This window comes from Vicia villosa, linkage group LG1 (genome assembly GCF_029867415.1).
Source record: "Vicia villosa cultivar HV-30 ecotype Madison, WI linkage group LG1, Vvil1.0, whole genome shotgun sequence".
In the NCBI taxonomy this organism is placed as follows: domain Eukaryota; kingdom Viridiplantae; phylum Streptophyta; class Magnoliopsida; order Fabales; family Fabaceae; genus Vicia; species Vicia villosa.
In genome coordinates this window covers 90,025,337-90,097,425 of record NC_081180.1, presented here as the reverse complement: position 1 = coordinate 90,097,425, position 72,089 = coordinate 90,025,337, and the positions used below count along the sequence as shown (strand labels likewise).

General features: G+C 33.5%; 4 protein-coding genes across 7 annotated transcripts; 1 reads left to right on the top strand and 3 right to left on the bottom strand.

Annotated features, from left to right (window-relative positions):
• Positions 1 to 7,188: 7,188 nt before the first annotated feature.
• On the bottom strand, positions 7,189 to 9,193 carry LOC131611944 (uncharacterized). 2 transcript variants are annotated; one of them, XM_058883772.1, is made up of 6 exons: positions 9,014 to 9,193; positions 8,857 to 8,936; positions 8,568 to 8,673; positions 7,755 to 8,408; positions 7,458 to 7,658; positions 7,189 to 7,380 (listed from the first exon to the last, which is right to left on the bottom strand). In XM_058883772.1, exons 1-6 carry the CDS (start codon positions 9,110 to 9,112, stop codon positions 7,342 to 7,344), a joined length of 1,179 nt encoding a protein of 392 aa, XP_058739755.1. In that variant the 5' UTR covers positions 9,113 to 9,193; the 3' UTR covers positions 7,189 to 7,341. The 2 variants fall into 2 exon arrangements, with proteins under 2 accessions (XP_058739755.1, XP_058739758.1); XM_058883775.1 differs by having other exon boundaries at positions 8,568 to 8,653; positions 9,014 to 9,073.
• An 8,166-nt stretch (positions 9,194 to 17,359) lies between these two features.
• LOC131611932 (acireductone dioxygenase 1-like) lies at positions 17,360 to 18,528 on the bottom strand. Its single transcript, XM_058883762.1, has 4 exons — positions 18,412 to 18,528; positions 18,150 to 18,332; positions 17,825 to 18,064; positions 17,360 to 17,708 (listed from the first exon to the last, which is right to left on the bottom strand). Exons 1-4 carry the CDS (start codon positions 18,421 to 18,423, stop codon positions 17,577 to 17,579), a joined length of 567 nt encoding a protein of 188 aa, XP_058739745.1. The 5' UTR covers positions 18,424 to 18,528; the 3' UTR covers positions 17,360 to 17,576.
• A 1,432-nt stretch (positions 18,529 to 19,960) lies between these two features.
• LOC131643492 (protein TIFY 4B-like) lies at positions 19,961 to 27,648 on the bottom strand. Of its 3 annotated transcripts, none has more exons than XM_058913723.1 (9): positions 27,349 to 27,648; positions 26,927 to 27,075; positions 26,723 to 26,853; positions 25,347 to 25,434; positions 25,095 to 25,251; positions 24,190 to 24,249; positions 23,118 to 23,175; positions 22,794 to 23,002; positions 19,961 to 20,445 (listed from the first exon to the last, which is right to left on the bottom strand). In XM_058913723.1, the coding sequence occupies exons 1-9, from the start codon at positions 27,467 to 27,469 to the stop codon at positions 20,426 to 20,428; spliced, it is 993 nt and encodes a 330-aa protein (XP_058769706.1). In that variant the 5' UTR covers positions 27,470 to 27,648; the 3' UTR covers positions 19,961 to 20,425. The 3 variants fall into 3 exon arrangements, with proteins under 3 accessions (XP_058769706.1, XP_058769704.1, XP_058769705.1); XM_058913721.1 differs by having other exon boundaries at positions 19,962 to 20,445; positions 23,118 to 23,181; XM_058913722.1 differs by lacking the exon at positions 19,961 to 20,445 and adding an exon at positions 21,719 to 22,118 and having other exon boundaries at positions 23,118 to 23,181; positions 27,349 to 27,646.
• A 13,114-nt stretch (positions 27,649 to 40,762) lies between these two features.
• Positions 40,763 to 41,946, top strand: LOC131648919 (uncharacterized). Its single transcript, XM_058918651.1, has 3 exons — positions 40,763 to 41,227; positions 41,276 to 41,353; positions 41,500 to 41,946. The coding sequence occupies exons 1-3, from the start codon at positions 40,763 to 40,765 to the stop codon at positions 41,944 to 41,946; spliced, it is 990 nt and encodes a 329-aa protein (XP_058774634.1).
• The last annotated feature ends 30,143 nt before the right edge of the window (positions 41,947 to 72,089 follow it).

Sequence of the window (72,089 nt, the reverse complement as noted above, 5' to 3'; positions counted from 1 at the left end):
GTCTAAAAAACTACATTTCCATAAAGAAAATATGATGCTTTAATCACTTTCTTCTTATATGTTTCATGTTTGAGGGAATTTGAACTGAAATATTCTATGTTAATCACTTCGGGCTTATTTACATTTCAATTGATATTAACATGTCTATTTACAATTTTATTCTAAACTTAATATAGTGAGCAAGTAATAATTCAACATGCATGTGGAAAATCCTTAGTGTAGTTGTCAACACACTCCCAACCAACTATATCAAGAAAATGCTTGAAGATTTAAGTTTGAAAATGATTCATATGAAATATTAGTGAGTTGAAGAAAAAGTATTATGAAATAATTATCAATAAGGGTTTACACATAAATTACCTGAAATAGACTATTGCTTCTTGTCATCTATATGGTCTCCATAAACGGCTTTGGCTAATATGCATAAGGATTTTACTTATGCACCATGCATAAGCCTACATAAGCCATTGGATCATGTTTTTAATCCAGTATTGAGTATTGAATATTGAGTGGTGAGTATTGAGTATTGAGTAATAACAATTGATATCTAGAATTTGATCCAATAATCCAAAGGTCCATAATAATCTATGCATGGTGCATAGATTTTTATCTATGCACGGTAACTGCACCCTCCATAAACTATCTTAGATAAACCAAATAATATGCCATCAGTTATACATTTGAATCCTGTCCAAGTTCACGATGTATTTGTACTGTAATCAAACAAGAAAAGAAATATCAAAATCAAATAGATGGAAACGATGTATTAGCAAAGAAGTTTAAAAAGTAGAATAAATAAAAGAAAAATTTGGATTTTATTAGATTTCAAAATATAAGTTAAAACGAGTAAGTGCAAAATGCGCTCATGCGGATACTCTTGTAACACTCTTCTAAATCTCCGCAAAATATAATATAAAATTTAGAGTAAACATGAAACAAGGATGTCATAATTCAAAAGGAACAAAACATCAAATCGATTGTCATGCTTTCACGAGAAACAAAATTCCATTATTCAGTAAACCATGTTCAACACAGCAGTAATAATTTAAAAATTGAATAACATAAACGTTCAATTGTCAATATCAAATCACCGATTCGCAAACCAATTAAACATAATCCGAAAACCAATAAAATGAGAGTATAATAATCAACTCTAAAACAAGCGTTCCTCAGTGTTACAAGATCAGAGCATGACACCGACGCGAAAACTAACGGACTAGCCTATAATCTATCCTCACCAAGCTCATAAACTATAAGGGTGAGACATATCACAATTAAACTATATTATTATAAGTTCATAACGACAAAACATCATAAGCATATTATTCACCCAACTACAACATATTTGGATTTTCAGAATCGTCCACCAACAACAAAAAATGCAACCAATCACATCACCACGAAATAACACTGGAAATCTTCCAATCATGTTATAACAATATATATGCAAATGCGACGACTCTATGCATGTGGTATCAATCGTCATGGGACTAACCCATCTAACCGATCCAAACATCACCGGGATACGGCCCTGCCTGCACTAATTCCACACAATGAGAATTATGCCTCCACTGATCCAAACATCACCAGGATTCAGCCACCAAAAATGATTATGAATGCATGCACAACACATAACATACTCACCATCATCACCAATAGGATGAACAATTTCATCTCAACATAACTCACCGATATCAACACCGAACTAAGTATGTTCATATTTCAGCATCATTCAATAATCAAATTATACATATTCACACTCAATATCACAATATCACAATCATATATTCCCCACATCATCACATTTATCAATCTATGCACACAATGTATAACTCACAAAAATAAATTAAATCGGGGTTTTTAAAATAAAATCGAGCTACAACGCATCTCATCATTTTATCATATAAAATAATCTACTAGCCTTATAACGCTCAAAATGACGCTTAAAACGGACCTACGGTTTGAAAGATACGAAAATTACAATTTTGCAAAACTGAGCATATTCGCCCGCTGCACCACCCAGCTCGCCCGGCGCTCTGTGGCAGTAGCTTGCCACCCCTCACTGTTGTACCCTAAATTTTGCCCCGACATTTTATCTGCATCATCTACATTTAGTATTCTTATTTTATCTAAAAAATCAAAAAAATTATATATAGCTCATATGCATTCAAAAAAATTCAAAAAAAATATATACATTCATTTCATAACATCATTTTAGAATTAATGGTATTTTTGTCTATTCTTATTAATATTTTGGGGATTTATAATTTTAATTTTAAATTCAATTTAGATATAAGTTGAGTTTTTGATTAAGATTAGTAAATCATTTTATCATATTTTTTTATTATTATTATTACTTGTAGTTTGTTCTATTATGACTTTAAATAGGTGCAATAAAAAAGGTGAGGTCCAAAAGGATTGAAGGCCCACTGCATTTATCTTCAAGCCCAAATGATGAATTCATGAAGTCAATTTGAATGTCCAAAAAGCAGGTCACGGTTTATACAGCAACATTTCACCAAAATGTAATCTGCACATTCACACTTCTAGAAATGCACTACAGACAAAAGAATAACAAACTTCTGCCCAGCTCACAAAAATCCTCACGCGTTTCACCTCTTCAATCCCACAAAATCAGCTTAATTCCCTCTCCAATTGCAACAAACTTCACGTTCATTCCTCACCAATTCCCCTCAATTTCCTATCCTACCCTCACCTCTCACTTCCTATATAAACACTGCTTCAGATCATTAGAAGGAGAGGAAGAAAAAGCATCAAAACGCTGCCGAAATTGAATCAAAACTTCCTCCAATCCATGTAAACTTCAAATATCACCATCCTCATTCATCCATTGAAACCGTTCCACCTTCATACATCCAAACTCACCTCTAAACCATACCATAAAACCTTCATTCATACAGAAACCTGCAAAAATCTAAACCTCATAAAAAATCCGGATCGCAAGACTCACCACCTTTGCTCTGCTTCCATCAACAAATCACCACAAAACTGAACCAGCCTTCATATCAAAACCGATCTATTCATATCATAACCATCACCGTTAAGACTGCATCATAGCACTCAACCTTCATTTGTTCAACCGACATCAGTATTCAGCTTCAAATCACCACTCAACCTCGTTCATACGACTCCTCGCAACATCCGCACATCATCATCACTAATTCCTCCGAAGCAACTCACGATTTAGCATCAGATCGGGAACGCAAGGACCGCGAAGCATACAACCAGATCGCAAAGTCGACGGGATCATCACCAAAACTCGGCTTCGCATCATCTTCACCGATTTGTAACCTCCACCGGTAACCAATCTTTGACTCGCTCTGTTTTTACTACTGCAAATCTATTTCATTCTTCAATGATTGTTGTTTGTTGATGTTTGAATTCACCGCTCATACGTTTTGCGCGTTTAATTGTTGTTGCGTGTTGATATTTGATCTGAATCCTGTTTGTGTGTTGATGCTTATGGATTATCATGATCTTGTGTGAGTGTTGCTTGTCTGTGTTGTTATCTATGTTAGCTTGAAACTGAGTTTGATTTGTGTGTTTATTGAGAGAATCATGAGGCGTGTGAGGATAAAAACAGAGTTGAGAGAGAGGCCGAATAAGATAGGTGTATGATAGGAGGCCGGTTCATTTTAATTTCTAGGGTTTGATTGGGCTTGGTTTAAAAGCAAGCTTGGACCGGATTTTAATATGTTAAAGCCCACCGATTTTCTGCTGGTTTCTCATACACCCCTATGCGCTTGCTACACCCCCTGGCTTATTGTTTAAAGATTTTGGGCTTGCTTCCTATTATGAGGCCCAGCGCCCAACTTCGGGATTGCACCCCCATGTTTACTATCTTTTGGCCCAATTTAGTTGCTCTTATTTTATTTGTTCTTAATATTTGTTTTATTATTTTCATTTTCTTTTAACTGTTTAATATACTAAAAAAATACAAAAAATATTTTGTTAAGTTAGATTTGTTAGTTTATTTTCTCATGTTAATTGCTTAGTTTAATTTCTCATATTATTAAAAATTCCAAAAATATGTTGTTTAATTTTTAATTTTCTTTTAGATCTTAACATGCTTATTTCTAGACTTTCTTTAGTTAATTTTGATTAATATTTGTTAGTATATTTTTGTCATTTACTCATGCATCATTATATATATCCGTTGCTAACGTTTTCTTGACTTTTGTGAGGTACTACTATCATTGAGCTTTTGGACTTTATTATGGACATTTATAATTCATTTTAATTTTGTATATATTATCCTTTTACTTTCCGCTTTATTCTTCGATTGGGTTGTAATAATTAGTAGTTAATTTTCATCCCCATTCGTTTAAGTTTGTAATCCCCATCCCCGAAGCCTTGTAATATTTTTATCGCTTTCCTTTACCGCTTTATTATTATTGCTTGCATGCTTTTAACCGTTTTTCAAAATAAAATTAGGACCTTAGCCGTTTTCTACCATAAGTCGATTGCACTCCACGCATCGCCATCAACCACACTTGCACGTACACTCTTATTTTACCTCTTTCATGTTCATCCCTTTATGCTTGAACTTGTATGCTTGTTTGTATGGATTTTACCTGTATGAGCTTGTATGTTTCCATTTACTCCTTCCATCTTCTTTTTAAATAAAATCTTCACCCCCGCATTACTTGGTCCATATACCAAGCTCCCAACCAACTCTTTGTAAGTCGAGTGCCTTGCGCACCGCCATCGACCTGTTTTTCAAAACTCTTTTTCATAATAAAACCTTGACTTTTGTCATGTGATCTTCTTTAAACTCTTTTGTGCACTTGCACTCTTTTCCTTTAAAACTGTTTTCAATAAAATCCTTTTTCAAAACTTTTGAGCAGAACTACAAATGCTCTGACTTCTCCATTGCACTGAGGAGGTATGTAGGCACAAGACACAACGTCTTGCCGAGCAAACTTTTGTAAATACCCTTCTTCTTTTGTAAATAACCTTTTTCTTTTGTATATATTTCTTTTCTCATTTCTTTTAGCAAACAAAAAAAATAGTTTTAACACAAACACAGATTTTCAAAAGGTTCCTGTGGAGTACCACAGATGTGAGGGGTGCTAACACCTTCCCCTTACATAACCAACCCCCGTATCCAGATTTCTTTTGTGGTTTTTTCGAGTTTTTTCCCTTTCCTCTTTTGGAATTAAAAAAGTTCGGTGGCGACTCTTGCTTTTTTAACGATTTAAGTTAACCAATGACTTAAACTCAAAATTTTCCGCCGCTACACTCACCCGCTACACTCGCCCGATGGAGATGTGTAGGAACACACTCGCCCGATGAATCGATCCACTCGCCCGAAGCTCCGCACCAGAAACAAAATTTTGTTGTGCGATTTTGGCACTCCTCTTCTCCCAATTCCAACCCAATCGCACCAAAACGTTTATAATACCAAAATAGCACCAATTTACATGTTTTAACACAATTCTAACACATTTATAGGTCATTCAACATCAACCATATTCTCAACTCATTTAGATTCACCAAAATCACACAAATGTTCTAAAACTCCCAAAATCTCAAACCTAACATATATTCAATTGCAACAAACAACATACATAATCAGTCCTATCATATCTAAACTGATAATGTAGGCTAAAAGGATTGTCACCCCTTACCTTAGTCAAATTGCTCTTGAATGTTCTTCTCTCCTTCCTTTGCTCTCTCACCTTCTCTAGGTTTCTCTTCTTGTCCTTTTGGCTTCTAATTTCCTTCTTTTCTCAGATTTCTTATTTTATGAAAATAACATTTATCTTAGTAAAAGGCTTAACAATTAACACCTCCCCTTTACTAAACACAACACTGGCCCAATACCATTATTTTCATAATTCCTCCAATTAATTCACCAAAATTCTAATTAATTCTAAATAAATAATTTAAATTTCAATTGAATTAAATAATGAAATTATGGAGTATTACAACTCTAATCTTTAAATGTTTCAACTTCACACCAAATCTTTTTAAGAACAAACAAACAATGCATTTCTATTAAATGTATCCTAATGTATCATTTCTATTAAATGTATCCTAATGTATCATAATTATAATCTATCAATGAAATGCATGCATCACAAATCAAAAGAATAAATAAGGATATTTGAAACTTACCTTAATGTTAGAGATGCATGTGCTTAATCTTAAATGAAGAGAAGTAGAACTTGATGAAGATTCTAAGTTTGAACGTATAGTAGTAAAACTTAAGAGAAAAGTTGGAAGAATGTAAGAGATGAGAGTTCTATTTTCTACAACACTAGTTTTGATTTGTTTCAAATGGAAGGAAGGGAAAGACACAATGCAAATACTTATTTGAAAGCCTTCAAATTTTGAATCCCGTAAGTTTAATCCGAAATTTAAATTACAAACATTTTTTTTACTTTTATTTAATAGAAAATCATCAATTTATTATGTCATTAAATTATTTTTTAAATAAAAGAATAGTTTAATTAAATAAATGGTAGTGATTAGTTGATAGTATAAAATATACTTACACTTTCCGTGCATCGCCCCTTTTCTCTTTTTTTAATTTATAATTTTTTTAATTAATTTTCTCTTTCATCTTAGACCTATTTTGTGTGAAGGAGAAGAAATGAAAAAAAGGAGATGATTTAATAAATATGTAAGGGTTATATACTCCGCATGAATTTAATTAAGATTAATTGCATTTAATTACAATTTTAATTAATATATGTTAGCTGATTTAGGAAATTGATCTTTTATTTCAAATTTAAATAATTTTGTCTTCCTTTTACATTTTCACACTTAAAATTAATAATATATTTATTTTAAATAATATATCACTAATAAAACTTGTTAAATCGTTTTATAAAAATATGAATGAAACTATAAAAGAATACAAAATCTTAATGCAGCTTTAAAGATAAAATATATAAGTTCATGTCACTAACACTTGGACATATCATCAATTTTTCCCTGCAAAAATATGAGAAGGACGCTAAAACTGGTTGAATTTGAAATAGGGAAATTAATTTCATGAATGAGATCAATTATGGCGATAACCGTTCATAGAATGACAACTTAATTTTGAAGCACTAAATTCATCATCTGCATGCAGTATAAGTTCCAGAAACATGCAAAGAAACCTTTATAACTGAAACAAGCTACCATGAACAAGAAAAAATAAAAACTGAATAGAGCTTATATATACACAAACTAAAATGAGTCATTTAAATAAGGCAAGTTTTTGCAACAAATTTATCATATTTATACATGAATTTCACTTGGGTTGTGATGCATTTATATATATAAACAAATTCGGAACAGAATGAATTGCCACTTAGGTTATTCTACTTATTCCAAGGCTTTAGTTTCTAATGCTATTGATATTTCCTGCAAAAATGAAGAGTATGATCATGTTAGATAATAAAACACGCGAGTAAAAACCAGTATAATAATAACTAACTTGCCTTCAGCTTTGTGGTGCCTGAGAATAAGCAACTTGATGTGATTGCCTGCCCTTGATCTAAAAGCCATCCCGCTTCGGTTATAGTTTCGCCATCCTTGTTTTGTTTAAGAGAACACCACAGCTGCTTTGGAAGTAATACATTGTTTTCTCCATCTCTAACAGACTTCTGCAGTCCGTCGTCTAAAAGCTCTCGAAAAATCTCCTGGAGTTGAATAGAAAGCCGTGCAATGAAACCAATAACTCCCAAGAAAAATACATATATGAAAAACAAAGGGTTAGAAAGATCCTAGGCACTCACGGAATTTGTAGTGCCAAACGTTGTGACAGCTTTAGAACCCTGCCAGATACCAGCAATATCTGAAGCAATCGTAGGTGCTGTAGAAGCAAAAGCAGAATCGCGAATGGCACAACCTCCCAGTTGATCGCCGTTTCTGAATGGTCCATACCACTGCTCGCGATATACTCTTACACTCTGTAGCTTCATCTCTGTATTATTCGAAACATGGATACGCTGAATAATCCTAACCCGAGATTCAAAATCTTGAGGATTGATCAAGCAGTATTCCAACTCTATTAAGTCATCCTTGTTTTTCCAAACAGCAACATAAGAGCCACTCGATTGGTAAGCAAAAGTGGAAACTCCACTATTTTCACCACCCACTTTTCTCTCATCCGAACTGTATACCGTAGCAGCATCGGCCTCACACCCAACCGTGGGAAGTAACTGAACGGACCTGTACTCAAGAACATGATCCTCTGGGTTAGCAAGAGTGGGACATTGAGTCTGCCAATCAAATACTTTGACCTCCCACTCTCGGTATGCTTCGGGCACCACATACTCTGGAAGTTCAATTGTGCTCCCTTGATTACTAAAGTCTGCCCCAAATCCATCCCACTCACCAGATATTCTTCTGGCGAATTGCGACCAAGCTTCAGTACTTTTGTCAAGCACCTTGAGAAAAATTGAAGTCCATCATAATAAGGAATAGCCAAATTGGTATTCTATCTAGTATTGTGTGAATTCCAAACAAGACAAGGGAAGCATAAATTTGTGTCATCATAGATTATCCTGTTATACAGTACAAGGTGGAAAAATCAGCCTAATTCTTACTTGATCAGAATCAACTTCACCCAGTACACCTACGAGGCCATTAGTTTCTCCGGTTTCTTTCACTTCTTCCATTGCACCTTGATTGGCTGCACACATCAAAGTTCTCCTGTTTTTAGATTCAAACACTCCAACTTACTATTCACAGCTTCAGCAATAAGAGTATACTATAAGAAACTCCGACTTACTATTATAGAAATAGCTTTTACACAATCACTTATAATTAAGTTGTTTATCCAAACATGGCCTAAAATACATGGACAAGTGTAACTAAATCATGGAATATTATTACCTCTTCCTCAAATTGAAAGAAAATGGTCTGAAATTCAGTAATGAGAAAACCCTAATTTTCTTATTTTGCAGTGGTGAACCCTGAATAAGAGAAAGATAGTATTTTTAATCATGATTAGAAATTGATGAGTGGAAAATTGATGAGTGGGAGAAAGTACTTGTAGTTGATGAGTAGAGGATGAGAAGTTGGAGAAACGACGTCGTTGAGGAATGAATGGTGAAGGTGAAGTGGTGACGGTTACAGAGAATGAGGCCATTACAGAGCAACTATGTACTTTAACGGAGTTATCAGAGGATCTGTCAGTCTCTCTTCGGTCTATCCCATATAATGACGGTTTAACCAGACATTTGCCTCGTGAAATTTCATTTTAGTCCTCACAAAGAAAATGGAATATGTTGTCTTTTTTTCCAATCAAAAATTAATGTGAACTACCTATTTTACCCTTTTCTGTTTAAACAGTTTAAACTTTATACTACGCTATTTTGTTTTTTTTTTAGGGTTTTAATATTTCCGTTAAAACTCTAATTTTATTATTGAATTTAATGAAAATACACCGACATTTTAAAGTAGTTTTATATCGTCAGTAAATTATAACCGTTAATTTTTTATAAAAGTTAATTTTTTCTTCAAATCACATAAAATATTTCTTTCAAGAATTGTGATATACTGACTGTATAAAATATTTTACACTGACAGTACATTACATTATTATTATTATTATTATTATTATTATTATTATTATTATTATTATTATTATTATTATTATTATTATTATTATTTTTAATAATTTAAAGGGAGTTATATTAGCGAGTTTTTTAATAGCTGCACTACATTAAAATATGGGTGTTTGTGATGCGGTTTTGCCAGTTAGGACGATAAAAATTATCTGAATTGCAAGAGAAAAAATGTGTGATTCAGTTTGATTCTGACTTTAAAAAATAAAACCTAACCAAATAAAACCAAATTAATGCGTACTAATGTGGTTTGGGTTGGTTTGATTTTTTTTAAAAAAATTTATTGAGTCATAAATACACATATAGAGGAAAATATACTTTTATGTTTTATAATTCATTCATTTTTATAAAAAAAATTATAATTGTCAAAATAAGTTTAAAATTTGATACATAATTGTGTCATAGACATTTATCATAAATCTAAAGAATGATATATATAAAATTGCATTTTTAAATAAATATCATGTAGACAATACGATTAAATATATTTTGTTAAAATAATATTTATAAATGAAAAATATTTTATTTTTTAATAAGTAAATTAAAATAAATATCATATAAAGAATATGATGAAACTTCCGTATAATATTTGTTGATTTATCTAAAGAATTAAAGAAATATATATTAGTTAATAAGATTTTGTAACGTAATGCGGTTTGGTTTGATATGGAAAATACAAATTCCAAATCGAACCGAACCACGCGATTCTATTAGAAAATGACTCAAACACATCCGACTAAATGCAATTTTTACGGTTTTGATTTGGTTCGGTTCGGTTTTGTAATTTCTTATTGGATCGATTCGATTTTGAACACCCTACATTAAAGTTTCAAAATGGCAGGATTTTAAACCCCGACAACATTATGAAAAGTAAAACAAAAAACAAAAAGAGAAGGTCTTTCACGTAAAAACCTATCTACGTCTCTCACGGTAGACTAGGAATGGCAGCGGGTCGGTTCGGATGCGGGTTTCACACTACCCAATCACACCCGAAATCACCATCGAACCCGAACCCAGACCCAAAGGCTATTCGGGTGGCAAAATAACACTCAGGCCCACGTCCGTTGAGTTCGGGTTTTTTCACCCAAACCCGCAGCAAAATACATAAAATACATTTTTTCTACAATTTCCCACAATATATATATATATATATATATATATATATATATATATATATATATATATATATATATATATATATATATATATATATATATAAAAGCAGGTGTGATTTCGGATTTCGAGTGCGGATTTCACATTACTCAAATTAGTACCCGAAATATCGGGTGACACCCGAACCCAAACCCAAATTCAATCAACTTGAATTTTTACCCGTTGATTTAGATTCGAATGCGGATGGACCTCACAGATTTAGGTGTGATTGTCATCCCCACCGTAGAGAGTATCGTTAACAAATATATCAATTAAAACACATTCAATAATTTTTATAGGTTTCACACGTGGTAAGGAATCAAAATTCAACACACAACCTATTCAGTTTTTACTCTTTGCAGAATTTAGAACCACTTCAACACAATTTCACAAACACTTTTATACTCTCACCTCGATAATATTTTGTTTTTTTGCCCTTTTTCTTGATGCATCATCAACATTACGTTAGACCTTCTTCCTCTTGTGTTCCATATTTTAGCTATGCTTTTATCAACAATTTTTTGTTTCATAACTAAAAGATCATGCAAATGTTTATTATATTTTCTTCACCCATTTTGTTCTTATCCATGTATTTTCGAATCTTTATTCTGTTTTCTTCTTTCTTTTTTTTTCAATTTGCTTTACTTTAACACTACAAAACCTATATTAAGGTATGTTCTTTTCTGTTTTTACATGTTTTTTGCTTTTAAACAAATATGTCTTTTCTGATTATCACAAACTATATTAAGATATAGCTAATTTAATAGAGTATAATACCATAAGATGTCTCCTGATTTAACTAATATACGTCTTATATTTCAAACACATAGAAATGTCCTTCCATATAAAAAAAATTAAGTAAGCAATGTCTGATTTGAAGGATGTTCATTTCCATAACTCTAAAGACTAGTTCAGATTGATATGAAAACTTGCATACATACCATAAAATAAGATGGAGTTTACCAAGGAATCAAGACAATTTTAGTATAGTGTGTCTTTTATATGGACAATTTACTCATCATAGAAAGCAATCACAATTGAGAAAATAAAGTTCAACATGAGCACTGAATTTTATATGACTAACTTAGGAAGCTTAAGTTACTTCTCGGGCCTTGAGTTTGGTGCAATTATGAAAGACTTGGTAATTCACCAGCGAAAGAAGATCATTGATATCATAGAGTTTTAATATGTTGAATTACAACTCAACAAGTACTCATTACTCATATGAAACCAAATTCAAAATTAAGCAAATGTGAAGATGGCAAGACAACTAACAATAATTTATACAAGTAAATGGTGAAATATTTAAGGAATGCTTGTATTTCCAAACCAAATATATGTGATAATGTAGGTGTGGTGACCAGATATAAACATGAGCCTAAATTGTCACATATGGAATAGTCAAGAGGATCATGAGATATCTTAAAGGCATATCAAACCAAGACAAATAATTTCCAAAACCTGATGGCCAGAGGGATAAGATGTATGGTTTTTTTGGGTCTCAGGTTAGTATGGAGACAAAGTGGAAAGAAAAAGAAAAATGGAATGTGTTCAAGTTGTTTAATTCTTCAATTTCATGGGTTTCAAGAAACAATCGGTGGTGGTCACTGTTAACAACCCAGTTACTATTGACACCAGTCACTTAACAATTACAGACCAAGATAAGGAAACAGAAGAAGTTACAGCAGCCCAGCCCAACAAGAAAAGGGAATCCCAGAGAATCACTTCAAGGCCCAAGCATTTGCAAGACTACACTACCTGACAGTAGAGCAAAGCTGCAAATCTTTCAGCTTCTAGAAGAATCGCCAGCTCAGCACCAAATCTAGTATTTAGGATTGCTATATTTCCGTTAGGATCTTGTTAGGGGAATTTCATTTCCTATAATCAAGGAGAACCCTTGGATCAATTTGAATCTTGTAAACAGTCTGCTATTTATACACTAGCAGAATGAGTAATAAAGCAATCAATATTTCCCTTATAATTGTATTACCTGAAGGAGGTCCCTTGTTCTGGTGTCCAACCCGAACCTTCAAAGATCCAAGCTATGGTTGATTGGCCACAACCCACCTCTATCAAAGCCCTTCGCGGATTTCTTGGTCTCACTGGTTTCTATAGGAAATTTGTAAAAGGCTCCATTGCTTCACCTCTCACTGTTTTTTTGCACAAGGATGCATTCCGATGGAACAACGAAGCACAAGACTCCTTTAATCAACTCAAACTTGCCATGACCCAAACCCCCACCTTAGCCTTACCAAACTTCTCTATCCCATTTGATATCAAAACAGACGCCTCTGGCACTGCTATGGGTGTAGTACTGATGCAGAATTCACACCCTATTGCATTCTTCAGTCAACCATTCTGCAAGAAACTTCAACGATCATCCACATACGTGCGAGAGTTACACGCCATCACCTCAGCCGTTAAGAAATGGCGCCAATATCTTTTAGGGTACCGATTCACCATCTTTACAGACCATAAGAGCCTCAAGGATCTCCTCTCTCTCAGGTAATACAAACACCAGAACAACACACCTACCTCTTCAAACTCCTCGGCTACGATTACTCCATTCAATACAAAACAGGCAAAAGTAACATAGTCTCTGATGCATTGTCACGCGCTCCAGAAGGCCCAGGAATGCACCTCTCTTTCTCTATTCCTAACTTTCTTTTTCTTTATCACCTCCGTCAATCACTCCAAAACAGCCAAACCTACCACAAACTCCTTCACCAGATACAAACTAACCCTTCATCACTCCCCAACCACAAATTACATGACGGACTCATCTTATACAAAAACCGCATCTGGTTAGACCACCAAAGCCCTTTCTATACGCAACTTCTAGAGGAATTCCATTCCAGTCCTTTAGGTGGCCATATGGGAATCTCCAAAACCTTAGCTCGCATCAAGTCCAATTTCTTTTAGGACGAACTCCGAAAAAACGTACAAAACTTCATTAACCACTGCACAATTTGTCAACAAACCAAACACTCCACAAAAAAACCAGCAGGCCTTCTTCAACCTCTCCTTACTCCCTCAGCTATATGGGTAGATCTATCCTTGGACTTTATCACCGGATTACCAACCTCTCACGGTTTTTCGGTCATTCTAGTGGTTGTAGAGAGATTATCCAAAGGTGTTCACTTGGGTGCCTTACCATCCCACTTTACAGCCTTCAGGGTAGCATCCCTCTTTATGGACATGGTGTGCAAACATCATGGCTTTCCTAAAAGTGTGGTTTCTGATCGTGATCCCATTTTTATCAGCCGTTTCTGGCGCGAGTTATTCAAACTATGTGGCACGAAACTCTGAATGAGCACTGCCTACCACCCTGAAACTGATGGACAGACTGAGGTTTTCAACAGAGTTCTGGAACAGTACCTTCTTGCTTTTGTCCACAAACATCCACACCAATGGTACTCATACCTCACACTTGCTGAATGGTCCTACAACACCTCTATTCATTCATCTACAGGTTATTCTCCTTTCGAGCTAACATTCGGTAAACCTCCCCCAAATATACCACACTACTTACTTGGCTCATCCCCTATCGAAGCAGTAGACTCTCTTCTTGCATCACGACTACTCATCATTACCAAACATCAAAGCACCCTCTCCAAAGCACAGAATCGCATGAAACACTCGGCGGATACTAAACAGCGTGATGTCTCATTTAAAATCAACTCTTTGGTTTACGTCAAACTCCGCCCTTACCGCCAGAAATCTATCAGTTCTGCAGCATATAATAAGTTAGCTCAACGTTACTACCTCCCACCTCTAAAATTCATCCCGTATTCCACTGCTCACTTTTGAAACCACATCAGGGACCAATCGACTCTACTGCACCATTACTTCCACCTATGTCAGTCAACAATCACCCATTGGTAACACCACTCTCCATCCTTGATTCTAAATGGGACAAATCAACAGACCCCCTACCCGCATGATTCTTGTCCAATGGCAAGACCTCAATCCGGAAGACACAAGCTGGGAATCATGGAATCACATCGTTGAGACTTTTCACCTTGAGGACAAGGTGATTTTCCCTGCCGCAGGTGATGTTAACAACCCGGTTACTATTGACACCAGTCACTTAACAATTACAAACCAAGATAAGGAAACAGAAGAAGTTACAGCTGCCCAGCCCAACAAGAAAAGGGAATCCAAGAGAATCACTTCAAGGCCCAAGCATTTACAAGACTACACTACCGGACTGTAGAGCAAAGCTGCAAATCTTTCAGCTTCTAGAAGAATCGCCAGCTCAGCACCAAATCTAGTATTTAGGATTTCTATCTTTCTGTTAGGATCTTGTTAGTGGAATTTCATTTCCTTCAATCAAGGAGAACCCTTGGATCAATTTGAATCTTGTAAACAGTCTGCTATTTATACACTAGCAAAATGAGTAATAAAGCAATCAATATTTCCCTTATAATTGTATTACCTGAAGGAGGTCCCTTGTCCTAGAACTCAAGGAAATCTTGCTCTTAACAGTCACACTTTCTATTGATTGAAATGAAGAGAGCCACATAGAAAGACGTTGAACTAGTGTGAAAACACGAATCAATAGCGAATCTCATAACTTACGAAAAGAACAAATAGATTTAAACCAAATTTCACTTTCTTAAGGATCAAATAAGCAAATTCAAGATTAGTCTTCAATTTATGTTGCATAAGTTTTAACGAGATATACTAATTAACTTATTTAATATCATTATTTTAAAAAGTTACTCCCTCCGTCTCACAATAGGTGTCCTCTTTGAGATTTTTATATTTTTTTAAAAAATGATTAATTATGTTGATTTCAATGATAAAATGAGTCTCATTTACTAAAATAACCTTATTAGTAATAGGTAGTGGAGTACTTAAATGAATTAAAATACAATAAATAAGGGAAATTTAGTGGAAACAAATAATAAATATCACATTAATATTCTAAATGGACAAATAATTTGAGACAAATAAAAATAGAAAAGAGAACACCTATTGTGAGACGGAGGGAGTAATTAGTATATTTCATTAAAACATAAATTTAATTAATCATTAAAAATAGAAATTGTAAATGTAATTTTAAATTCACATATTAAAGCTGTAAAAAAAATTCACACATTAGCTGTATAAAAATTCACATATTAATTTTTTTTTATAATTACACATTTAAAACTCAAAATTATTCCAATAATATGAATTAATAAAAATCACTTAAATTATAAATAAAATATTGAAAAGTGGAAGGATGTCAACTTTGAAAGGGGTTAGGTGTGAAAAATATTGAGTTGTTTAATTTGGCTCTTCTTAACAAGTGGAGGTGGAGAATCCTTCAAGGTCAAAATTCACTTTGATATAATGTTTTGAAAGCGCGGAGACTTATCATCTAATGTGTTTTGTGTTGGAAAGAAATTTAAAGTTTCCTCCTCTTTTTCCTTTTGGTGGAGAGATATTTTGAAAATGAGATCTTTATCTTTGTTTGATTCTATTGTTGATTGTAGTAGGTTTATCATTCATAGCGGTTTTAATACTCCATTTTGGGAAGCAAAGTGGTTGGAAGAAATTTCTTTGAAAGAGGATTTTCCGATTTTATACAAGGCTTCTAGTTTGAAGAAAGTTTCGGTGGCGGCAATGTGAGGTTGGTTTGAAGGAGGGTGGCAAATGACAATGGGGGTGATTTTGGTTTAGCCGAGGCGAATTTGGTTGATCCCGTTTTATTAGAAGAGGTCGAAATGTAGAGGGGGCGGGTGGAGGGGTTTCGAGGGTGGTCGGAAGGTAAAGATTATGAGGTTTGGACAGGTAATGCGGGTTTGGAGTTTTCAGTAGCTTTGTGTTATGCTTTTTACGAGAGATTTCATATTCCTTATGGTCCTCCTAATAAGTTCGATGAAGCTTTCGGTCTAGTGTGAAAAATGGAAGTGTCGTACAAAATCAAGGCTTTTTGATGGAGACTTCTTCATAATAGGCTTCCCACGAAAGACCTTTTGGTACATATAAGTATTTCTTTCCCTTTAGATAATTTAAAGTGCATATTATGTGGTATTTGTTTGGAGGATAGGAAGCATTTCTTTTTTAATTGTTTGGTGGTTAAGAAGATATAGAGTGAGATAGCTTTTTGGGTTGGTAAAGGGGTTAGGATGGAGGAAGAGTGTTTGCCGAATTTTATGGATTGACACTTTTTTTTAGTATACATAAGATTAAAGATAGTAAATTGGGTGTAGTGTGGCTTGCCACTACTTGGACTCTTTGATTATTAAGGAATTAGGCGTGTTTCCGAAAGGACGTTTGAAATATCTAACAATACCGTTTGGAACATTAAGCTCTTGGTTTGGAAGTGATCATTTTGTGGGAAAATTACTCATCCCAATTACTCCTTTTACGAGTTCTGTAAGGAACCTTTGTTTTTTATCTTGTAATTATAATTGGTTTGTAATATTATTTTTTTGTCAAAATTTTCCCGTTTCTCTGTGTAATCGGGTTGGAGAACCTTAGTTCTCCCTTATATATAATATCTTGCTTCCAAGAAAAATATTGGAAAGTGATATTGTAACACTAATAGGAATATCAACCTGTGTTGTGGGGGTAAAACTGCACAACAGATGTATAGTAGCTCTAGGCAGTAGACACAAGCATGATTGAACAACAAATATAGACATGAGATAGCATTTACTAATGCTCTTAAGATTATTTAAGACAGTTTCTTTCTTCCCATGCTTGATCAGTTTTAGGTTCATAGACATGTCTTCTCTTAGGATAAAATCTACACAATAACATACCATACCAAAGAGTTCTATCACAAACCATAAAATTATAATGTCTAAAACAAAATATAGTTGTACATGTCCAAAAGCCCTAATGAGCTGCAAGCGGCACTCCGATTTTCTCAGTGAAGAAGCCCTTAATGTATTCCTTTCTAGCAGGGTTATCTTCCTGTGGTCGATTATAAGCTGTCCACACTGGCTCCCCCTTAAACAACCTCATCAACTGCACATAATTAACAACATACATATCCATATAACAAAACAGTTAATTCTAATACACCAATATAAAGCCTTTAATCTTTATCAATTTTAAGTTTTAATCAAATAAATTATGATTACCTTCACATAGTTAGTTGTGTCAAGAGTGAACCGGTGGTAGATTCCGGCCGGTAAGATGATAAGGTCACCAGCCTTGATCAAAATACGAATCCAGCCATCGCCTTTGTCTCGAATATCAAAGTATCCACTCCCCTCCAAACAATAACGAATCTCTTCATCCTCATGAATATGCTCAGTGTAGAAGTTCTTCAACTTCTCTTCATAGTTTTCAACTTTCTCGGGACATAAATCAAGCACATCCTACAAAGAAAAACTCATTTTCAATATTACCACATAACTGTATTACCAAAAAAAACTGAATATGAATAATTGAAATTTACAATACCATGTAATTGTATCCTCTAGCTTCCCTAATATTTTTCAATTCTTGATCATTTTCATACTCGTTAGGGTTCAGTTTCCAGTATAAAACCCCCAATTCTGCTAATTGATTCAAGGAAACAAATTGACTGGGGTTGCCAAGGTGAGGAAGCCTGGGATCTTCATTGCTATCATCCATCAACCATGCCTATCACAATTTCTAATTATCATCACGAGTTTTAAGATAGAGATTAATTCGTAGAGAAGAAGAAGAAACAAGAACTCACCTGAATCGCCATGAGTACAAAAATTCTAGTTTCAATGACTCTCCTAAACAAAACTGCTGAGAATATATTATATATATCTGTGATTACGAGATATTAAAAAATGTAATAATAAAATAAAAAATGGATTATATTATTGTGGTGTATTTTTATTACCATGAGGTGGGTGTTTCCTTTCCACCCGTGAAAAATATCGACATTGTCTTTTTATGAGATTGTTTCTTTCTGGCTGGGTGCTTTCACAAATGGCTTTCTAGTCTCTTCGATTGTTAACTCCATATTTTTTATGGAACAGAAAATTTCGATAAAATATAACTAAATAGTTTTATCGGATACTTGTATTGGAATTTTAAAGCTGTATGAATTCTCAGGTGCACTTAGGAAGTAACGGGACCAATCAAAGAAGAGATATGAGAACACTAAACCCAACTATAAAAATTTACTCTCTACATCCCAAAATAATCCTAAAATATTAATAATACACTTTTATATTTAATCTTCTAATTCTATTTTCTAATAAAGACTTTTAATTTATTTTTTTTATTTAATATTAATACTAATTTGAATACACTAGAAGAATTTATCAAAATTTATATACTTTTAATACTATTATGTTTTTATCTAGGGAGTTAACTGTGGATGCCCATAACCTTGTGAGGCTTGTAACTTGTATAGCTCTAAAATTTGGATTGAAGGCTTCCCTCTCGTGGACTCCACTGCAACTTCTGCTTCGGTTTCTTAATGAATTTCTTGTTTCCCTTAAAAAAAAAAATCAAGAAATTTGTACAACGAAAATGAAGATCCAAAAACGTACATGTAAAAGCAATAATTTGAATAGATAACAGAGAATTAGTATTGATTGATAACAAGTAAATTGAATCAATAGTGTTGTCCTCTAGTATGGTGGCATGAGATAGATTAACAATGTTAGCAATATATTTTCGCTCAAGTTAGTTGCAGAGTTCAAGATAAATATAATAAAAGTGAAGATCCAAAAACGTACATTCAATTTCTGCGTACTGACTTTATACCTAGTAGATAATTATGATTGGGTCTGTATATTAATGAACTTTTGTATTGGATCTTTAATCCGTCCGGAACACAATTTATATTGTTAAACATTAAAAATATAAATATTAAAAAATCAAAGCAACATACTATTAGCAACACAATTTATATTTTCAAAATACAGGTTTTTTCTGCATCCACCCCAATTAAATCTATTTTTACTTAGACGAGTTCGATCAAATTTAGTTGGGGTGGAATTTTATTGTCATGCCTAAGGCAAGGTGACCAAATTAAATTGAAAGTTGAAACAAAGAAATTGTACTAACATGTATATAACTAATATCAATAGTTATATGCAGAAGAAAAAAACTCATTTAATTTTAAATTTTTATATGATTTGTTTGATTTGAAAATATTTTAGTTTTCTCAGTTACGGAAAAAAAATTGTGTAAGCGAGATTATATTAATTAGAGAACTAAGGGTTACGGAAAATATAATTACATATTTACAACAACAATAACAATTAAATCTTATCTAACTAGAGTCGGTTACATAAATCAACATTTATCATAATGTTCTATCCAAAAGCATATTTCAATCCAAATTGATAATCTCAAAATCTTTCTTAATAATTTTTCTTATAATTGTTCTAGGTCTTCACACTCCTCTTGTTGTTTGACTTCTCTTCTGCTGATACACTCTCCTTACCACATAATCTTCAGATCTTCTCTTTACATGCTCAACCCACCTAAGTTTATTTCCCACCATCTTCTCATCTTCTTTAATAGTCTAAGCTTACAGCATCTTTATGATCTTGACCACGAATCCTCGGAGCTCGTCGATGTCTCCTTTCATCTTTTCTTGTCCTTGCTCAAGGTGTTTCCTCTTTCTTCGAGCATCTTCTCATCTTTAATAGTCTAAGCTTACAGCATCTCTATGATCTTGGCCACGGATCCTCGGAGCTCGTCAATGTCTCCTTTCATCTTTTCTTGTCCTTGCTCAAGGTTTTTCATCTTTCTTCGAGTAACACTGCGTGTCAAATAATGATGTCAGAAATTGCTACCCCAACACTATCTTATATTTTCATTTCTAATTCTATCATGTCTAATTTTAACACACATCCAATGAAACATCTTTATTATTTGATTATTAATCGCCTAACATTTTGTCTCTTATAATATCATAGACTTTACCGCAGTTCGATAAAAATTTTCATTCAACTTGAGCGTTTCCTTTGCATCTCATAAAATCCCTAAAGTCCTTCTCCATTTAAACCATCTAACTAGAATCCAATGGTTTACATCTCCTTCTATCTCTCTATCATTTTGTTTCATAAACTCAATATTTAAAGTGTGACTCGATGAATGATATGATCTACAACTTTCACCTATAAATTAGAAACGTTTCAACTCTTGTTGAACTTATATTACATATATTTCGTCTTACTCCTGCTTAGACAAAAATCATGTGTTTCTAAAGCTCATCTCCAAATCTCCAACCTCTGATTTAAATTCCCCTTCAAAATAATCTAAGAGACAAAAATTAAATGAAAGAATTATTCAAAAATGAGAGATACAAAAACTAATTTTAGTTTAAATACAATATATATTTTTCTTTTTCTCTTAAGTTCAAGATAATCCAAATTCAAATCTCTCTTCAATACGAAATGTATATATCTCGCAAGAATTCCAAACTTTGATTTGTCATGTTCTGAAAAGTTAATCTCCTAGGCTTAAACCAAACCTCCGTATGCAAAAATAGTTATTTTCTATCATAAAAGATTGTAGTTTTAAAAATTCATACTATTATGGCTCCACTACATTACCTACGCATGAGCACCCTATTTTATAAATGTGTAGCATTTCCTTTTCAGACTAGCTTAACAAAGCTTCACACATTTGTTCTACCAAAAAAGCACCAACATCATTCAATGGTAGGCAGTGCTTAAGTCATTCAGAATCAAAATGAGCAACACTATCACTGACTAAAGCATTTCTCACTATTTACATAGTAGTACTGTAATAAATAACATTGTCACTCTCTAACAGTAGTAATTACTCACACTAAATGTACTGTAACATCAAGTCCCAAAATCTGCACTCTGCAGATGACTATAACTACCACTCATAACTTGAAAATTGATCTCACAAGCACAATAACACCATGGAAATTCTTCTTACTCTTTTTTTTTTTTTTTTTGAAATCTTGGAATCCAAAATTCTTCCTACTCTATGACGTCTACTAGGTAAATTAGAAAAAATGGCAGCAACAAAAGTAATAAAACAAGAGAGTAAGAGTCCAGTTTAGGTTGCACAAAAGCTATTAACAATTAACAAGAGGAAGCAGCATAGTGAATTTATATTACATATTACATATTACATATTCCGTGGAAAATGGCTGCTCCTTACTCTACATTTAACTAGCTCGAAAAACCTGAAGTTACAGAAACAAGAAATTCCCGAATGATGACATGAAACTAGACGACTGTTATTACAAAATTGATCAGGTCGGCGGGATACTAGACTATCCTAAACATAATAAATTTTCCCAGCAGTTAAAGCTAATAAAAATTGACCACTCTAATCTCCCAGAAGCTATGGACTCTTCTCTTCAGTTATACACCCACAGCTCTCTTCAAACATCTACAAGTTCCATATCTGCGCAATCTATATCTAGTCTCGAGTTTTAGCATTCTTGAACATCTACAAGTTACATAAACACATGACAGAAAATATTGAGCAATATTTTGGTAATCTGGTGCTTCATCAATTATAGGTTCACCCTTTAATACTTAATCAGCATCACAAATATTTTCCTATGTAAACTTGTAACTACTTAAAACTTAAAACAGTAAAAAATTTGCTAATTAAGATATATATGAGTACTGCAAACTAAGATGGATCCTACTTTGCTGCTTGTCATATGAGTAGTGATCTTCTAAATTCCTATTACAAATGGAGAATTTTACTACTGTGGCTTTGGGCGTATAATAAACAAATTATGTCACTAATTCTGGAAAAGAGTTATCTTAAAATTTTAGTCCGACCTAGCTCAACACTTTCAAAATCGGTTTCAAATGTGGAGGCTGTTCACCACTTTTAAACACGTGCTCAGGTCATATCTCTTCCAATATGAGACTTTTCAACAATATTTATACACCATAAACCATAGGTAATGGATCTCTTCATTTTCTTTGAGAAATGGAGAGGATATTGACCCTAGTTAGATGGTTTACAATTACAATTCTCATATTACCCCTAAATATCAATATAGCTGGCAGGATAGCTGATTAATTTATCACCTATGAAAATTCTCTGATTAATACACTTTGAGAGGTCTATTGTCTCTTTCCTGTTGAAATAAAGATTGTGACTGACCTTTATCATTCAGATCAATAGGAAGGGCGACTTTTGGCTGGTTGTCAGCTGAGCCACTGGAAACTAGAGGCAGTCTAGTCTGTGGTGGAGAGTCAGTGCTACTACGACTTGAGTTCCCATTTGAGGCGTGGACTTTCACTGGAAGGTTCAAATACATCTCAAAGTTAGATGAAGTTATGCCAGTCAGTTTCTTTCCCTTTGGTCTTCCCCTAAAAAGGCAGAGTAATGAAATAATTCAGCAGGTTTTCATTAAAACTTAAAAAGTGGTGGTGAGGGGATGGAATTGATGTCAATAAACAGATGACAGTTTAGTACTGCAGATACCTGTCCTTTCGCTTTTCAAGATATCGCTGCAGCGACACTTTTCTGCTTGCCTGACCCTCTACATCTTTTATAAAACAAATAAATATTACCAATACTTAGGTTCTCATAATTTGAGGTATGGAAGCTTGATATAAAGCTTTAAGTTTAAAAAGAAATTATTCTATGTAGATCTTAGAAATTCTTGTAGCTTAAGTTCAATATTATCCTACCATGTGAGTGCATGGACATGTGTGATGTGCCATTATAAGTTACATATCACTTATTTTATATTCTACCAGTTTAATACATCAAAAGGCTTCTTCTTCTTATACACTACTACTATAGTGCATCAGAGGAAAACCAACAAGATTTCTTCATATTTCATTGCTTTCCGAATTACAAAGAACAAGTTTGTTTATCCGGGAAATATATGGATCGGGTGCACATGCTGCCCAAATACATAAATGGCTAGCGACCTCGGGTGAAAATACACAGTATGAGCACTGGTATCACACATATCTTGAACATGCATGAAATCTTTCAAGTAAAAAGCCCAGGTGTAACTGCTGAATGGTATCAGCACCAGTGCTAACACATGATCAATTTATACTTGCATTCAAATATATTTTAACAGAGCTGAAAAATCTACAAATACTCATTTTTTGTAAGACTAATAGTAGCGATTTTAGGGGAAGACATGCATGATTGTTAAGAAAGGCATGAGCCTTATGCATTCCAAAGTGGGTCTGACATCCAAAACTAAAGTAGAAAAATTAGCAGTATTGTACTATGTTCTATTGATGACAAATCTTAAGTCAAGTAGGTGAATTTTGCATTTCTTAATTCTTAAAATCATTTTTAGTATGACTTGGGATGCCAAGGAAGAAACAAATAAAAGGCCTCCAAAAACAAGCCAAATCAAAAGAAAGGACCCGGCAAGACATATTAAAAGAAGTTCAATAAAGGAAGCTCCAAATTCATTTAGTAGTCCATCAATAATTTTCTACTAGAAATTTTCTGTAAATCTGCCAAAAGAGAACAGAAGATAAAGTTCTAGCAGACTGCAAAAATTTAAACACTTAATTGTCCCTACCAGCATCTCGAGGCGTGCTCCCTTTCTCCCTGTATTGTAGAGGATATTCGACCATCTTATCTGTAAAACCAAATTCGTAACACCAATTATGAAGTTAAATATCTTAAGTTCCTAACTGATAAGTGTTGTTGTGACTTTAAACAACAGCTTTAATTCAAAGATCTAAGGTCCTAACTCCTAACTTATAAATGTTACCAAGACTTTAAACAAGTCAAGGATGTTAAGCTTGTTTATCTTCTAGAAAGAATGACCATAAAGCTTTAATTAAAAACTCTAAGTTCCTAACTTATACTAAATCATAAATGTTCCCGTGATTTTAAAGAAGTCAAAGATGTTGAGCTTGTAAATCTTCTAGACGCAAGAACTCGTTAGATTTAATTCAAAAATCAATATTCACATTTCACATTTCACAGTGAATTTTTTCTTAACAATCATAACAAAGTGGGTGCTTGTCATCTTCTAGGCACAAGAACTCAATAGGTTTAATTCAAAAATCAGTATTCATAGTGAATTTGTTCTTAACAATCACAACAATTCCTGCACACTCAATGATTTTTGCTCTGGCACAGAAAAGGATCGAAGAAATGTATGAAAGACTGATAGAACATGGCATACACTACTACACTAGTATGATAAAAAACATGCATTAGCTTGAATCCGTTGATCTTTTCCCCCGTTAGAAAAAACTTGGTGTTATATCATGCATCGACTAATAAATTGAATGGTATCTAAGCTAAAAAAAGGCTATAATAACATTTTGCAAGTGCTTATCATATAAAATAACAAATTCGTCGATGTTCCAGATAATTACGAACTGAACATTGAAAGCATGATTCCTGCCGACATTAGAGTACTAGCACTTCAAAGCAAAATTAAGCATTTGTTTCTACCCGATTGCTACCTACCTGTTTGAGAAACTTGAAGGATTGTTGTGTTAGTGGGGAAGAGGGCGTCCTTATCAATTGGTATGCTGCAAGAAGCCCAAACTGCTGCATTTTTATTTAAAGGATTGTCCTGGGGAAACGTGGACGGACTTGCAGCCAGTTGCATGATTGACTGTGCCTGCAAATACAGATAAATACATGGTTACATTGGAAGGTAAAAATTTTATTGATGTATGGCAAGATATTTATTCAAGAGGACACATCTTTATTTACCTTATCCGGTGAGACTCCATCATAGACATTCACCTTACCACAGTAGAAAATTGTCATTTGCCCAAATGACCCACTAGGCGCGCACCCTCTGTGCCCACATCAAATTTTCAAGCAATGGTAAGAACATGGATGGTAATATATATAAATATACACCAACTTGCCTTCAGTTATGTTTTACACAAATTTATTGGATTTAAATTATTTTGCGTTTTAAGTAACTGTCACTCTCTTCGTATGGAATGCATCTATATACCGGAATTTCTATTCATATCACCACTGCCTGTTCAGACTTTTGTTTACAAAGAATGGCATGAGTGCAGTTTTAGTTCAAGGGAATCGAAATGTTTCAAATTTTCAATAAATGTAGAACAGCTAATTACAGCACTCAAGCGCAAGTCTTTTTTCAGGATTTCATGATTACTACTTATTGAAACTGAAAGAAACATTTCCTTGAGATTCCACATTAACAAAACATATGGTTTGCTACCACATTAATTGTTGAAGTCATGGTCCTATTGGTTATCCACCATTCAAATAAACTAGGAAACAAGTATTGATGCTATAAAACAAGCCACGATACTAAACAAATACAAACTCATGGTAGAATTGTTCCTCTAACCTATTCTTTGTCCTTCTAACTTATTCTTTGTCCTTGAATATTCAAAGTGATCATCCTTAACATAAAATAAGCATTTAATTACAAATAAGATTCCCCTACTTTCAATTTATACCTTCAATATATTTCACCTCCATAAAGCATTTTTCCATCTCAAACATGATATCTAATCTAAGCTAATATCTAAATGGACAAGTATAAATTAAGTAGAATGAGATTGCCGGTACTTTGATGGCACTAAAATCTAGCCATGACATTGTTGTATATGCAAGTTCATCCATGATATGAAAACCAAAAACAACAATTAAACATGAGAGATGCCAAAAATCACCCAAAAACATTCATCAGCAAACACATTCAAAAAACCCAAAAACATGTGCAAGTTTATAAAAGATCACCGAAAAACACCTATTTTAAAGACCACTCTACTAACAACTTCACTTCCCTATTCAGCAAACACTTTCATCAGATACCAAAAATCATCATCTATCATCATCTCCCACTTCACCTAAATCTACAAACAATGTGCCAATTTTCCAAACTAAAGCCTAAACAAAGTTTACTTATATAAACAAGAAAGCTTAACTTTAATGTTTCAACCATCCAACTCACACTCATCTAGTAAGCACCTGCACCTTTTCACTCTCACCAAACTTCAACCATCCAAATCATACTTTTTAAGCAGAAAGTAACAAAAACCAGAACCAGCCACCAAAAAAAAGTTGCCAACACAAAAAAGAAAATAAAATGAAGAACAGACCCGGCAGGAGCATCATTTGTTTCATTAGGTTTATCTGCAACAGGTGAAATGGACATCTGAACATCTTCCACAGCCCAAACACCGATCTCATCGGGATCCGAACCCTTCACCGTAGCTTCACTCAAATTCCCCTACATTCATCAATTAACAACAATTAAACTTCCCAACCAAACAAACAAGAGAGATAGTGACAGAGAGACTGACTTGAGGAGGTTGAACGTGGTGGTGATGATGGCGGTGTATGGCGGAGGAAACAGGCGCGGGAGAATCATCGTCGGTAGGTTCAAGAAGCGCTTTGAGTGAAATAACCTGCTGGATCGCCTGAGATTTGTTCCAGGAAGGCCTGCGCATCCCTGTACGAACACGTGTCTTCTTCTTCACTCATTTTTTTCTTTTTTTAATTATTTCCAAATCAAATAAAAAAATCCTCATCCCGATTATTTAATTAATATTAAATAATCAAAAGAAAGAACCATTGGGTTGAAAAAAAATGGAAGTTCTTAGAAACCGGAAATCATGGAGCAGGAGAGGATAAAATCTCGAAATAATAATTTATTAATATATTTTTATTATAAAAATAGAAAGAGGAAGAAAAATAGAAAGAGAAAGAAGAAGAAGAAGAGGACCTTTATCTTTGAGGAATCTGCGACAGTCTTCGCGGGTGAGTTGAGAAATGTCATCTTCGGTGAGCTGGTTGAGAGGTTTATCGAGGATGGATCGGATGACGGTGGCTCCGCCGGCGTTCATCGGTTCCGATTCCGACAAGAGAGGGTGAGTGGGACCATGTACGAGTTTGGAATTTATGAGAGAGAGGGAGGGGTGTGAAGTGTTGGAGAGAGTGATGAGTGAGGGGAGGGGTCAAGAAGTGAAGAGTGGGTTTGTGTTGTGTGAGTGTACTGTTGCAGTAGGGTCTTTGGGGGGAAAGAAAATGGGGAGGGTAGGGGGTGTTTTTTTTTAGGACTTGTGATGAACCCTAAGCTGCCACGTATGATTTGAGCTTTGTTATTAGGACTTAATCTCTTTTTATTATTACTGCGTGGGAGTTTGTATCACTTCACTACTTCACTTTGTGTGATTATTTGAGGAGAGTGTCACTATTAGGGTTCTTGGTAAATAAAATGGATCTAGAATGGAATGTAACATTTAAAATCATACCAACAAAATAATTAATGGGTTCATTTAATGTTTTTTTTATGAGTGATGAGTACTTTTTATAAAAAAATGGGTTAAATAAGTTTTTGGTCCCTATAAATATCTCAAATTTCGTTTTTAGTCCCTATAAAAAAAATGTCGACATTTAGTCCCTATAAAATTACTTTTTCATTCACTTTTAGTCCCTCTACAGGGACCAAAAGTGAATGAAAAAGTAATTTTATAGGGACTAAATGTCGACATTTTTTTTATAGGGACTAAAAACGAAATTTGAGATATTTACAGGGACCAAAAACTTATTTAACCCTAAAAAAATTATTAAAAAATAGAAAGGGTAAAAGTTATGTCACGATGTCTTAAAGCAAAATTACTTATACTTGAATGTAGCCAAGTCAATAAAAATTGATTATTTATTTGAAAATGAATGCAATTTTTCAGAAAAATAATAACATGTGTCGACACATATAAGTCATGTGTCGACCTGTATCAGGTCATGTGTCGACACATTTAAATAGAAGATATAGGCTTTAAAATTCCAACACATGTGTCGATCTAAAAATTGTATGTGTCGACACATAAAAGTAATTTTCTTAGTATGTGTTGACCTAAAACGTTGCATGTGTCGACACATTCAAACAGAAGCTACGGACTTTATTATTGCATTATATGTGTCGACCTATACAATGCATGTGTCGACACATACACTTGTATTTTGAGCAAAATTTGATTTTTAAAGCTTGCAAATGATTTTTAATGTCATGTACTTCATTTTTTATGCATGATACCTTTTCCAAATATATTCTATAGATGTATTCTAAGATCCCTAATGCAAAGGTACACATGATGACTCGGAGATATCGTCCAATAAACGGAAATGCTAAGGTTTTCCTAAGTTTTGACATCATACAAAACATTTAATGGGCAGATGCACTCACAAATATCTATGGTATTCCTACTTTCGCAATGAAATTGAATATATTTAAAATCAAAAACATCAAAAGGAAGTTTCCTAAAGCTCTCGTAAAAAATTATCTAGGAATCTACATGAGGATTATTTAAGGTAATCCTCATTACCCTAAACTCCTAATCGACTACTTAGACATAACAATCAAATAAAAAAACAAAGCAAACAAAGCATTTATGGACAAAGCATACATAATTAATTGAGTAAAATAACAATAACAAAGCGTAAATAAAACTTGGGTTGAAGATAAATAAGATTTGAATTTGAGAAAAACGCAAACTGCAAATAAAGCCATCACGTTTACAACAATTGAAATGGAAGTAAGGTGAAAAAATAACTTGTAAGATAAAACTAAAGTCTAGGGCATGAAGATCGCTTTCCTCGTACAGTTCATGAGTTTATATAGGCTAACCTCATTATTACTATCATAAATTTCGAGTTCAATTAGAATAATGGAGGTTCAATACAAAAGAAAAACAAATGGGATGCATAGGGCCAAGAGAGATAAAGTCGGAGAAAATAAAAGCAAGAAGTCGCACGCCTTCTACGGTATGTATCAGCTAATACACCAACCTGTAGTAGGCCTCTAGAAATATGTATAGGAGATGGGCTATGGGCTTCTACAGTTCGTAGAAGCTGCTACGGCCACCCGTTGTAGTCCCCTAGATTTTGTATGGAAAAAATCTTGCCTTTCGCATTTTTTACGTGTTTTGCTCCTTTTGATTCCTCTTTCATCCGAAACACTTATTTGAACCTGAAAATAACAAAAACAAACTACCAAACATAAAACAGGATAAAATGACTATAAAACAAAGAAAAAAAGGAAAATAATTAGTATAAACGATGCAAAAACCACTTATCAAACTCCCCCAAACTTAGACAGTTGCTTGTCTTCAAGCAACTTGGCTGGTAAAAACAAAATTCGGACAAAACAGTGTAATATGAAAAGCTTATAAAAGTGAAACCAGTGATACTCATACGTGAAAGTTAGTTCTGGTCGGCTAATGATTAATTTCCCTTGTATTAGTTCAACACCCTAGTCATTGTAAAAACACTAACCGTAAATATACAGACCGAAAATTTTCCTCCTTAGATACCCTCATGACTATAGTTTTGCACTCAAATCTCACTTATCAATTGTATTCTTCTTTTTTTCTAAACAATCATATTAAGGCAATGAGATATTAATAATCATCACCTAGTATACAAAGCTAATTGATGATTTATTTATTTCTTTATATACAACACACTTGCTCATCCACATGCTTAATTATCAAAAGCAAGATGAAGCCCAAATGTCACACTAGAAGTGGAAACATCAGACTGTTGACAAAGTTATAGAACATCCTATTTTGGGACCAATGAGGTCAATACAATGAGGATGACTTTCCAAACAAATGTTTACTTATAAGGTTGTTGATAATTTTTCTAGAATGACCTAAATGATCTATAACAAAGAAAAGTCAAAGATATTCATCATCTTTTTCAAAGATAGAGGGTTATACTCTACTGAGTATGTATACTCCAGAACCGAAGTTAATGGTTCAATCATGAATAAAGGGACTGGTGTCCAATCAGAAGTTGGAACATCATCTAAACAGATATGCACTCCAAAAATAAAACTGATTCTAAAGAGATGGCAGACACTGAACCAGACAACTCTGAAGTAAACAATGTTTTCTCTAGAACTCAATGAATATATATATATATATATATATATATATATATATATATATATATATATATATATATATATATAAATAAGGGAATTCATTATTTAGAGTTTGTATAACTTATTGTCTAAAAGGTGAAATATCTAATTAAGGTGAATTTAGGAGTGAATTTATTGGCCAAGTCTGATAAAGATATATGAAGAATGTTTCTTATTTAGAAACAAATATTGTCCCTTGGATCATCAATGAGCTAATCTTGGTCTTCCACAAAGGCTAAATACTATGCCAAATGAGGCTATTACTCTCAATTGTTTTGGATGTTAAAGGAATACAATGTCCAATAAGATATCCTGACATTGTACTATGAAAAATGGCTTAAGTCCGGATATTCAAGGACGTCAGTTTGTATAACAGGTCAAAGATGATTGATACTGGCCATCTCCTTATCAAGGGCCTTGTTACAGGCAATAGTGTTTCTCCTAAGCTTAAGACCTATGAGAACCTACTTAGAGATATAATTTTTAAATTCCTTGGAGACTATTTTTTTTAGAGTTTAAAGTGTTTTGGGAATTTTGTACTTCTGAAGAATGATAGTAATTATTGACTGGAAGGCTTGTCAACAACATTTCTTTATTCTTCATCTAGTGATGCGTGCAATTCTAGAAGAAACATGTTTCAATGACATAGAGAATGTCATTTCATATGTTGTAACATTTTTAACAGTCAAAATTTGGAAAGAGATAAAGAAGAACAAGAGAGTGTGTCTCTCATATGATGAATGGTGAACTGTTACTAAGGATGATTTAACGTCTTTCAAACTCTCTCTCATTGACAGAGTTGCCGTTACAAGCAAGACATCGTTATAAACAACGTAACTCTATGTTTCAATTAATACCTTACTGGTTGTTCCTCCTCTCAAGTTGCGTTTCAACATGAGCAAATCTACCAAAAATGCTGAGGATTAAAAGGATTACCTGTTGGAAGCCACGAAGGAAGTCCTTCAAAAAAAATCATGTTCAACTCAGATTCTGATGAAGATTGGGTCAACTTCAAGGAATCAGGTGGAAGGATTGGGTAGTTTTTTTTTTCTCTTTTCTGTAAAAAAAAAAAAGTTGTTTTTGTTTGTGTCACACCCCAAATTTGCCCTCATATAATTACAAATGTCATTTTATTTCGATAAAGTGACATGGCACAATTGGTAAGGCTTTAAGGGTAAGAGGTACAAGAGCGAGAGGTCTCGGGTTCGAATCTCACTTCTAATATATTTTTTTTATTTTATTTGTTTCTAGCTTTATTTTCATTCATATTCAAAAATCACAAAAAAAAAATATTTTTTCATCTTATTTATTAATTTTCATACTAATTAAATATGCATTTTTTTAAATAGTCAAATTTTTATTTTTATGCACTTTTTAGTAAAAAATCATCAAAAAAGTTTTTTTTTAATCATTTAATTATTATTTTCGTATTTATTTATTATGCATTTTTAAAATATATTTTTTTTTATTAAAATCTTTATTTTAGGTAAAAAAATAGTCAAAAATCCAAAAAAATAAATGAAATCGTTTCGAATCAATTTCTTTTCCAATCAAATTTTGCACAAACTCACAAAAATGTCTAGGTTCGTAATCTTGTTCACCAAGTTATGAATCAAATTTCAATCAATCTCAATTTTCAAAAATCATTCCAAATTAGGTGAATCACCTTTATTGTCAAACCCTAATTTTCACATATAAATAGACCATTCCAAATTTCTCACAATTCACTCTCACACACTTCCAGATTTTTTTTTCTACCAATTTTCTACACTTACAATTCTTTTGTTTTTTTTCAACCTTTCCTTCATACTTTTTTTCAACCTTTTTTAAAACAACTTTTCAAAACTACTTTTTGGCCAATGATTTCCTATGAGGTCTCCTCTAGAAAAAAACATTTTCTAAATCTTTTTGTCAAAACTAAAAACAAATCTTTTCTTTTCAAAAACTTTTTGGCCAATGATGATACTTGAGGCCTGTTTTTTTAAAATCATTGTTTTGGCCATTGTTGCTACATTTTAATTTAAATTTATGTTTTACGATCATAATTTTTTTTAAACCCTTAGGCTATGTTTGGGAGTTTGGAGGGGAGAGGAGAGGAATGCTTCCAAAAACGAAATTTTAAAAAAATATAGGAAAATATTTGACATTTTTTAAAAAAATGATTTTGTTTAGAATGATAAAAGAGTCATTATCATTACTAAATTTTTAATTTTCAGAATACTATAACAACCTAAAAGATATTTGGAAAATTTATGTAAGCCCTTCAGAGCCCTCTAAAACTCTCCTTCAATACAATTTTTGAGTTCTTCCATTTCATGAGGTTTTTAGTGTTATGAATAAACTCAAACCCTCCAAAACCCTCCTGCTCAAAATCTTTTTATCTTTTTCACCTAATTCTTCCTATTTTCCAAAGTCCTCCCATCCCTTTCCCTCCAAACTCTCAAACATAGCCTTAGAGATTTTTGCCCTTTTAGCCATGATCTAACTTTCTGAACCTTTCTTTATCTCTTGGAAAAATTGTAGATTATATGAGGCCAAACTCTTTTTATAATATTTTTTATTTTATTATTGTAACTATTATCATTACTAACATTTTTTTTATTATAATTATTATTATTACTAATCATTTTTGTTAATTACTTCTATTATTATTATTATTATTAAATTATTGTTATTATTACTATTATACTATTATACTATATTATTTTATTATATTATTATCATTATTATTATTATTATTATTATTCTTATTATTATTATCCTATTTTTGCAGGTACTTCTTTGGCCAAAGAGAAGCGGGTGTAAATCCTATCTCTCATTCTTGACACTAGTTTTTCCCTTCATTTTTTAATTAACCATTAACACTATTTTTTTTTCTCTTCAACAAACCTTTCAGTGCAGGAATATGGGTTTACTATTATTAGGGCATAAAACTTTTGCCTCTTCGAAAACCCCATTGATACACCATGGACTTTCCAGCCTGCGCCACACCAGATTGCTCGCTAAGTTTTTTCTAATTTATTTTATTTTAATTATAACTACTTCTTTTTCTTCTTTTTTTTTTAACTAAAACTTTTTATTATTATTCTTAATTAATTCTTTTTTTTACATTTAACTCTTTTAAAAAATAATAATAATAAAATTTAGTTTTAAATAATTTAGTTTTTAGATTAAATAATTTAATTAAATTTATTTAGGTTAAATAGTTTAGTTTTGTTGAATAATAATCTAATAAATTAGGATTTAAATTATGATAAATAATTAGATAATTAATTTAATTTTTAGATTAATTTTAGGTTAAATAAATTAAATTAGGGTTTAATTTTAGGTTAAGTAATTAGTAATTAATTAAATAATTTAAATTTTTTAAGCTTAGCCTTTAACTTCAAAAAACCGTAGAAACCCTAAGGCCTACATTAGGTAGGTGTTGCCCATTAACTGTAACCATTAGGTTTTTCCCACTAGGATTTCTCCCATAGGTAAATGTTGTCCATTTTCATTTTTAGGCTAATAATTATTTTTAGACTAATAAATTTAATTTTAGGTTTATTAATTTTTAACCTCGTGTTTATTTTTAGGTTATAATTTATTTAGCCTTAAACTAATTTTAGGTTAGCCTTTAAAGATTTAGGATTTATCACCACAAATACCTTCAATCCCTAATTTTCTTAACTGTAATTTAATCGCGATATTCTCTTTTCATCTCGAAACTCTGTGATTGTCGCGTGCCTGATATTTTTATTTATTTAATTTCTTATTTAAAATTCTAGAAATTATGTATAGGTTATAAGGTTTTTTGTAATAGTAATTAGGACTTTTAATTTCCGCACTTTACTTTCCGCATCCCCCATTTTTGGTTATGTACCCCCTAATCCGGAAGCCATGTAATAGCGTAGGACTTTTACTTTCCGCATTTTATTTTCCTGTAAATATATTAACTGCGTGGTTAGTAAAATAGGGAGTAGGGATCTAATCCACATGATTGTTTCACACACTCACCTCTAGGGTAACTCCTCTTATGATGCCTTCTCGATTATAATAGTCAAGTCCCTCGAATGTAGGGATACCTTAGCACATGTTGCCTTCAATTCAAATCATCATAGACCCGTCGATAAAAGATCATAGTCTCTTCGATGTTGCCTACGATATAAATGATCTTATCCCTCGATTAAATGATGATAGTCCCTTTGAATGCTAAGGTATCTTTACTGGTTGCCTAAAATGACTATTCTTATCCTTTCCTAAAGACTTCCTACCCTTCTTATGGTATGGATAGACTTATGGAAAACGATGATCCTCGATGACCCGAACATCCAATGAAAAGACTACCTGCCTAATAATTGGTATGGATAGCCCTTTCAAACGAAAGACTTAAAGAACAAGAAAGGCGAACTTAGGGTAGGTAGTTTTTAACTGCTTGCTCATAATAAAATTCAAAATTACTTTTCATACACCTCTTTTCAAAACAATTTCTAAAAGGCTACACTTATTTACAAGTTAAAGTCCTTATTCAGAAAATCTTTTCTATACACACACTATACTTTCTTTCAAACAAATAAAAAAAAAGTGAGCTAAGCAATTAAGAGCCCATGGATAACCATGGATACAAAGGGTGCTTACACCTTCCCTTTATATAACCTACCCCCCGAACTCAAAATCTTTCAAAGGTGTTTCCTGTTCTTTTAGCCTTTCCTAATTGGATAAAATAAAAGTCGGTGGCGACTCTTGATTTCCGCAACATTTCAAAAATTCAGTTCTCCCACCGTATTACAGTTTGTTTCCATGTATAATGTCCTTGTACACTGACTCTATTTTGTCAATTTTTGGCTAAAAAAGGGGAGTAAAGTATTAGTAATCGTTAGTAGTATTAGTTTATTTTTTAGGAATAAAGAGTGTTACATGTCAAATGTCTTGACATGTTATTAAATAATATGATAGAGTAGTCTAGTGTGGTTGCTTGTTGTTTGCAACTACTTAGGGGGGCATGATAGTCTTTCATGCTTGTTGTTGCTGATTGTTACTACTGCTACTACTTATGTGTGCATGATGTCCTACCAGATGTTCTAACATCCCACCTGTTGAGGTTTACGAATAACCTTGGCTACTGTGCTCTGTGTTATGTGTGTTGCTTCTGGTGCATGTTCTTCTAATGTGTGAACTGGGATAGTTCAAGGTTGAGTGCAAGGTTGGTTTTCTTGTGCTTTAGGTTTTTCCCTGAAGTTCAAGGTTAGTATTGTTGTGCTTTGGGTTTTCTCTCTGAGGGGGAGAATTGGTTATGTATGATATAAGGAGTAAATGGAAATGTTTGATTGTACAAGTTATTGAGTTGTGTTAATATATTGAAAATGATGATGTAATCTTAGATATAATTATATGATTACAGAATTTACAAAGTTTACATGTTTCTATGTTGCTTGTGTTTTTTGTGTTTGTGATTTTATTCCTATCCCCAGAATTAATTGTGCTTTGTTTTTTTAGCCAAAATTTGCCAAAGGGGGAGATTGTTAGTACCGTGGTTTTAGGATTGGCAATAATTTTTCTAAAACATGGTTCATGACAAATGTTGAGTAAGATGTCATAACATCTTGATCAATCTAATACAAAAAGTGTGATAACTTAAGGGGATTCTCTGCATAAGTCATGCAACTCTCAGCTTGTGGATCAAGTAATATTTGGGTGAAGATTTCGAAGCCTAAGGACTGCTGAGTAGTATTTAAAGAGGAACCTAGACCTAACATAACTAAGTCATTTTCACTTTCATCCTTTTTGGATTTGTCCTCTTTGTCATTTTGATCAATCATATTAAGACTAAAACGAGAGTCTGAGACGGAATGTTTTTTCATTACTTGGGTCAGCAAAAATTCAATATTTTCCTCTCCAACTTCAAAGGTCAGCCCTCCCTGTTTTAAATAAATAATGGTTCCAGCCGTAGCTAGAAAATGCCTACCTATAATGATGGGGACATTAGAGTCCTCCTTTATTTCCATGATTACAAAGTCTGTGGGTATATATAGTTGCATGATCCTTATGGGCACATCCTCTAAAATACCAATGGGATACTTGACCGACATGTCAGCGAGATGTAGAGAGATGTTGATTGGTTTCATCTCACCTAGATTTATATTTTTACACACATATAGAGGTATCAAGATAATACTAGACCCTTGATCACACAACGCTCTCAAAGATAATGGTACCTATCTCTTAGGAAATTGAGAAACTCCTTGCCTCACTAGGCTTCTCGACTTACTTACAACTCCTATTTTTTATAGCATTTATATGTCCCTTGGGATTTTGTTCAGGCTATCCCCGAAAGGATATGAAAGGGACAAACAACAAACCTGAGAGATTTGAGTTTCCAGCATTTTGTTGTGGGTAGCTACTGAGTCTACTTTGGACACTAGCTTATTCATAACTTCACTCATATGTAAATTCTGATTTTTGAATTTATTATTCTGCTTGGTTTGACATATGATTAAAATTTCCATCATTACTTACAAATTGAACTTCATAGGGGTGTTGCCACTCATATCTCCTTAGAAACCAATAGGACTAGGATTTGCTACAAGCTAGGGATAATTATTTTATAAAAAAATTTTGAATGATCTCTCCATCCAAGATTGTAGGTATTTGAATACGGGTCATTGCGCTTGTTATTATTTACATAGTTAATACTATCTTGGATATACCCTCAGGCGAAGCGATGTGCCAGTTTATTCTGCAGACCTTACAGGAAGGAACTGGGGAAATAGATGCTATAGGAGTAGTAGGAGCAGGTGCAGATAGGGTAATGCTCAATTTTTCTATTTTTTGGCAGAGAGTGTCTACCTTGACATTCATATGATCAAATAGACAAACTTCATAAAGCCCGCCTTTTTTAGGGTCTTTTGTCATGATTTCATAAGCGCTTCTCCATGATTGGGTTTTTTTTCCATGTCCTCTATAAGGTTGTAGACTATATCATGCGAGGTATTCATTAGGGCGCCACCAGCAGCCGCGTCAAGGGTCATTCTTGTGGAGTAAAAGAGACCGTTATAGAATGTGTAAATAGTGGGACACTTCTCAAGCCCATGAAGCAAGGAGAACCTCAAAAAATCCTTAAAATGCTCTCAAGCATCAAACGAAGATTCCCCTCCTCTTGCCTAAAGTTATTTACTTCAGTCCTCACTTGTGTCGTTTTACTTAGCAGAAAATATCGCGTGAGAAATGCAGCTTTTAATTGAGTCTAAGTTGTTATGGAGTTAGCAGGTAAGGATTGGATCCACGCTCGAGCTCTTATCTCAAGGAGAAAGGAAATACTCTAAGTTGAATAGTGTTTTGTCAAACACCATTAAATTTAACGTGTCGCAAAATTTGACGAAGATAGACAAGTGTAGGTTGGGATTTTTTGTCGGTAATCCCGAGAAATGGATATGCTGAACCATGTCCACAAGGGAGAGCTTAATCTCAAAATTATTTGCCGCAATGCGTGGATGGACAATACTACAGCGTGACTCCTCTTCAGTGGGGATCGCGTTGTCCTTAAAAGGCTTAGTATCAACCACCTCTCCAGCCATCTATTGTTGTCTTAAAATTCAACGCCTCACGTGTAAGAAACACTCGATCTTGTTTATGGATTCAACAAGTTTTCCCATATTTCAAGCTCATTTCATAAACTCGCAACAGGAAAATAACAAATAAAAACATAAAAGTGCCTTAGTTTATACGGTGATAAAATAGAACGTCAATATCAAAAACTATTGGTCCCCAACAACAGAGCCAAAAACTTTACATGCCACAAGTGCATGGCTATGTCGAAGTAATATAAAAAGTCTTCAAACCTCAGAGACCAACTAGTTGAATACTGAATTTTACTTTACCGATGTAAAAATAAAGCGATCGAAATTTGGTTTGTGATTGATTTTTACTTTTGTAAATAGAATCATTAAAAAAATCAGAATTTATGACTCTGATTCATTCCTCTAATCCTCTTGCAAACCTCTAATTTGTAATGAAAATAAAATTAAGATCGTAGAAAATTGGAAAAAGTAAACAACACCCACTTTCGTCGCGCATGTTGTCTTGCTCTGATCAATTACGCTACCCACTTTCGTCGGCGTAGAATATTTGTTCACAGTCCATTTTTAGAGCAACAAAAAAATACTTTATCTGTTGGAGTCTTTGAGACACTTTTGCCACCTCAATCCAACAGTTCGATGTTTCAAAATTTGATATCGTGTTACACCCTTTAAGTGTATAGGCGATATCCATGGTATTCTTACTTTCGCAATGAAATTGAATATATTTAAGATCAAAAACATTAAAATGGAGATTTTAATAAAGTTCTCGTAATAAATTATCTAGGAATCTACATGAAGATTATTACAAGGAAATCCTCATTACCCTAAACTCCTAATTGATTATTCAGACTTCGCAATTAGATAAACAAACAAAGTATACAAAGCATTCATGGACAAAGCATACATAATCAACAAAATAAAATAACATTGACAGAGCATAAATAAAATTTGGATTGAAGATAAACAAGACTTGAAGTAGAGAAAAACACAAAGCTTTAATAGAGTCTTGAAGTTTACAACAATTGAAAATTCAATAATCAATCTAATGATCGACTGGTCTTGATCTTTTAAAATATTTAATACTTTAGGTCCAATCCATTTATTTAATATTAAGGATAACTAGTGATTCATCCAACGTTTTTTTTTATAAAAAAATTGGATACCCTCTGCGTGCAACTGCAAAGGAGATATTAATCTTTCGAGTCGGGTAGGACCGCAAAGGATGATAAAGTTCTTTCTCAAAAGAATTTAACATTGTTGTGTGTCCATGGTCAGGATCGAATTCAAGATTTCTGATTAAGTTGAAAGAGATCTCTTACCATCTCATTCAAATGCTTTCGGGTAAGTTCAAAGTTTTTTTTTTTTAATTCAACGAATTGATATATTTATTTTTATGAAATTCAATATATATTATTTTATGTTAAAAAATAATACGTTATCAATTAAATTATGAAAATTAAATTTTGTTAAATAGAAATGCATCATGACTGGCTGCCAACCATAATAGATTTTGACAACTCTATATACTGACAACATATCTTCATGTACAACTATTTTACGAGCCTTAAAGATTTCCTCGCAGAGGAACTAGTTTCACTACGTTGTGCCTAATGCATGTCTTGTCGTAATCTTCCTTCATAAGCCTCATGATGAAACTTTATACTTTCAGGTAAACAAACTCCTATGGATTCTATCATGTAAGAGTATTGCCTGCAATAAATATGAGAAAGTGTTATGGTTTGATTAACTAATTAATAAAAATATCTATATCAAGCCAAACAAGTCATAAACTTTGTATCAAAGTAATAAAATCAACCAAAAATTCCATTGATGAGTGAATAGGATATGTCACACGTGACTTGTCAACTCTCACTGTGTGGCTTTATGCCTTCTGGTTTGGATACAAAGCTTCGAAGAATCATCTATCTAATGACTCAATGTCTCGTTCAACATGGAAGGTTATTCTATTTTTGGAATTAAGTTGCATTATTTGTCAAGCCATGGAAAGTGTTTTACTGATATTATCTGTTCACATTGTTCATCTCGAGTGTTCAATAATAATAATGATAAAAAGTGTGCTAGTTTTATGGTTTAAGCTCAATTACTTACCGGTAACAGTGAGCAAGTAATAATGATGGAGGATTAAGTGTGTGTATGCTTTTGTCGTGAAAAAAATTAATTATAAATGTATTAATTCCGTAAAATTTATTTGAGTTAAAAAAGTGAGTTGAGATTAAAATAATTTATATTTGAATAACATTGTAAAAAATTGAATTGAATAGTAAAAATTACGTTTAAATTAAAAAATTATAAATTTTAATTTCAAGTAAAATCAATTATAAAAACAGAATCAATTCTATTTTAGAATAATTAAACAAAATTACTACAAAATTAATTATAAATATTTAAAATTATTTTTTATTTTAAAAAAAATTAAACAAAACATTTGATGTCAACTTAAAGATTGTGTTATAATTGTTGGTGCATAGCGAAACAAAATGAATAAAGATGAACAAGTTAAACATGGATGAAAAGTGAAAGAAAGAGAGAGAAATGGCTACAGACTCTTTTTACAAAAGACATTATGATATTTAAAACCCTAGCTACAAACTTGTTTAAATAAACAAATTGTCACGTAAGCACAAAAAAAAACTATGACAGTGACAGAATATGCTGCAAAGTTTACTGAGTTGGCTAAGTTCTACCTGCATTATGACGGAGAAGGTGTTGAGTTTTCAAAGTGCATCAAGTTTGAGAACGGGTTGCGCTCTAAAATCAAGAAGGCTATAGGGTATCAGAAGATCCGTGTCTTCCTTGAGTTGGTTGACAGTTGCAGAATTTCTGAAGAGGATAACAATGCTCACTACAAGATTGTTAGTGACAGGAGAGGCAAGCAACATCAGCAACGTGGCAAGCCTTATGATGCTCTAACTGGCAAGGGCAAACAGAGAGCTGCCCCGGGTCAGAGGACTAGTGGGGGAGACGCTCCTGCTAATATTGTTTGTTTCAAATGTGGAAAGGCAGGTCACAAGAGTAATGTTTGTAATGTTGAGATTAAGAAATGTTTCCGTTGTGGTAAGACTGGACATGCAATGTCTAATTGCAAACGTAAAGAGATGGTTTGCTTTAACTGTGGTGAGGAAGGACATATTGGTAATCTGTTTTAGAAACCGAAGAAGGCACAAGCTGAAAAGTGTTTGCTTTGGATGGTACTCAGACAGGCAATGAGGACAGACTTATCAGAGGTACTTGTTTCATAAATAGTACACCTTTAGTTACTATTATTGATACTGGTGCTACTCATTATTTTAGTGCTGCTAATTATGTTGAAAGATTGAGTCTTGTGTTATCTTCTATGAATGGAGAGATGGTTGTTGGTAATCTGTTTTAGAAACCGAAGAAGGCACAAGCTGGTGGAAAAGTGTTTGCTTTGGATGGTACTCAGACAGGCAATGAGGACAGACTTATCAGAGGTACTTGTTTCATAAATAGTACATCTTTAGTTACTATTTTTGATACTGGTGCTACTCATTATTTTAGTGCTGCTAATTGTGTTGAAAGATTGAGTCTTGTGTTATCTTTTATGAATGGAGAGATGGTTGTCGATCTTCCAGCTAAGGGATCAGTGACTATTTCTCTTGTGTGTTTAAAGTGTCCTTTGTCGATCTTCGACAAAGACTTTGTTGTTGACTTGATTTGTTTATCATTAAGTGGGTTGGACGTGATATTAGGTATGAATTGGTTAGAGCATAACTATGTTTATATTAATTGTTATAACAAGTCAGGGGGGTTTTTAACTGCTAAAGAGGAAGAAGCTGGGTTAATATCGCCTAGGTAATTGCGAAAGTTACTGAAGGAAGAAGCTGAGATGTTCTCATTGATGGCGTCGTTATCGATTTAGAATCAAGCTAAAATTGATGAATTGCAGGTGGTGCAAGAATTCCCTGAAGTTTTCCCAGATGAGATTCCAGATGTACCGCTAGAGAGAGAAGTGGAATTTGCTATTGATCTTGTACCTGGTACCAGACCTGTTTCTATGGCACCATACAAGATGTCTGCATCTGAACTGTCGGAATTAAAGAACCAGTTGGAAGAGCTGTTAGAAAAGAAGTTTATAAGACCAAGTGTATCACCGTGGGGAACTCCAGTATTGTTAGTAAAGAAGAAAGACAGAAGTATGAGACTTTGTGTTGATTATAGACAGCTGAATAAAGTGACAATTAAGAATAAGTATCTGCTTCCAAGAATATATGATTTGATGGATCAACTTGTGGGTGCTAGTGTGTTCAGCAAGATTGATCTGAGGTTGGATTATCATCAGATTAAAGTGAAAGATGAAGATGTTTAGAAGACGACTTTCAGAATGCGGTATGGACATTATGAGTATTCAATGATGCCTTTCGGTGTTACAAATGCGTCGAGAGTATTCATGGAGTATATGAATCGTATCTTTCATACTTACTTGGATCGTTTTGTGGTTGTATTTATTGATGACATTCTGATTTGTTCTAAGTCAGCTGAAGAGCATGCAGAGCATTTAAGAACAATGTTAGAGGTATTGAAAGAGAGGAAGTTGTATGCAAAGTTGTCTAAATGTGAATTCTGGTTGAAGGATGTTAGTTTTGTTGGTCATGTTATCTTAGATAGTAGCGTTTCTGTGGATCCATCCAAAGTAGATGTTGTGTTGCAATGGGAAACTCCAAAGTCGGCTATCGAGATTAGAAGCTTTTTGGGGTTAGCTGGTTATTATAGAAGGTTTATCGAAGGTTTCTCTAAGTTGGCACTTTCGTTGACTAAGTTGACTAGTAAAGGTAAAGCCTTTGTGTGGGATGTGCAATGCGAAGAGAGTTTTGCAGAGTTGAAGAAAAGATTGATGTCGGCTCCGGTTTTGATATTGCCTAACCCGGGAGAACCTTTCGTGGTATATTGTGATGCTTCCAAGATGGGTTTAAGAGGTGTACTTGTGCAGAATGATAAGGTAGTTGCTTATGCATCGAGACAGTGGAGGACTCATGAAAAGAACTATCCTACGCATGACTTAGAGCTTGCTGTAGTTGTTTTTATGCTGAAGATTTGGAGACATTATCTCTATGGTTTGAGGTTTGAAGTATTTAGTGACCATAAGAGCTTAAAGTATTTCTTTGATCAGAAAGAGTTGAATATGAGAAAACGAAGGTGGTTAGAATTGTTAAAAGATTATGATTTCGGCTTGAACTATCATCCAGGAAAAGCTAATGTGGTGGTTGATACTTTAAGCCGGGAGACCTTGCATATGTCAGCAATGATGGTCAAGGAGTTGGAATTAATTGAGCAGTTCAGAGATATGAGTTTAGTGTGCGAAGTGACACCGCAGAGTGTTATGTTTGGGATGCTGAAAATTAATAATGATTTTCTGGACGGTATTAGAGAGGCTCAGAAATTGGATGTGAAACTGGTAGATTCGATGGTTGGAATTGCTCAAGTTGAGAATAATGATTTCAAGTTTGATGAGCAGGGTGTGTTGATATTCTGCAATCGAATTTGTATTCTTGATAATACGGAAATGAAAAAGACCATTCTTGAAGAAAGTCATAGAAGTAAGTTGAGTATTCATCCAGGAGCTACAAAGATGTATCAGGAATTGAAGAATATGTTTTGGTGGCCTAGGATGAAGCGTGGTGTGGCACAGTTTGTGTATGCGCGTTTAACTTGTCAAAAACCGAAGGTTTAACACCATAAGCCTGTAGGGTTAGTGGAACCGTTAGAGATTCCGGAGTGGGAATGGGATAACATTTCGATGGATTTTGTGACAGGATTACCTAATACTGTAAGAGGACATGATTTGATATGGGTGATTATTGATAGGCTTATGAAGTCGGCTCATTTTATACCTATTACATCACATATCCAGTTGCAAAGTTGGCAGAGATTTATACGAGAGTAATTGTGAAGTTGCATGGCGTTCGTATGTGTATTATGTCAGATAGAGATCTGAGGTTTACTTCTGATTTTTGGAAGAGTTTGCAAGAGGCGTTGGGTTCTAAATTAAGTTTGAGTTCGGTGTATCATCCGCATACGAATGATCAGACCGAGAGAACTATTCAGTCCTTAGAGGATTTATTGAGGGCATGTGTTCTTAAGCAGAGAGGTTCGTGGAATACCCATCTTCCGTTGATCGAGTTCATGTATAATAATAGTTACCATTCGAGTATTGGAATGGCACCTTTTGAGGCGTTGTATGGTCGGAGGTGTAGGACTCCACTATGTTGGCATGAATCTGGAGAAAGTGTAGTACTTAGACCGAAAACTGTTCGAGAAACTACTGAGAAGGTGGAGTTGATTCGGGAGAAGATGAAAGCTTCTCAGAGTAGACAGAAGAGTTATCACGCTAACGAAGGAAGGAATTGGAATTCCTAGTTGGTGATCACGTGTTTTTGAGAGTCACGCATGTGACTGGTGTTGGGCGAGCATTGAAATCTAAGAAGCTCACTTCTCATTTTATCGGTCCGTATCAGATCTTGAACAGAGTTGGGAAAGTTTCTTACACAGTGGCGTTACCGCCGAATCTTTTAAATTTGCATGATGTGTTTCATGTGTCATAACTCCAGAAGTACATTTCAGATACGTCTCATGTAGTTCAAATGGACAACGTGCAAGTACGTGATAACCTTACTGTAGAAACTAAGCCTGTTCAGATCACAGATCGTGAAATGAAGACTCTAAGAGGAAAAGAGATTGCATTAGTGAAAGTCGATTGGTTGGGAGCTGCCAAAGAAAGCATGACATGGAAATTGGAGAGCAAGATGCAGGGATCCTATCCCGAGTTGTTTGAATTAGGTAAATTTTCGAGGATGAAAATTGTTTTAAGTGGGGGAGAGTTGTAACTCCCAGAAAAATGATAATTTGCTTAATTTAGTCATTTGGGATATTTATTGAATTTTTTGCGTTTTGGGACGATTTAGTCGATACTAAATCGGGATAGCAGATCGATATTTAATCGAGAATTTTAATATTTTTAGTATTAGAAATATTATTAGAGTGACATCTATCGTTTTGGGAATTTTCCGAGTAATTAAGATTAGACCGGAAAATATGAGACACAGAGTAAAAGGGGAGTTAATTTAATTAAATTAAGTGGGCTAATTATGGATACTGTGTGCACGTGTGGTAAGTCGCCCATTAGTTTATTAGGTTTACAGTAGTGGAAAGTTAGAGGTAGCAGTAAAACAAACAAAAAACCAAAACAACCATTCACGTAGCAGTTTTAGCACACTAAGGGTTTTGAGGCAAATTGGGAGAGGAGAAAATTAGGAGATTGCTGTCAAAATCGAAGTTTCAGTTTCAACCGGAAAAGTTCGAGCTACCTTCAATCCAATCAGGTAAGGGTGGGGTTTGAATCTTATAACCGGGATTATGATAGTTGGTATGTAAGATTGGGATTATATGAATTTTCAGTGATATGTTGAATTGTTGGGTTTTGGATCATTTTTGACAAAATTGTGATATGCCATTGATGAATTTGTTCTGAAGAAAAATTGTATAGGTTGTTGTTGTTGTTGGCATTTACTTGTTGTAAACTGCTTATGTTTGTATGGTATAATTAAAATACTAAATCGAGGAATTTTCTGAAAATATTTTGGGGCAAACTGGGTGGAATTCGTAGGAACATAGGATACTGAATTGCTGAAAAAATAGGGATGCCGGAGAAATAATAAGGGACGACCGTCCCCATATGTGAAGAAGAGAGAGATGGACCCCACCAACTTAGGGGGTAGGGGCCCTATGGCTAGGGGTGGGCACCCCACACTCTCTTTTCCTCTCTCCTCATTTCCTTGTTGCATATGTGTGTATGTGTTCTGACGTTTTTCTATTTAGAAAAATGGCAATTAGATGCAATACATATAATTTTAGGGATCAATACTTTGACTTAGTTGAAACCATAATTAATACTTAGTATAACAATTAACACGAATTGATACTAATTGGTGATCAGAAATCAAACTTAACAGAAGGATTTATTACTTAGCAGGAGGAATTGGTTAATGCAATAACTTAACAATGTTTAGCAGAAAATGGTTTAGCTTTAGCAGATGAATCATTCAGTTTGTAGAAATCAGTTATATCAGTAAAATAAAAATTAACAGGAATAGTGTGAATGATTAATAGTAATGCAGAAAAATAAAAGTCGTATCGATTAGCCGGAATAAGCGGAAAAATTAGTTGTCCGGAATTAATTGAAATTTGTTGGGAGAGTTAGTATATATTAGTAGGTATTCTTGGTTGCTTCGTTTCGTTGAAATTATGTCGATTGTGTTGTTTTGTAGGAACAGTCGAATAAGTTGGTTTCTGTCCCGATATATGGGCATATTTGAAGTATAGGTCGTGTGACCAATGGTGATTTAAGTTGATGCGGTTGATGCATATTTATGTTGTCATTGTTGTTGTTGTATGCAATCCATAAGAGTCGCATACATTGCATTTTCTAAGTTAGAGAGAATGCTCAATCAAGTTGGTCTGGATTGGCAAAAGTTAAAAGTTGAAGGCTTATGCCTGGTTGATGGCTCGATAACTTGGAAGATTTTAAGTTGGGAGTTTTCCTCCGATGGTACCACATGCATTTGCATAATCGAGTTGCATTTTGAAGTTGTTGTTACTATTATGTTGTCTTGTTGTTTTATGTTGTTGAGAAGTGATGAAAATTGTATGATCTTAGTCTAATATATCAATTATCATACTTTTGTTTATATTATTCGATATCTCACCCTTTCAGTTTGAATGTTACCCTCTGTTGGTAACGTGCATGTAACCAAGGAGAGTAGTTGTTACCGTTATTAGTTCGAATGGGTGTCATTTGCTCTGATACGTAGCACTTGGGGGGGGGGTGAACACTTGTTTGATTTGTCGTTATTTTGATTCAGTTGTTAATTGTGGAGTCTGGTTTTGGTTTATGTTATTAAGCAAGATGCTATGTTTTATTTGAAGTTTTAAAGTTAAATCTGCTGCGAAGTTATTAAATAAAGCTGATTTGTTTGAAGACTAAATTATTGGTTAAACAGGTTTATCTTGTTATTGCATGAGTGTTATGTATCTGTTAAATAAACTTTATGCTGTTGATTTCAAGTTGAAGTGCAATACCTCAGGTTTTGGTTGAAATTTGGTACTCTGATTTTATTATAACTGTTGGGTAGATTTTGGGTGTACAAAACTCCAGAAGCTAAACACCACTTTTGGAACAGTCACCTCAGAAGCTTATGCTTTTGACTAACAATGCTGCTGGATATGAATTACATCTAACATCATCCCTTAATTCATATTCAAAATTTTACAACACCAATTCCATCCCTCAAATGGATAAAGTGTCCAGTCTTGATAGCTTTTGTCAGAACATATGCAAATTATTTCTGGGTGTTACAGTGAACAACTTCTAGCACTCCATTCTGGACTTGATTCCTCAGAAAGTAAAACTTTGTGTTAATATGCTTGCTTCTCCCATGAAGCACTGGGCTCTTAGCAAGACTTATAGATGATTTGTTGTCAATCATCAACTTCACAGGCTTCTTCACCTTGATCTTCAGATCCTGCAACAAATTCAGTAACCACACAATTTGACACAAACACACACACAAAGCACCTGCAATGTATTCAACTTCACAAGTTGACAACACAACAACTGGTCATCTTGAGGTATTGCAACTGGAGCAACTAGAGAACCAAGAAATCAGACTTCTCAAATGTTTGAGAAAATATCTAGAAGTACTTATTTTGTAAACTCTATCACCACACGATTCAGAGTCTGGGTATCACATCAGTTCTGACTTGCTTTCACCTTCAGAAGGAAACAAAACCCCAAACTTCAAAGTCTCTTTAATATACTTTAAAATCCTAACAGCGGCTTGGTAATGTGACCACTTCGGTTTGTTCATAAACCTACTCATTATTCCATATGCATAACAAATGTCAGGCCTGATATTACATAATCCAGCTTGTGATTTTCCTGATATTACAGACTTGCAATTTGTCAGCTTGAATCTCTTTAGAAGCTCAAGTTCATACATGAACTAATGTAGAATGATACCCTTCTCAGAATACAAAATCTCCATCCCTAGAAAGTATACCAACTTTTCTAGGTCAGTCATCTCAAATTCATTCACCAGCACCTTCTTGAACTTGACTATCCCATCAAAACAGCTCTATGTCACCAATATGTCATCAACATACAGACACGTTAGAATCATATTGCCTCCAAAAGTATGCTGAACATAAACACCATATTCCATCTCACATTTTTTAAACCCCTTCTTTAAAAACAAATAAATCTCCAAGTTCCAAGCTATGGGCGCTTGCTTCAATTCATACAAAGCTTTATGAAACTTGTACACCATCCCTTCCTAATTCTTTTTCACAAATCCTGGAGGGTATGACACATAAACTTTTTCTTGTAAAAGACCGTTCAAAAAATGCAGATTTAACATCCAAATGTATCATAGATCAGTTCCGATTAGCAGCTATACCAATCACCAACCTGATTGTTTCATGTCTAGCTACAAGTGCAAACACCTCAATGTAATCTAGACCAGGTTTATGAAGAAAACCTTTAGCCTCTAACCTCTCTTTGTGTTTCCCAATTAATACATATGGATTTAACTTCACCTTGAAAACCCATCTAACACTAATGATTTTTTTTCTTCTTTGGAAGCTCAGTCAACTTCCGAGTCTTGTTTCTTTATATAGCCTCAAGTTCTTCTTTCATGGAATTCAACCATACTTTCTTCTTGAGTGCTTCTTCTGTCTCACAGATTCATAGTCTACTAACACGAAACACTAAATAATTTCGCCTTTAGAGTCTATTTCAATATCGCGTAACATGTGAAATTCTGCAAACCTTCTAAGTATTTATCTCATTATTTATGGTCTCTGAACTTGTTCTGAATCTTCTATAGAACCTGGAAAAGTGGTAGCTTTTGGACTTCCTCCGGAAACATTTCCTTATGAATTACCACATTTAAAAGAATGACTACTTCTAGAAGCATGATTACTTCCAAAAATTTGACCCCAGAGTCCTGACCACCAGATTATGGACCACTTCCAGAGTCTGGACCATTTTTAGAATTTGTGTCAGAGTCACCTTCAGAATCGCCTTTAGACTCTGATTCTCCTTCAGAATCATAATCAGATTCATCTTCAGAATCGCCTTCAGACTATGATTCTTCTTCTATGACATCTCGGATGAATTCCATCTTCTTAGAGATTGGACAATAAATCTTATAAGCACCTGTGTTGTGGTACCCCACCAGTAACATTACTTTGCTTCTATCATCTAACTTTTTTCTCTTAGCATCTGGAACATGTTTATAACATACAGAACTAAATACCCTAAGATGACTCACACTTTTCTTATCTTCAATCCACTTCTCAAAAGGAACAACTTCCTTCAGCTTCTTAGTTGAACACATGTTGAGCACATACGTTGCAGTGGCGAGAGCTTATACCCACAACGAATGAGGTAGCTTCTTTTCCTTCAGCATGCTCCTTGTCATATCAAGCAATGTACGATTTCTTCTTTCAGCAAGACCATTATGTTGTTGAGTTTATAAATCAGTCGCTTCATGCTCAACTCCATTTTCTTCACAAAACTGTATAAACCGTGTAGAGTTATACTCACCTCCACCACCAGCTCTGAGAATCTTCAGATTCTAACCACTATATCTTTCTGCCTTCACCTTGAACTTCTGAAACTTAGTAAACAACTTATGCTTAAACTTGATGAGTGTTACCCATGTCATTCTTGTGAACTCATCCACAAATGACACAAAATACTCGTTTCCTCTAAATGAAGGTTCTGGGAATGGCCCGCACACATCATAAAACACAACTCCCAAAGCATGCTTTGCTCTTGGAACCACTTCTAACAAAATAGAAATACAGGTTGTTTACCTTTCATGTATACCTCACATGACTTCTTAGGCTTCACAATCTTTGGAATGCCATGTACCAGCTTCGTAGAACGCAGATGCCCCAAGCTTCCGAAGTTCAGATGCTCTAATCTCTTATGCCACACCTCATTGTGGCCTTCAGCACGTTCTGCACTAAGGCATTTAGTTTCAGCTATCTCCACATTCACCTTGAATGTTCTATTGCTTCCCTGCTCAAATTGCATAATCAATTTCTGATCGGGATCATACAGCTTCAAGAGATTTTCCTTCATAGTAACTGAGAAACCTTTCTCAATTAGTTTACCTAAACTCATTAGATTGCTCTTCATTCTAGGAACATACCAAACATCTTCGATCATAACAGTTTTACCATTCTTCACTTTGATTCTAGCATTTCCCATTCCTTTAGCATTAATGAACTTATCATCAACACATCTAATCCTTGTCCTCTTTCTGAAGTCAAAGTCTGTCAACCATTGTGTTAAATGGGGATTTCGACGGACGAAAGAAGATTTGTTGAAGGACGGATATTTTGAAGAGAGACATAAAAAATGACTCTTTGAAGGATATTCGAGTACCATTTTGATGTAAAATGGGTTTTACCTTATCGAAATATGTTCAAAGTAAATATCCTCGAAAGGGTAAAAAATTTAGCGTATTTTCGAAGCATTGGGAGAGCAAGCTTTGACAGCCACGTTGGTTGGATGTTGGCGCCTCAAACGAAAGAAGGTTCAAAATTCAAAATGTTTGATATCCATAACATATTATTGTCTAAATTTTCTACTGAAATCATATAAATCATTGGATAAGAATACCCATGGACAATCGAATAATGTTGTTTCCTTATCCAAATGAAGGATCTTAAGCAGACTACACGATAATAATGAGACATTGTACTATAGAGTGAGTTTGATGATGAAATTGAGTTGTTATGTGTGAAAATGTGCTAATATTTTATTCTTAAATGATTTACATGCTGTCATCTTTCATTCTCTTCAGGATCGTATTGATAACATCAAATAATTTTCTCCTATAATCTATACTCCTACAGTTGGGTTAGTGTGTCAAAATTATTGCGGGTTATTTAGACATCCGTGTGGAATGTATTTTAGTTCCAAAAGATAAAGGAGATATGATGTCAATGATCTATAACTGGCTAAATCCTTAGGTATTGAATTGCTCTTAGTAAATATGATATCTGTATTCTTTTCGTTCATAATTAAAATGGATATGAAGCTTCAAGTCGATAGGAGTGGCCATATTGTTAAGGGAGAAAGACAAGTAAGTTATAAGATAGTTGGAAAATTCGACGGATGGATATTGTATATGACTCCCCCCAAGAAAATTGTACAAGCAAACAAAGAAAGTTACAATGAGGAAGTTAAAAATGATAGTGTTGAAATAGCAGAAGAAAATGATAGCCTTCGAAGAATTGTTGTTATGTTTTTTACACATAATTATAATTTTGCGGGGGGGTTTTAACCTCTGAAAACAAAACCTCTCTAGAATACTAGTTTTTAAATACACATGCTGACTTACACTATTTGATACCTTGACTTACTTTTGAATGATTTATTCTGCTTCTCATCCTCCAACATCTCTCTAGCTGCTTCCAATTTTTTGTGTTTCTTTCTAAGCATATTTTTCTGCATCGTAGATATTTCCATCAAGTAAACATGTAAGTCGGAACAAAGCATACAAGCAATTTTATGTACCTTCTATATGTCACAAAACAAGTCGATTCGTATGTAGAACAACATTGGGAAACACTTCTTACCTCTCGCTCTCGTTTCCTCTTTTTCTTCAATTTTAAGTCTTCAGCTTTCTAAGAAGAACCATTTTCCTTATCCATAGATACCTGTTATCAGTTAGTTCACGTTTTATTAACATACGCGAGCATCCTATTTTGAGGGAGGATAAATAACAAACAAGTAAAATTGTGCATGTGTTGAATTTCACATGTTTTCACATTTTACAATAGTATTAGTTTAGCTTTAATAATAGGTGGTGATATTTTTCATGTTTACACATTCCTTGTTGGCATTTTCGAATGAAAAATTGCAACACTCTTGCAAAACCAGGGGTGGAGCTATATGGAGCCTATGGCCACCCCAAACATACAAATATCTTCCTTTTTATAGATGAGTATAGAAATTTATAACAAATATATGTGTATATAAATTTTGTTTCTCTCAAAGTCTATCATGAGCTTGTATTTTTGGTATAAAATCGATGGTTTGAATCGAGTTAAAGAAAATTTTATTAATTTTTATTTCAAAAATAATATTCGGAGTGAAGCTTGAACATGCTACCATTAGAATCAAAATCAATTGTTAAAACTAATGCTTCATGGTCCGCTACACTATATCAGAATAATTGCTAACGGGTATTTCAAAACCCACAGTAACGACTATACCTAATTAATATAATCAAAATCAATAACATGCTCATACATTTGTACATTTCAGCACAATATCAAACATTGCCCCAAAAGCACACAACAATACCATGGCCAAATAACAAGCAAAGCTATTAATAAAGTTTGCATTATGATCTCTAAACATACCTCTAGAAGCTGTTATGTTAGGAGTATCAGCTGAAGCTCCATTAGTATTGTATTGTATGTGTGTGGTTATGTGAAGATTACGTAGGAATTAGTAAAGAACCGTTGTAATATTGTACGAATGTGGGAGGAAATGACGGGAAACTGTTGATATTCTTCCGTGTGGCATTTGGTGGAAGCATTTTTTTAGAATTGATAGATAGACTCTCTTCTTTATTAAGATGACTATCATAGATTATAGTCTCAATCTTTTGGATTTGTCCTCACTCCTAATAAATTGATCTTTCTGTCACACTTATTATTTTTATGAGCTTTGTTTAATATATCATGAGTATGTCATAGTTCATGCTCACCACTTTCACTTATGTCTCTAAATTCTAATACATACATCATACATGTCTAAAACAATGTCACTCTAACCTAAACACATTACACACCAAACTTCTCAATAACTCAAAAATCACCAATCAGATTATGATTGATACCAATATCCACAAAAGTAAAATCTGGAAGCTGAAGAAAATTAAGCAGAGATGTAGGAATTGAATCCAAATGACGTAGCTGAATAATAAGACATGAATTTTAGAATACTCTCACTATGGTTTAATCTAATAAAATTTTTTAATCATTTTTCTCATCTTTCACAAATCATCAAACAACAACAACCACTACATTGTCAATGATGAAGAAAATAAAAACCATCAAAATCGTAAATTGATTTCAGGATACATAAATTAACTACACAAGAAACTGAAAGCAATCGGAATAATCGGTGCAATTTGAGAGGGCGAGAGAAAACCTTAGAAAGAAAGAGTCGAGTTATGTGGCGGCGATTGAATAGAGAGTTGACGGTGGCGGCGATTGAATAGAGAGTTGACGGTGGATCCTACGATTTCAGATTTACATGTCCTTAGGAAGCTTCCATAAGCAAGTTGCGAGCTGAAATTGAAATGAAAATGACAATACTACCCCGTTTGTCCTAATTAGTATAAAAACATATATTTTATAATTAAAATTAAGTTTTAATTTTTTAATTAGTAATCAGTAAAGTTGAGTTTTGACAATGAATAAAAAAGTTAAGTTCTACGTTTTTTAATGAAAATAATAATTTTATAATTTATAAAAAAAATATTTATTTATAATATAAAATTATTTAAAGATTTAATAGAGTAAAATATAGCCGTAGGTAAAAGTAATATGGGTGTAGGTAATTGTAATGTATAAAATTATTCAAAAAATTAATAGAATAAAATATATCCGTAAGTAAAAGTAATATAACTCTAGGTAAAAGTAACATGTAGTGACAAAAATTAAAACATCACTAAATCTGAATATCATAATAGGTAAGTTTTCTTGTAGTGATCCTATCAAATTTAAGTTTTGTACGCTCTAGCCTAACTCATCATATTTTATGCCTACTCAGTACTCATACTTAAATCATTAGGTTGTAAAAACGATGATATATAACCTATTTGTTTGAATTTAAAATATTAGTTAAAATTTATCGTTAGATTAGTTTATAAATATAACAGAAAAATACACTTTTAATTAGTATTTGATTTTTTTAAATTAAGGTAATTAAGATAAAATGAAAGAGAAAATAATATCTTATAAACTCTAACACTATAAAAAATATTATGTCACAAAAATAATTAACATGTTTTTGCCTTTTGTTGTGTTAACCTAACATTAAAAAAAGAAAAAAAATACAAAACAATGTGACTACAAAAGGCATAAATTTCTCCTTTATGGCCTGAGATAGCATGACACGGGTTAAGTTAATTTTGGGACCCTTAATTTTTCACACCGGACCAAGTTGGGCTGTAAACCCCTCAAAAAAAAAAATAGTTGGGCAAAATTACATACAAATCAATATTTTTCTTCTAATCAACCCCACCTTTACTTTGTAAGAAAAACGTTAACCTTCACGAGGTACGGTTCAAATGGATTGGTCCATTATATGTTTTTTTTTTAATAAAAAAGGTTACCCAAAAAGATTAAAGAAACATGAATGATAAAGATTTTTTTATCAGTTAACATAGCACGATAGGGTCAACAATGTTGTGAAATTGAAAAATTTAAACACATCAAGAACTTTAATATATGGAATAAAGAACAATGACAACCAATCAAATAACTTCAATCTAATAAAAATATAAAATGCAAGAATATAAAAAAAATTGTTTACTCAATTTGAACAAATTGATATATATATATATATATATATATATATATATATATATAGGGAGCATATCAAGTGAGAGCATTTTTAAATGAGAGATGAGAGGAATAAATATCAATCATTAGATCCATCAAGAGAGAGAAATTAATAGCCACATTAATGTATTAACATTCTCTCTCTTGATGGATCCAATGGTTGATATTTATTCCTCTCATCTCTCATTTAAAAATGCTCTCACTTGATATGCTCCCTATATATATATATATATATATATATATATATAGAGAGAGAGAGAGAGAGAGAGAGAGAGAGAGAGAGAGAGAGAGAGAGAGAGGAGAGAGAGAGAGAGAGAGAGAGAGAGAGAGAGAGAGAGAGAGAGAGAGAGAGAGAGAGAGAGAGAGAGAGAGAGAGAGAGAGAGAGAGAGAGAGAGAGAGAGAGATTATTTACCGGCAAGTGTTTTCCAATATCTCAAACTCTCAATATATGAATCACAAAAACTCAACGTGATTAAAGTATTTTTCAAACCCCTTTAATAACACCAAAGACTTTCAAACTCTAGAAATTTACTCTTGTTTCTCACTAGGATTTTTACACGTTATGCAACTCGCACTAATAACAAGTGAGAGAACAATATTTATAACTACCAAAATCTTAAGGGACCTAAAATACAACTCTTCATTGAATTAATTTCGTGAACCGATGTGACCCTAACCAAGACTTGTATGTCAGAAATTTAAACTTGCGTCTGTTCGCCAGAAGAACACGTGGTATCATCAGAAGGTCCTTTCGTTTGAAATATCGAACGTGGCGCTCAACTGTGTAGAGACTGTTAGGGTCGAATCATTATAAATAGGAATCTTAGGTTTTAAGATTTATGTGTTTTCACATTGTATACAAAAATTACTCAAATACTCGAAGTACCAGAGCGAGAGAAAAGAGTCTGTCGATCATGTATGTATGAAAACACTATTGTTTTCTTTACTTTAAAGTTATTTACAATTTCATCAATTCCAGTCTTTCGCCAATTACCTTTTTTTTAAAACAACCTTTTACATTTCTGTCGAGTTTTTATTTTCTGCACTTTACAATTCTTGCAAACCTTTAAGATTCAACCTTTATATTTTACCCAGTATATTATAGTCGAAGGCTTATTCTTTGTACTTAGGAAATACTTAGTTTCTTTCACAAAGGAATCTTGTTTCTATTTATAAATCAGAATCATTACCACTCATAAAATGAACTTAGAGAAAACTAAAACTTTGAGACACATGTCCTAGGATCAATCTAGTCGATCCTGTAAGTTACAAAATTACTAAGTTCGGAGGACTAGCGGTTGTTTGTCAGAAATTACTAGTAAAAACTTGGTAAACATGTTTCCAATGAAATCGATACTAACAAAGTGTTAAGATGTCTTAATAGGGAATAGAAACTGAAGGTTACCGCAATCAAGGAAGCTAACAATCTCTTGACATTAGATATTACTATTTTGTTTGGAAAGCTTGAAGAACATGAGCAATAGCTCATTTACTAAGATTAGCATGAGAAGAAGATTAAGAAGGAGAATAACAAGGTAAAGGAGGTAGACAAGAAGTCTATTGCTCTTGTGGCTTCTAGCTCTAAGTACTTTACCATAGAGCAAGATGATAGTGGAACTAGTGATGATGAATGTTCAGATGATGAAGAAATGGAGTTGTTTGTTAGAAGGTACCATAAGTATATTAAGAGAAATAGATTGAAGCATGCCAACAAGAATCTCTTTAAAATATAAAAGGAAATCAAATACCTCAAAGCAAGATGAAAGTAAGAAAAAAAATTTAAAGGTTCCTGCTACAATTATGAAAAAGTCGGACACTATAAGTCGGATTGTCCATTAATTAATAAGGATAGAGGAAAGGGTCAACACAAGAAGTCTAGCAAGTCTAGAGGAGCATACATTGTTTGGGAAAATGATAGTGAATTCTCAAGTGAAGATAGCTCAAGTGATAGTGATCAAACGATAAATTTTGCCTCACGATCCATCAAAAGAAGAAGAATGTAAGTCATTCTAAATATGAACCTATTGATAAAATGTCTTATACTTAATTACAAATTACCTTTGAAAATCTACATGGTGAAGTCGTAGATGCTTTTAAAAAGTTGGGCGCAAACAAAAGAATATTTTCATACTTAGAAGCTAAGATTTTAGAAACTGAAAAACAATTGGAAGCTCTTACGCAATCCATGTTAGAAGCTCCAAAAGTTAATATTGAGGTTGAAGAACCTTCGTGATTTCGTTGTGAAACTTGTCAAATTTGGCAAAAATAGGTTAATACTCTAAAAGCTAAATTAGACAAAGCTTTAGAATCATATGTTAAATTTGCTTTTAATCCAAAAAAGTTTAAAAGATCTTTAATAGTGCCATACAAAAAGTATAGTTTTGTTAAAAATGAACTAAATATCAAAAGTCGCTGTCATCATCATTTCACTTGACACTATTGCTGCAAAAAAGGTCACACAAATGCTAAATACAAATTTAGGAGATTTTTGGTTCTTAAAGGTGTATTTCGATGGTTGCCTAACTGTAACATAGTTTCCAATCACTCTCAAGGAACCAATGAAAATTGGATACTTAGCACTCTTGATTGATCTTGTAGGTTGAATGTCTTACCTCCATGGAGAGAATGTGATTTCTCGATGTTGGATGCTCAAGGCATATGACGGGTGACATTTCCCTATTCATTGGCTTCTCACCAAAGAAAAAGGGATATGTGACCTACGGAGACAAAAATAAGGGTGTAATACTTGGTAAAGATAGTGTAGGTAATCCTCCTTCTACTACTATCTCTATTGTTACTTATTGTTGAAGAGTCTGTGCAATGTCCCTTTTGATGAATCTTATTTGATAAATGTCGAAAAGAATATTTCTTTTCATGATGCATGTGTATCTTGAGAAGAAAATTACATGAGATCCTTATCCTTTGATTCTTTTTTTAATAATAACTTGAATCTATAATGCACCATTAGGATGATTTTAAAGATATTTTTGCACTATATTCTTCAAATCTTAAAACTCAAAGATTGCCTTCATTTGCTTGTCCCATCTATCACAACTGTTATTGTAAAAAAACAAAGAGTTTTCCATTAAAATTGTTTCCAAAATTATCCAAAGAACTTGTCATGTTCACTTTGTGAGAAAGTAGAATGGACATAATACTTAGGAACCCATGAACTTGAGGTTTTAGATACCACTCGTTAGAATTATATACACACTCATGAAGGAGAACGTGAGAAAGCATAAATCATTTATGGTGAATTCTTATTTATCCACCTTAAAAAGGTGGGTAATATTACCTTTAGTGTTAAATGCATTGAAAACATCAAATAATTATTCTATATGATAAATAATTAAATACATAAAAATTAAATGGTGTCATTTAATTGATGGAATGTACACTACCCATCTTTTTGTGATAGGTAGAAAAATTGTCCCCATAATTTATGTGTACTGTACATTCGCTAATAAACCAGTAATGATTACTTATTCGACACTAATTGAATTTGCAAACAAATAACAAAGGCGTCTAGTCAATCGAGTTAGTTAATTACTTGTATAACAAATAACTTAACTAACACTTTATAGATTTGAATCACACTTTAGCAAAATAAACATTTGAATTAATAAGATTGAGTTTAGTTCAATTTTAATCCGAAAATAATTAAAATCAATTCAATTAATTTAAATCGATCGAATTTATTAGATTATTGTTTAATTCTAACACACACGAGGGATTTGTTTCAAATCCTTTCCATACTAGTGCTCATTCTACCTTCATCTCAACTATTTATCAATATTTTTTCTCACTCTCTCACACATCTTCTTTACATTATTAGAGTCACTATTAATTTGTTAACTTGATGAGGAAGAGAGACGCGGTATGTACCGTAGGAATGACAAGTAGACCAAATTCGCGAATCTACGTGCACCTGAATGCAAGTCAACGAGTGAAAATTTGAGTTGATTGGATTTGGTTGTTATCCGATATTTCTGATGCAGATTTGAGTAGTGTAAAATCCGCACCCGAAACCCGAAATCACACCCGCTTATATATATGTATTGTGGAAAATTGTAGAAAAAAATATATTTTATGTATTTTACGGCGGGTTCGGGTTTGGATGAAAAATCGGATGTGGGCGTGAGTGTTATTTTGTCACTCGAATAATATTTAAGTTTGAGTTCGGGTTCAGATACCAATTTCTGATGCGAGTTTGAGTAGTGTGAAACCCGCACCGACCCGTTGGCATCCCTAATGTAGTGAATTGAAATGCTACAATACAATACAAGCCTACTAGGCTAGGCTAGGCTACTACCTCGTTTGGTTTGCACTCTAGAAGCAAAGCAAAAGCCATAAATTGAGGCATCTAACAAGTGCCGGTACTGAATCAGACAATATGACTTGGCCATATGTGCTTTAAATTCAATTCTGGATACTGCCACTGAGGTAGGTTTAGGATAGGCCTGTTGCACCCGCACAAAGATCATATACTACTAGTACCTTTCTTATGGTACATTAATTGCAACTTGTTTTCAGGGACGGATAAAAAAAATTGTACCCCAGATATACACGGATAAAATACACTACACATTATGGGACACATATTTTACAAGAAAATTTGTATTCTAATGACACATTAAAAATTAAACATAATTTTTTCAGCAACTATATATCCTTTATAAGAATTATATATACAAAGATACAATTATCCTATCTTTTAATTATATATACAACAGCTTCTTGAGAATATCTTATTATATACAACAGTGAGAATATCTTATTACATTGTTGTCAAATTATTTTGGAGGTGTATTTGCATAATTTTTTTTTTTTAATTTTACGTTGATTTGTTCCATAGATGTATTTATGAAATATTTTTTTAATTGAATCATTCGAAAGTTTTTCCAAATGTTTTCCAATTTAAAATATTTTCGTAGATGCATTTCCGAAAAAATTCAAAATTTAAGAAAAAAGTTACTTTAAGAGGTGTATATACGAAAATATGGAGCATAAATGTAATTGCGCCGGGTGCCAAAGAATATTATGGGGTGGATTGAGATATTCTCGAATATTATATCATTAAATTTTATTAAATTTATTTTTATTTATTCATTAATTTAAATTTTCATTTTTAAAATTTAAAATATTTTTTAATTATTTAAGTATTAATTATATGTACAACAATTTCCTTTATAATATTATATCATTAAATTTTATTAATTTATTTTTATTAATTCATTCATTTAAATTTTCATTTTTAAAATTTAAAAATATTTAAAATATTTTTTAATTATACAAAATATTAGGACCTTCCTATAAAAGACAAACTTTGAAAAAGTCTAAGATGGATACACATATTTTTAATATGAAAAACTTTATATGTGTGGTCATCATTGACTTTGACTTGAGTGTCAAAATATTTGCGGGTAATTCTTCATTGTCACACTAGAGCAAAAGGTCACATCATACTTCAAAGTTAAATTACCATATTCCTTTCTTATATGTGAATTATAAATGTCTTTTTTGGAATAGATGTTATCGATGTTGTTATGAAATCGAAAGCTTCAACCACACCAATATCTTTTTGGTTGTGAAAATCTAACAATATTAATCACACCAAGAATATTAATGTGTCAGACTAAGAATAAAGGCTGCCAAAATAAATAACATCAGACAAAAAAAAACTGTCAAATAGTATAAACAAATCCATAACAAGTAAAAGGAAGATAAACAACTAATACACAAATAACTTGTTTATGTAATTCGATCAAAGATATCTACTATAAGGAGAGAACAACTCTCTAGTTCACTATACTTTCAATAATTGTTACAAGAGATTAGAAATGAGTTATAAGAAAATAGTCTCCCAAGTTTTTAAGAACAAACCTTGTTTTTATCCAAGTATTTCCTAATTTCTCCAACTCTTTATATATGAATCACACAAACTCAAAGTATTTAGAAGTGTTTCTCAATCACCTTAGATACCTCCAAAGAACTCTTAAATTTTAAATAAAACACTCTAAGGAGTTTCTACCTTTTATTCTCTAAGTTTGTCGTAGATACCTCCAAAGTTTAAAGATATGCCAAATTTCAAGAATAAATTCTTAGGAATTTCTACCATTGTCTCTCTAACTAGGGTTACCACCTCTTCCCTCTGTCTTCTACTATTCTCTAACAAAAGTGATAAAGACTCATATTTATAATATCCTAAAACTCTAATGGACCAGATATCCAAACTTGATCTACAAACCAACTCAAGTCTACCATGAACCAACTGAACTGTTGATTAGCTAACCCATTTATCGTTGACCTAGTCAACCACTGACCAATCAACATGTTGATCATTGACCGGGCATTGATTTTTTTGATCAAAGTCAACTGCATAAAAAAGTTCTCCCTTATAACTTGAGATTTTGAGGCATACTTCCACCAATTTCTTTCTATACTCAAAACCAATGATGATGCCAATTTAACCACCATTCATCTAGCTACTCTCTCTACAATTGAATCATTATTCTATTACATTAATCAAGTCCAACCCATACTTGAACCTTGATATTTCCACTTGTGTCGACTTGCACCCAGCCACTTTTCCTACTTAAGTAGTCCAGTAAGCCCACAAGTATGGTTCCTCAGCCATCTTTGATTCCTTCTATTTTTAAATGCCTCCTTGAAGATCTCTATTTCTGAGTCTTGCACCCCTTCAGCCACATCCAAAGCATAACAATCAAAGCCAACATAACTATAATCCTAAGATGGTATAATCTCTCTCCTTATCTTATCATGAGTTAAACGATAATCAGAGGCCGTTGTAAAATTTCCCTCACTACATCTAGGAATAGACACCTTAACTTCCCCCCATCTCTAATCTCCATAGAAGAAACGTCCACCTCAAATTGAGTCTTATCCGCCATGGCTTACAATATTTTCATCTCCAACTCTTAAATATTCATCACCTTATAGGCCTCACTAAAATTAGTAAATTTGCTTATGATGAACTTCGATACTTCATATTCCACTTCTCATAACTTATAACCATTCCCAACTTCTAGACAAACTTTGAGAACACACTTCACAAACTTACCATCAAGTTGAACTTGTTTTATTTGAGCAAATGGCAATGCTTTGAAGACATTCAAATTAGAGTAGTATACTAATTTCCTACGTCAAACCTCTATAGGTGTCTAGAAGTTTATCTCTATGAATGAGCATATGCTAATTACATAAGTTACTTTGACACTAATCTTACCTCATAAACTCTTTCAATATTAATCTCCTAACACCATGCTTGAATCGATTAAATGAGTCTTTATCATTTGTTTCTTACAAAATTGATTAAAGTGCTCTAAAACAATATCTGAGTATATAATAATAATAATAATAATAATAATAATAATAATAATAATTTTTTAAAAAAATAAATTTAAAAAAAAAGAAGAGAAATATTTAGGTTTTGTTTGGTAAAAATAGAGGTTGACTGATAAGCTAGTTAACTAATGGCTGTTGGCTGATGACTAATAGCTTATAATTTATAGTTAATGGTTGATGACTGATAGCTGATAAACTAATTGAAGTGTTTGATAAAATTAACCGTTTAACTAGCCAATAAATATTAAATGATATAAAAGGTATTTATTACATAATTCTTTTATGTTAAATTAAAGTAAATTATAAAGGGTAAAGTAGATTTTAGTTAAAATAATAATGGTAAAATTGAAAGAAGAAATGATAAGTTATACTCTACAAGCTAAAATGCTATTTAAAATAGAGTATGGAAAATAAACTATATACTAGTAAAACAAACTATAAGCTTGTGATAAAAATACTGTTGCGAACATCTCTTTTATTTTCATACGAGCTTATTAAATATAAGCTATAAACTCAAAATATGTCATGCCAAATAGAGCCTTAGTAAACATAATGATAAAATATTGAAAAATGATAGTTTTATATGTAATTAGAGAAAAGAGATAATTGTGTATATAATTATTCTAAGGGATGTATACTAACTTGATCCATGTCATAGAGATTTGATAAATTTTTACATTGATTGTTGACTATCTAACATAACTTCTCTTTTAGTCGGCTTGAAATCACCTAATTGGAAGTAGGACAAAGTATATGGAATATAAGTTTAACAAAAAGACAAGTGTTTTAAACCTAGATGTAAAAGTTATAAACCATATCATACCACAAGTTACACAATTTGAATATTTTGGGCCCATAATATAAAATGATGGATAAATAGAAGAAGGTGTAAATCATCAAATTCAAACTAGATGGTTGAAACGGAGGAGGCCTCAGGATTTTATATGACATAGAAATACCCCTCAAAGTGAAGGGGATATTTTATCGAACAATAATAAAACATGCAATGTAGTACAAGATAAAATGTTGGACGTTTAACACGAGAATAAAGTAATTGTAACATAAATAATGATGTTGTGTTGGACTTGTGGTAAGACTAGACGAGATTATTAAGGTTAGAGATGACAATATTAAAGAGAGTATTGGGCTAGCATCTATGGTAAAAAATGATGGAAAATATGCTTACATGGTTTGAACATGTAAAGAGAGGACATGTAGTTTTTTTGTGTAAGGAGGATAGATCATGAGAGGATTCAAAGAACTAAAGGAAAAGGAAGATCCATAAAACTATATGTACCTGTCAAAAGGTATAAGTGTATGTGTTCCTCTTGCAATGGCAAGGGGAATTAGATTTCTTTGTAGGTATATTACATTGTATGGCGGTTAGAGTTTTCCCATAGTGACGAGAAGCCTTGTATTATGGTGTTTTATGGTGATTTTAGGAGTCTTACTCATGTGAGGTGAGAAGCTTTATAGATGGAAGATGTTATTAGATATAAGCGTATGATGGGTGTGATTAGTATAAGTTATGATCTCTTTTCCTCTTTTAAGTGAATAAATATTTATAGAGGCCTTTTAGGTATAGGGTTTTGGTAACCCTGAATGGTAACAACTTCTTCCTCATGATCATGAGAAGTTATTGACCACTTATACTTCAACAGATGGTGAAGGACTCCTTATCCTTTGACTAACGACATTACACGTCATTTGTGTCCATGGCGAGTCCTTAAGTCATCGCCTAGGCAACACAATTCTTGGGTGAAGGTGCCTTAGTTTAGGACCCTTATAAATACAACACTACATAGCCTATCAAGCATGAGGTCTTTGTTAAGTAAGAAATATTTTTAAGATCATTATTTTGTTCAAAGTGTGCCCCTTACCCTACCAGTGAGTCCATGGGCTGATGACATCCTTTTACTAATGGGGCAAGTCCCCCAGCTTAGGGCAGTTCCCTAATATGAAGGTGGATATTTATCAAAAAGTGAGTCCCTTAGCTGAAAGCATATATTTATCAAGGGAGAGTCCCCCAACTAAAGGTGACTATGACCCCTTTTAGAGATTTTTCAGCCTCAAGATGTCTCCTAGTTAGCCAAAAAATGTTAGTTGGGGATGTCAATCAATCATTCAACTGATCACACTTACTTTCATTTAATGTAAGCAATGATGGCGTTTTTTTCAAGATCATAAGCGTTAGTGGCACGTATCAAAAACATGCTGAGTTTTTTTTTTCAAAAACCATGGAGGAGTCCAAAGGATCTCGTAGGGTTTCCACTCCTCTATAAAATATTTTTTCTTTCATTTTATTTGTTCCATTTTGTTCTCTACTCTTGGGAGCTTGCCTGAACTACCCAAATTCTCATCTCTTCATTTACAACCTTCTTCCAAGTATGAATTTTCTTTTTCTTGCTTTCTATAGTGGATAGGTTTTACGAAGATGTATTCAAGATGGGGGTTTTAGGCTAAGCGTGGGATTCTAGATTAGTTTCCCCCCTTTTGACGATTATGGCGGCGGTGGTGATTCTTTTTGTTTTGTTGCTTTCTAAGGAACAAAATAAATAATGTCTACCTTCTCCGTTGTGTCCAAGGATGTCAGAGATTTGGGATCTAGTTATACTTCTGATGAATAAATCCTTTTTTATCGGGATATGAGGTTTCTTTTTTAGAGGATGAAGATCGAGTCATTCTGGAGGCTTGTTTACCGTCGGAGAAAGATTTAGAGAAAGAGGTGTTGGAACTCACCGTTAAGGTGGTGTCTACTTCTGATGTTTATTTTTAGTGCGTCAAGGAGTTGGTCCTCTTCCTCTACCCTAATCTGGATTTGAGCCCCATGGGCTTTCTCAAAGTTGTTTGTAGCGGCAAACTAGTGGATAAGGAGGCATTAACCTCTCTTGAGCTTGGAAATCTTGCCTCCCCCGAGAAAGGCCAGGGTGGGTTAAGGTGTAGGAGGGGGTTGAGTCTGGAGACACTCGACCGAAGACTGTTTTTGATAAGGAGATGCCTCAGGAAGAAGAATGATGGTTTGATTTTCCCAACCCTAATGGCTTTATATCTCTTAGCCTTTTTTTTTGGATTTTTGTTGTACTTCTTTGCACCTTCATTAACTTTTAAAATTGTGATTTTATGTTAACTGCCTTTATCAATATTTTATTCTATAATTATTCGTGTGATTTTAAACCTTTATCGTTTTTTCTGAAGGCGTCTGTCCTCCTCGCCCCTTTTCAATAATTTGATTGCTCGTGAGGGGTCTTGACAAATATCCTATTTTAGGAATCTGATGTTGTGGTCGTCTCTAAGGACGACAAGAATCCCACTTCAGGATCCAGCTAAATGAACGCCTCTATGGGTGGAAATAACCCCACTTGAGGATCCAATAAATTGATCACCTATATGAGCGGCAATGATCCTGTTAGACAAGTGACTTCAAGCACAATATGAGGGGTAAATTATGGAATTTAAAATTTGTGATTAATTTTATATCTTTCTCGATTAAGATCGTATTAATAATTTTGGTTGAGTAATTTGCAAAAAAAATAAAGTACTGAAAATAAATTTCATAAATTAAAAGGATAGGGTTAGAGAAATCGCACCATAGATTTATACAGGTTTAGCCAAACGTTGGTCTAGTCCTGTCCCCAAGAGGTCTTCTTGATATTTTGACTATAAACTTTGAGCTTTTGAAGGTTATGCCCATGAACCTTAATACAATCTGATCTTGAGGTGTTTATAGGCTTGTCCCCAACCAATGACATCTTTTACCCCATGCCAAGCTAACAAACCATTTAGAGATTGTTTGCTTATCTCCATAACTAAAACAAAGTTTTTCTGACAAAGCTTAAGAAACCAAATACGTAGATTTTATGACATGTTTATCTCAAGAACCAAACTCAATCTCTTAAGATTTTTGCACCCTTAAGAATATAAACGACCAGCACAATCACTTACAAAAAATTCCTTCGTCACAAGCAAAGCTTCACTTACTAGCACTAAGAAAATATAAAGTGCAAGAAAATTTTCTAGATTGAGGGAGAAGGATAAATTTCAAAGAATTATGAAAACTTTGGAAAGTGGCGTGATTTTAAGTGAGGTGTGCCTCCTTTATATAGTAGCTGGAAAAACCAAAAATTGAAATGATCCATGGGCCGAATTAATGATCTATTCGATTGGCAAAAAGCTCCATTCAATTAGACAACTTATTTATAATTGATTAGCAAGCCCAAATATGAAGGTTTGAATATATAGTCGTTTCAAGTCATTAATGTGTTATCTTTATTGTGTATGTAATCGATTGAAACTCTTCTAATCGATTGGCATAGTATTCTAATAGATTGGCACATCTTACCAATCGATTAAATAAATGAAAATTAGTTTGAAAAGGTTTTGGATAAATTTTTAATCACTTGTTTCTAGCTTAGAAAATTATTTTCAAGATAGAAACATTTTTGAAAAATGTTTTAAGTATGTGTGTGAGTTGTCTTAGTACTCTTAAGCTACATCCTTATTTTTATAATACTCGGTTCACTTAGACAGACAACACAGATGACTAGATGAGCTTTCACACTTTCTCTCTTTTATTACTCTAAGACTCCCAAGACTTTTGCTAATTGCATCCATCATATAAGCACTTTAATCTTGAATCTTTTTCTTTTGATGAGGCATGAAATGTTTGTTTGATTAGGTCACCATCACCAGAGGGTTGGAAGTTATTGCCACCGACTTCATCATAAATGTTGACGTGGTTGTCATAAAAACTTCAAAGAGGATATTTTGCGGGATTTTCAACTTTATACCTACAAGCATATAGATCCACAGTTTCCCCTTTTTTGACGATGACAATGCATCTTTGAAGAAGGTGATAAAAGAAATAACAAGTATATTCTTGGAGTGATTAAAATCCCCCTCTATTAAGTAGAAAGTATACTCTACAATCCCTAAGAGTATACTTCTCCTCGTTTATTATAATCAAAAGGCATAGAATAATAAAGACACATAGATTCCATGTAAAAGGAACAAGTTACCTTATATTTATGGACATAAGCAGTCCATAATAAGGAGTGAGAAATAGGATCTAAGATCATTTCTCCGTATGGAATGTAGCATCTGTTAGAACAAAATTGAGAATCTATGTTTAGAATATGGTTTTTATGATAACGAACATATATTTTGTGAGTAACAATTTTATTACTAATAATTTCATTTAGTGTGCAGATACTATGCTATAAGTCTTATACAAGATTCATCAGAAAAAGAGTATAACGACTAAATCAGAAACTGGCTCAGATATGAAATCAAACATCCAGATGATCGACGAAGCTAAACATTGTTCATCAGATGTTCTGATTAAGAATAAGTCAAACAAGTCAAGATTAGCAAATTAGAAGTAAAGAAGCAATAATGAAGAACAAGATCATTCAGAAGAATATGCAACAATAACAGTATCATAAGAAGCTAGAATCCAACAAGACAATCTTCAAAGAGTTAAAGAGCAATATCAAAGCTCATATACAACAAGCAAAGAATCAGAAAGTACATCAGAAGATCACATGAACAGAAGTTCTGATAGAGTAATGCAGTGACATACAAAACGCAAACAGCAAAAGAGTCACTCATGAACTAATGAAGAATCTACAGCTCATCATACAAATTGGATAAAATACAAAGCTTAGAATCAAATGGGAAACCGTTAGAAACATCGTCATAAGCAAAACAGTTGCAACATTAATTGGAACAACTCCCAAGGTTGATTAAAGAAGTAAGCCACATACAGCGTGTTGGAAAGACAAGCTTAACCAAAGAAGCACGCCATCAACTATAATCATCATGTTGAGGATAAGGTTCTGCCAAGAACAACACATGTCACAAAAAACTCAATCTAGACGAAGCATTCAAAGCAACATTCAAAAAAATCTCAACGGCTAGATTCTAACGGTAACATACCAAGCTCTATAAAAAGATCAAACTTCAGACTTGAAGGTATGCGTCCAGGTATGCATCTGAGTATGCATCCATAGTGAGCATCAAAGTATGTATCCAGGATACATCTACAGAGTGAAGAACATGAAATATCTTAAGAGAAAATCTGTAGTGAGAAACTGAGCATGAAAGTATAAAAGAAGAAATGTTGAAGTCATAAATCAGAAGTTACACAAGAGGCAACTTACATGAAGTGTATGATGAATTAAATGTTGAAATACACATCACATGCCTACTAGAAGAATCTCAAAAGATGAAGAAGAAGAAGAAAACCTGTAGTTAAGCAGTATCCTTTAATGGAGTTAGAAGATATCCAAGAATACTTGATCATGTGGATAAATGATCATATTAAAAGACAAAGGAAACTGAAGACACTGAGTTGTTTCTTGTTGAGTATTTCATGTTTACTGATGTTGATCAATGTGTCATCAACTGTAACAAGCTTTATGATCAGTATTAAGGAAGGAGAAACTGAAGATCAATATGAAGAAGAAATTCACTAGAGCTGCTGCTCTAAATCTGCTTTCAGAAGATCATTTAAAGAAGCAACTCAAAACAGAGCTGATGCTCTGTATTTGCTTAAAGAAGATGAAGATCAAATCAGAAGCAATCAACAATAGAGCTGTTGCTCTAAATCAACTTAAGAAGATTTGAAGATGAAGATCATGACAAGAAGCAATCAACATAGGAGCTGCTGCTCCATATCTGCTTTCAGAAGAAGAAAATCTCATCCAGAAGTTCAAGAATATAAGGCTACAAGATTATGTATTATTCTTGTAATAAATTGTAAAACACATAGAGTTGTTGCTCGAAGTGTGTTATATCTTAGGAAACTTCTGATAGATTGTTTAGACTCCAGAAGTGACTTCTAGTCAATGAGTCATAAACATATGTACTTAAAATAGGAGAAAATTTGCTTGTATAAGAAGCACTCATGTAATCTCCAGAAGATGCCTTGAGCGACCAAGTTAAGGTCAGAAGCTTGAGAAGACAGTGGTTGCTGTCATTGTGGAAATTCTCTTGGAGACCAAGTGATGGTCAGAAGTCCAGGAGTCAATGGATGTTATATCTCGTGGAGATCACTAAACAGTCCATTGCAGTTAGTCACAGCAGGTAGCTGTGGAGGGAGTTAGTCACAACGTGTTGTTATGAAAGTTACTAGATTGATGAACATTATATCTAGAAGGGATCACTGAACGGTTCAGTCATGTAGGGGCTAGTCATTCGCAGGTAGCTTGTGCAGGGTTAGTTACAACAGTTGGCTGTGCAGGATTGTTAGTCACGACGGAGGATCGTGCAGTTGTAATCAAGTTTGGTTATAGTGGATTAAGACCTCTGTTGAGAGGCAAATCACCTAAAGAAGGTGGATTGGAGTTAGCCTTATTCAGAAGGTGAACCAGGATAAAAATAAATGTGTCTTTTACTTTCTACACAATTCAAATAACTCTGTTCAAGTCATGCAAACACATTCAGAACTGTACTGAGCAAATCAGAAGTTCTGATAATATGTAAAGAAGTTAAATTGAATATCTCATTGGTTATGCAACTCCATTCCAAGCATGCTTCCGCATCACAAAAGCATATCTAGAAGATGAGATATAAAGAAGAACGAAAAGAATTTAAAAGAAAGGGAATTTTAATTTGATAAAGAACACAATTCAATCCCCCCTTTTCTTGTGTTTTTGTCCACCTTCAGCATCCAACATTAAAATCAACCGGTAGGTAAGTTTTGGAGCACTTCTTCCCTTTGAGTCTTTCTCGAATAGAAATCAATAGTCTTTGAGGCTTTCTAAACTGAGAGGGAATTTTTTGTCTATTTCTTTCTTACTTAGATTTCTCGAAGAGATAATTATTTCCCCTTATGAGTTTTTTCGAAAACCTCTTTTTAGTTTCCTTAGGCCTTAGACTTGTATTTGATATGAGAGTTGGTCCAACCATAAGAGTGATAAATCCATTACAAATTTATCATCTTAACCTCTCATGATCAACATCATCATTTTGATCAATTGTGTTGAAAGACACAATTAATGTCTTGGTAAAATCCTTATGGGTTGACAATCACTCCTTCTTGTAAACTTAAAAGTGTTTTCCCATATTTTAATTTTCATCATATTAGAAACATCATTGCATAAGGATATGTCGATAGCATCAGATTGAAAAAATCATGTTAAAAAAAATGCTCGATTTGAAAAAGAGTTGCATCATCCTTCTTTGAAATTTGTGTTCAAGTAGAGAATTTCCCATAGTATCAAACCAATCTTTAGGAGCTTGTCTTAGATCGTAGGGGCCCATTTTCATTTTGAAAACATGAGTAAGAAAAGTTTCACAAAATCACGAGAATGATCAATGTTCTCTTTCTTATGGATGTAATGGTTCAAGAATGCATTCTTTACATTCATTTGGAATACTTTACGAAAAATGCATGAGAAGGCCAGAATCATCCTTATGGCTTCTTGTTGAGGTACATCAGCATAAGTTTACTTGATATCTATGCGTTGATTGTAATATTTTATAACGAGTCTTATTTTAAAAAGTGGTATATTTAAATTTATTGATTAGTACTAACTTAACTCATGTCTCCTTTCAGGTTACGTTCATTATCAGAGCTAACTATTCCTACTATCTTTTAGAGATGCATAACATTGATAACATGCACATTATTTTCTGAAATGACGCTCGGAAGAGGCGTCACGAGGGTTTGTTTCAGAGAGATATGTCACTAATTAAGTATACCGATGGCCCGACTATGTCCACCTTAGGTATAAGAGAAAGTGTAAAATTTATGTTTAACCTACCATAAGCTCACTTTAGAATTCCTCAGCTCCTTCATTTATGATCCAACTCGAGGAATATGTTTTTATAGAGGGTTAACTACCTTTAGGTTGTTCAGACACACTTATTGCTACAACCACCGTGAGATAGTTGATCTCCTAGGATCCCCAATGGCCCTGATGTTAACACCATAGTACCTGATGATAGATTCTTGCAATATGAACTAGATAAATTTTAAGGTAGCATTTATAGGGAAAGAAATCCTAAACTTGATTCTGTGCACTCTAAAAAAATCCATAACCCATCTATTAGGTATTTCCATATGATCATAACCTATACTCTTTTTGGGAAAAGTGCGAACATTACTATTGTGTCCAAAGAAGAGTTGTTTATCATGTTTTGTGTTTTTCAATCTAGGACAGTTCATAGTGTGACCTTTATGCTTTCTAGCCTGGATAGAATTTTCCGAGATACCCATGGACCCATCCTTATAGGTGGCCTTGTTACTATGATTGTTGCAGCTATAGGTCTTAGGAATCCATTATCCCACCTAACTCCTCTAGGAGTTATCAAACCTATGAACATCATGTTTTACTTTAACCAAAGTTTTATAAAAGCCAGAGGACCCGGTGAGTATGAGCTATTGATCAATCAGGAAGTGGTACACCATTTTACCTTACCTTATCATGAGAGGACTAGTGTGTATAACCGAGAAATTGGATTTTTGACTTAGAATGTCAAGTTGGGTTACCCTATCCACATGAGACCCATCTAGCCTATGAATACCACCCTGCCCCTCTCTCTGACGCTTCATCTTCCTCCTCTACAGCGGGTGTTCCACTTCCTATTGACCATACTGTGGCGCTTGACGCCCTTAGGGATGAAGTTGCTATTCTTAAAGCTAATGTCACTACCATTCGCCAAGATTTCCAAGACTTTATGGATGTAATACATGAGCAATTTAATCATCTTTATCAAGAGATCTAATCCATTCGTCGATACTTAGATCCTGTTGTTCATCGCCATAGGGGTCGATCTTTGATTTATTTCACCGCATTCCTGTTTCGCACTTGATCATTGAGGATACTGCTCCGTTTAAGTGGGGGGGATTATTTCCTGTCTTTCTAGATTAGATTAGATTTCTACTCTTTCCTGGTATATAATTAGGATTTCATATGCTT

Excerpts from the sequence above, each read along its gene's own strand:
- LOC131611932 (XM_058883762.1), bottom strand. Across the intron at positions 18,065-18,149 it reads CTAGAGGATACAATTACATG|GATGTGCTTGATTTATGTCC; the intron begins GTATTGTAAATT and ends TTTTCTTTGTAG. Across the intron at positions 17,709-17,824 it reads ACACAACTAACTATGTGAAG|TTGATGAGGTTGTTTAAGGG; the intron begins GTAATCATAATT and ends AATTATGTGCAG.
- LOC131643492 (XM_058913721.1), bottom strand. The coding sequence starts at position 27,469 with ATGAACGCCGGCGGAGCCACCGTCATCCGATCCATCCTCGATAAACCT. Across the intron at positions 25,252-25,346 it reads ATGGAGTCTCACCGGATAAG|GCACAGTCAATCATGCAACT; the intron begins GTAAATAAAGAT and ends CTGTATTTGCAG. Across the intron at positions 23,003-23,117 it reads CTTGAAAAGCGAAAGGACAG|GGGAAGACCAAAGGGAAAGA; the intron begins GTATCTGCAGTA and ends CTGCCTTTTTAG.
- LOC131648919 (XM_058918651.1), top strand. The coding sequence starts at position 40,763 with ATGACAGTGACAGAATATGCTGCAAAGTTTACTGAGTTGGCTAAGTTC. Across the intron at positions 41,228-41,275 it reads ATTGCAAACGTAAAGAGATG|AAACCGAAGAAGGCACAAGC; the intron begins GTTTGCTTTAAC and ends AATCTGTTTTAG. Across the intron at positions 41,354-41,499 it reads TGAGGACAGACTTATCAGAG|AAACCGAAGAAGGCACAAGC; the intron begins GTACTTGTTTCA and ends AATCTGTTTTAG.
- LOC131611944 (XM_058883772.1), bottom strand. The coding sequence starts at position 9,112 with ATGGCCTCATTCTCTGTAACCGTCACCACTTCACCTTCACCATTCATT. Across the intron at positions 8,674-8,856 it reads TCTTTCAATTTGAGGAAGAG|GAGAACTTTGATGTGTGCAG; the intron begins GTAATAATATTC and ends ATCTAAAAACAG. Across the intron at positions 7,659-7,754 it reads CGTTTGGCACTACAAATTCC|GAGATTTTTCGAGAGCTTTT; the intron begins GTGAGTGCCTAG and ends ATTCAACTCCAG.